The sequence below is a fragment of the Erigeron canadensis genome, chromosome 4 (genome assembly GCF_010389155.1).
Source record: "Erigeron canadensis isolate Cc75 chromosome 4, C_canadensis_v1, whole genome shotgun sequence".
NCBI lineage: Eukaryota > Viridiplantae > Streptophyta > Magnoliopsida > Asterales > Asteraceae > Erigeron > Erigeron canadensis.
In genome coordinates this window covers 2,528,102-2,600,190 of record NC_057764.1, presented here as the reverse complement: position 1 = coordinate 2,600,190, position 72,089 = coordinate 2,528,102, and the positions used below count along the sequence as shown (strand labels likewise).

General features: G+C 33.4%; 6 protein-coding genes and 2 non-coding genes across 9 annotated transcripts in view; 2 read left to right on the top strand and 6 right to left on the bottom strand.

The window, feature by feature from the left end:
• Positions 1–8,152: 8,152 nt before the first annotated feature.
• Positions 8,153–9,259, bottom strand: LOC122595393. The gene has a single exon (XM_043767744.1). The coding sequence runs from the start codon at positions 9,257–9,259 to the stop codon at positions 8,153–8,155; it is 1,107 nt and encodes a 368-aa protein (XP_043623679.1).
• A 9,865-nt stretch (positions 9,260–19,124) lies between these two features.
• Positions 19,125–22,062, bottom strand: LOC122595390. The gene is made up of 4 exons (XM_043767742.1): positions 21,166–22,062; positions 20,568–20,756; positions 20,391–20,482; positions 19,125–19,880 (listed from the first exon to the last, which is right to left on the bottom strand). Exons 1-4 carry the CDS (start codon positions 22,060–22,062, stop codon positions 19,283–19,285), a joined length of 1,776 nt encoding a protein of 591 aa, XP_043623677.1. The 3' UTR covers positions 19,125–19,282.
• A 4,226-nt stretch (positions 22,063–26,288) lies between these two features.
• LOC122596401 (dihydroorotate dehydrogenase (quinone), mitochondrial-like) lies at positions 26,289–32,694 on the bottom strand. Of its 2 annotated transcripts, none has more exons than XM_043768971.1 (11): positions 32,370–32,694; positions 31,432–31,514; positions 28,949–29,272; positions 28,556–28,811; positions 28,360–28,440; positions 28,156–28,263; positions 28,052–28,081; positions 27,837–27,974; positions 27,512–27,549; positions 27,317–27,416; positions 26,289–26,678 (listed from the first exon to the last, which is right to left on the bottom strand). In XM_043768971.1, exons 1-11 carry the CDS (start codon positions 32,508–32,510, stop codon positions 26,604–26,606), a joined length of 1,374 nt encoding a protein of 457 aa, XP_043624906.1. In that variant the 5' UTR covers positions 32,511–32,694; the 3' UTR covers positions 26,289–26,603. The 2 variants fall into 2 exon arrangements, with proteins under 2 accessions (XP_043624906.1, XP_043624907.1); XM_043768972.1 differs by having other exon boundaries at positions 31,432–31,509; positions 32,370–32,480.
• Positions 32,695–34,838: 2,144 nt separating this feature from the next.
• TRNAG-UCC lies at positions 34,839–34,910 on the top strand. The gene has a single exon. It is a non-coding gene; the product is annotated as a tRNA-Gly (tRNA).
• A 265-nt stretch (positions 34,911–35,175) lies between these two features.
• On the bottom strand, positions 35,176–37,460 carry LOC122598238 (jasmonoyl--L-amino acid synthetase JAR4-like). Its single transcript, XM_043770842.1, has 3 exons — positions 37,162–37,460; positions 36,971–37,072; positions 35,176–36,593 (listed from the first exon to the last, which is right to left on the bottom strand). The coding sequence occupies exons 1-3, from the start codon at positions 37,449–37,451 to the stop codon at positions 35,240–35,242; spliced, it is 1,746 nt and encodes a 581-aa protein (XP_043626777.1). The 5' UTR covers positions 37,452–37,460; the 3' UTR covers positions 35,176–35,239.
• Positions 37,461–42,527: 5,067 nt separating this feature from the next.
• Positions 42,528–42,599, top strand: TRNAG-UCC. Its single transcript has one exon. It is a non-coding gene; the product is annotated as a tRNA-Gly (tRNA).
• Positions 42,600–42,882: 283 nt separating this feature from the next.
• Positions 42,883–49,742, bottom strand: LOC122597751 (jasmonoyl--L-amino acid synthetase JAR4-like). Its single transcript, XM_043770320.1, has 4 exons — positions 49,685–49,742; positions 49,021–49,313; positions 48,824–48,925; positions 42,883–44,399 (listed from the first exon to the last, which is right to left on the bottom strand). Exons 2-4 carry the CDS (start codon positions 49,308–49,310, stop codon positions 43,046–43,048), a joined length of 1,746 nt encoding a protein of 581 aa, XP_043626255.1. The 5' UTR covers positions 49,311–49,313; positions 49,685–49,742; the 3' UTR covers positions 42,883–43,045.
• Positions 49,743–71,552: 21,810 nt separating this feature from the next.
• Positions 71,553–72,089, bottom strand: part of LOC122596188 (uncharacterized protein At4g28440-like) — a 3,085-nt gene continuing 2,548 nt past the window's right edge. Inside the window, exon 3 of the mRNA XM_043768720.1 lies at positions 71,553–71,974. Coding sequence (XP_043624655.1) covers positions 71,796–71,974 — 179 coding nt within the window. The 3' untranslated portion in view covers positions 71,553–71,795. The remainder of the gene's footprint in view (positions 71,975–72,089) is intronic.

Sequence of the window (72,089 nt, the reverse complement as noted above, 5' to 3'; positions counted from 1 at the left end):
TTGTAGGTGTATATAATAATAGCATTTATATGTTTTAAGTCAAAGTGCACAACAAGATTGATTTGCTTTAATAATTGTATAATTAAACAACGCTTAAAATATATAAATAATTATATATAAAATTTGTTTGAAGTTTGTACAACTTACTTTTATGGATTTGTTGTCATTGTTGTAGTGTTATTGTTACTGATATTGTTTTGAAAACTTGTTGAAATTATTTATGGTGTAATTATAGAGTATAAATTTATTAAATTTTCAAGCTCAATTTGACTCAAACTACAAGTTGTTAAAAACCGACTAAAACCGAACGTAAATAGACTCAAACCGACTAAAACCGAACGTAAATAGACTCAAACCAAAAAAAACCGAAACCGAAAAACCGAGGCCCAATGGTTTTATTTTTCAAAAACCGAATTATAACGGTTCGGTTTCGGTTTTAGTCAAAAACCGATCCAAACCGAACCGTACTCATCCATACATTTTATTAATACCTAGGGTGGTGGTGGGTTGGGTAAGATACATAGGTGAAATTTGTCCTCTAATATTAAATAGTTTTAATGTTTTCTTGGTTTTAACCCATAATTTACAAATGGTATTTTATTTAAAAGACACTTCACTTTTTAAAACTCTATTTAATAAAGGTAATGATTAAAAATCAAGGTTAAGATTAAAAATAAGATTAACTGAAATTCATTTGTCACATTCACATGATTTTAGGATTATTTTTAAGCTAATGTTTAGGAGGATCAATCAGCCAATGATGAATAGCCTAATTGGTCAGAGGCATCCTAGGTTTTACCCAAATTATTGAGTTCAATCCTTAGGGATGACAAGTCTTGGGGTTTTTTCCTCTGAATACTTGTAACGGCTCATGGTGAACATCTCATTGTTCAGGGTACGTGCAAGGCTTCACAATTATACGGTGAGGTTTCCCTAATATCGCATACCGACTCAATATTAGGAAAAAAAAAATCAATTGTTTTTAATTTGATAATGATTAATGATTACTCCTCTCAATTCATAAGTCTATATACTGTTAATAGTTTAAATCATTAATTAATTTAGTATATATAGCAATGGATATATGCATACATCTAATATACATCATATTACTCTTAATACATGATTCGTATATGGTCCGTGGACTGGCTATATATCCTTAAGATTCATAACTAATGAGCTAGCACTGTACTCGCACAATTCGACGATGTTTGTGGTGGCGATGGTATGATGTTAGGGCAACTGTTGGCGGTGGAAGCAATATTAAGTGGTGTAGATAATTGATATGAAAATAGTTGATTTAAAAGGTTAACAGAGATATTTTAAAAGATATTGGATTGATAATGCAATTTAATCATTAACGTTAGGGGATAATACATGTATAAATATTTAAAAGGTACAAGGTGAAAATCTTACATAGTATAGATAAGGGAGGCATTTTAGACATTTTCCACAATGTAACTTTCAACAAGAATTTTTTTTTTTTAAATAAGAAGAAGAGATAATTTTTGTAAAGAAAATAAAATTTGTGTGACACTTAAGGTTGTCTGGCACTTAAATTTGGGTGTCGAACCCATCGCATACTAATTTTATAAAATTTTGGTTTAATGAATAAATGTTTGGGCCCCCATGAATTTTATGGATTAAAAAACCAATATGTGAGTGTTATACATATAAGCTTATATAACTAACAACCTTATATTACGATCCCTATATATATATATATATGGGTGGCTATCAAATGAGAACCAAATTAAAATGAGAACAAATGTGAACATTTAAAAACTACATCTTGATGCATTAGAAGTTCATAAAACTGACATAGTGCATAACTAATTATCATTATTTAAGTGTTTAACAACACAGTGATGAGACAGTATTATTATTTTAATACCAATCATGCCCTTTATTTGTGGTCAAGTTATAACTCAATTTTTACGTACAACATTAAATATTATAATCATTCTAAAGATTTTACTTCAGTAATATTTATCTTCACAATAAATTATGCTTTGTATCTCGATATGCAAGTGAAAGTTCTAGATTTAATTAATCTAAATAACAAATGGATGATAAACTAATATTCTTACAATTAAAACTGAAAAATCATACGCAAGTTACACTTAAAATTTAAAAGAAAAAGAAGGATTTAAATCCTCATGTTCTAACATGCATATATTTCTTTTTCTTACTATCACGTATTGATGTTATATTACTATTTCATTTGCTCGTCTCAACGTTTTACTAAAAGCCGTGTATTCACATATTATAAAACTCCGGTGTTTTTGTAATTTTAAGTAATCGATCAACTTTTTTTTTCTTATTTTAGAATGGCAGAATTTTATTAATAAAGATTTCTAACAAGATGCTAGAAATCACAATACAAAGTCTAAGAGATACAACAAAAAATATACAAACTAGACTCATCTTGGATTTTTAACTGCTAAAGTTGTAAGAAAAAAAAACCCGCAAAAAAGCTCCCATAACTTGTTAGAATAGAAGATTTCGAGATCAAAACAATATCATCATTTCCCGGAATAAAAGATTTCTTCTTCGGCAACAAGAAAGCATTCATTACAATTGATTTTGTTTCCTTTTATATTTCATCATTCTCTTGTATATATAGAGATAAACTATAATGTAATCGATATCAATCTATATACAAATCAGTTTAATTGACATGGTATCAGAGACAACAAGCCTGGCATCATCATCTACCCAATAATCCCACCTACTGTAGCACCGAAAATCAAACCCAAGCCACCATGACAGATACTGCCGGCGGCTCTGGGTCAGATTTGGCATTACAGTTAGCCAATCTGTTGCAAAATCATACAAATCAACAACCTCAAAACCCAAAGATATCTGATAATCTTCAAATAAATTTAAAATTAAATAACCACAACTACGCCTTATGGACTCGAATGATTCGAGTAGCCATTGGCGGACGTTCAAAACATCTGTTGGACCATTTAACCGATAACCCACCATCAAAAACAACATCAGAAAAATATGAGAAGTGGGAACAAGATGACCTGATAGTCTTTTCCTGACTCATTCAGAATATCGAGCCACTTTTAGCCGAAAACTTTACCGAGTTTGCGACTGCTAAGGAACTTTGGGATGCATTAGCAACCACTTACAGCAGTGGAAATGACAAACTACAAACCTTCAACCTGCATGTTAAGGCAAATGAACTTAAGCAAAGCAACAAAACCCTCGAAGACATTTGGATCTCGTTGCAAGGGATATGGGGTGAAATCGATCGAATCGATCCTAATCCAATGAAGTGTGCAGACGATATCAAAACATATGCCAAAATCAAATCCGATCAAAAACTATTCCAGTTTTTGAATGGTTTAGATCGGAAGTTTGAACCAATCATACGAGAAATTCTCCGAATCGACCCACTTCCAACCGTGGAATCTGCTTATGCTACAATTCATAAGGAAGCCGCTCACCAAAATATTTTGGGAGCAACAGTGAACGAATCACAGGGTGTAGCATCCGGCTTAATCGCCGGAGAACTCGACGGCGGCGGTTTTACACCAAATGATGGCGGCGGGTTTGTGTCAAAGAGTTTTCGTCGGAACGATGGCAAGAAAAAGATCCAGGATGATAAATCTCATCTTAAATGTGATAAATGCGGTATGTGGAGACACACCAAGGAACAATGCTTCGAGATCGTCGGATACCCTGATTGGTGGATCGGACCGATAAAGAACAACAAGTCTGTCAAGGAGAAAAACCCCATCCCTACCGCCGCAACAACCTCCAATAAAGATAGTAGAAGTCGTCGATCAGATGGATTTGGTGGAATGGCGGCGGCCGGAAAAGAGGAAGAAGGAGACCACTTTTCGGTGGTAACAGGTAACAGGGAGAAAAGGGGAAACCCTAGTTTCCTAAACATAACAAGTTTCCAAAATAAAACAAGGATATCAAATGATATACCCTTATACCGATCGGCCTCTCTCACACACACATATGGCCCACCTTTAAATAATGGGGATAGGCTTGGAATTAAAAAACAAAGCCCAAAGTTGAATGGAGCAGCTCACGTGGCCCAAAATGATCATAACAAATCTAATGGGCCGTGGATTTTCGATTGTGGAGCCACGGATACAATGACGTATGATTTATCTGACTTCACAATAACATCGAAACCTCGAAAAATCCACATTGAAGCTGCAAATAAAGGGAAAATGGATGTAAAAACTGGGGGAATAATTAAAATTTCTCCAGACATTAAATTGTCTAATTGTCTTTATGTTCCCGCTTTGGCACATAAACTCTTATCTATAAGCCATGTGACAAAAGAACTCAATTGCTCAGTTCTAATGCATCCAAATTTTTGTCTTTTACAGGATATCAGGACGGGACAGATTATTGGGCGTGACACTGAGAGAGGGGGACTGTATTATGTTGATGAAGTAAATTCAAGTGGAAGTGTGATGTTAGCTCATGGAACAAGGGAAAGAGAAGCATGGTTGTGACACAAAAGACTTGGACACCCTTCAGTTAGTTATTTAAATACGTTGTTTCCTGAACTCTTTCCATTAAATAAGCATATTTCCTATGAAACTTGCATTTTAGCTAAGAGTCATAGACAAACTTACAAACCCAATAATACTAGAGTTCAAGTTCCTTTTTCACTAATTCACTCAGATGTGTGGGGCCCTGCACCAGTACTTGGGGGTCAGAATTTCTGGTATTATGTAATATTTGTTGATGATTGCACCCGGATGACTTGGATTTATTTTTTAAAAAATAAATCTGAGGTATATGATAGGTTCACTGTTTTTTATGCCATGATCCAAAACCAATTCCAACAATCTATCAAAATTGTAAGGTCAGACAATGGTGGAGAATATATAAACTCACAAATGTCACTGTTTTTCCAAAACAAAGGGATAATCCATCAAACCACTTGTCCACATACCCCTGAACAAAATGGTGTAGCTGAACGGAAAAATAGACTTTTGTTAGAAATGACTAGAGCAATTTTAATTGAATCATGTGTTCCAAAACATTTTTGGCCGGAAGCTCTAGCCACTGCCACCTACCTGATCAACCGACTTCTAACAAAAATTCTCAATATGAACACACCACTCAAAACCCTCACTAAATATCATATTCTTCCACCAACATTAACTCTTCCACCAAAAGTGTTTGGATGTACTGTATTTGTGCATGTCCCAAAATCATACCGTGATAAGCTTGATCCCTGTGCTGAAAATTGTGTCTTTGTGGGGTATGGAATAACATAGAAGGGGTATAGATGTTATAACCCACAAACTCAACATATGTTCACCACAATGAACTGTGATTTTCTTGAAACAAAGTATTTTTACTCCTCGCCACACAGTGGTCAGGGGGAGGAAAATCGTGGCACACTGAGTTGGCTGGGATATACTTCGGGAGGAGTTCCTGAAGTTAATAAAGGAACGTCTCTAAATGAACAATCTCCAGAAAATGAACAATCTCCAGAAAAAGAGCCTCAATCTCCTGAAGAACAGTTCCCTCAATCTCAAGACATCAGTGTCACCGAAAATATGAGTCCAAACCTGATATCCGAGGTACGTAACTCTTCACTAAATGATAATGTTGTACAAGATCCCACAAATGAAAATGTGCAGGAAAGTGAAGAACAAGACAATATCGAGGCACCAGGAAAATATGTACTTCCAGCAAGATCAACTAGAGGAATTCCAGCAAAGCGATATTCTCCAGAAAAGACTTCGAGAAGTTCTAAATATCCTCTAGCTAATCTAGCAAGAGGAAATTTATCCTCAGAAGCAAGAGCATTCGTGGCAAAGTTATATTCAGAAGAAATTCCATTGAGTGTAGAACAAGCTTTGAAAGTAAAAAAATGGAAGGATGCAATGAATGTAGAGATGGATGCATTAGAGAAAAGTGAAACGTGGAACAAGTGTATGTTACCTCAAGGAAAGAAACCAGTAGGATGTCGGTGGATCTATACAGTTAAGTTTAAGCCAAATGGTGAAATTGAAAGATATAAAGCTCGATTGGTTGCAAAAGGATACACTCAGACATATGGCATTGACTAATGGCATTGACTACTCTGAGACATTCTCTCCAGTTGCAAAACTGGATACAATAAGGGTACTATTTTCTGTGGCAACAAATCAGGGATGGCCACTTCATCAGTTTGATGTTAAAAATGCCTTCTTACATGGAAAATTAAAGAAAGAAGTGTATATGGACCCACCACCTGGTTTCTCTCAGAGTTTCAAACCGGGAGAGGTCTGCAAGTTAAAAAAGTCTCTGTATGGACTGAAACAATCACCTAGAGCGTGGTTTGGTAGGTTCACACTGGCCATGAAGAAGTATGGATATAAGCAAAGTAATTTTGACCATACTCTCTTTCTTTATCACAAAGGAGATCAGATAACATGTCGCATAATCTATGTTGATGATATGATTATCACCGGAAATGATGAAAATGAAACCAAAAAGCTAAAAGGTGATTTATGTGCAGAATTTGAAATGAAGGATTTGGGAAATTTAAGATACTTCCTTGGTATTGAGATCACAACAAGGAATCTTTATTTGCCAAAAGAAGTATATTCTGGATTTATGTGCAGAAACGGGAATGATTGATTGTAAGCCAACAGACACTCCTATGATTACCAATCAAAAGCTGTTTATGAAGTTAGATGGAAAGCTTGTTGATAAAAATGAATATCAACGAATGGTGGGAAAATTGATTTACCTAGCGCATACTTGTCCAAATATAGCATATGCTGTGGGAGTAGTGAGTCAATTCATGCATCAACCTCAAGAAGAACATATGAATGCAGTTCTAAGAATTATTCGATATCTCAAAGGAACTACTGGTCATGGTGTATTGGTTAAAGCAAATGGTCATCTGAATATTCAAATATATACAAATGCTGATTGGGCTGGAGATAAGGGAAATAGAAGATCAACTTCAGGATATTTTTCTCTGGTAGGAGGTAACCTTGTCACATGGAAAAGTAAGAAGCAGAAAGTTGTTTCTCTATCAAGTGCGGAAGCTGAGTTTCGAGGGATAGCTAAAAGCTTAGCGGAAGCATTGTGGCTGAAAAAACTTGTGACTGAGTTAGGATTCGCTCCCAAAGAAAGTATACGGATCATGAGTGATAATGAAGCTGCAATTCAGATATCAGAAAATCCAGTACAACATGATAGAACCAAACATGTAGAAGTTGATCGTCATTTCATCAAAGAGAAGCTCGAAGGTGGAATTATCAAACTACCATTTGTCAAGTCTGAGGACCAACTTGCAGATATTCTTACGAAAGCGGTAGGAACCACTATATTCAGCAAATGCCTAAACAAGTTGAATTTCGGTAATCCCACTATTCAACTTGAGGGGGAGTGTTAGAATAGAAGATTTCGAGATCAAAACAATATCATCATTTCCCGGAATAAAAGATTTCTTCTTCGGCAACAAGAAAGCATTCATTACAATTGATTTTGTTTCCTTTTATATTTCATCATTCTCTTGTATAAATAGAGATAAACCATAATGTAATCGATATCAATCTATATACAAATCAGTTTAATTGACATAACTAACTAGTCAAAGAGGACATGCGTTCCAAGCTTCTCACGAATAATGATGTTTTCTATCTCTATTATGGATCCAAAGAAAAGAGAGAGACTTGATGGAATTTAAGATGTCTATGCTTTTCTCCTGAATGTCATTGTGGACGGCATTGTTTCTAGCTTTCCATATGCTCCACCACCATATAAACATTATTGCTTCCAATCTCTTTCTAATATAGTCCGGCCTTCTCAAGCTTTCAAGCCAATTACATACACCATTAGGTGGCTCGTTAGGAATGACCACCTTGGTCCACTCATTTAGCAAGATTCTGGTATTTTTAGTCAACTTACAATTTTGAAATATGTGATAAAAAATTCAGTCCGCTGCAAACAATTGGCACACTTGACAGAAGTGACGTCCACGCCTTTAGCAAACAAATTAATATTTGTTGGGAGTGCATTACGTCTAAGCCTCCAGTTAAACAGATTGATCTTTTTAGGGACCCATCTATTCCATTTCGTTTTCATACTACCAGAAAAAGGTAAACTATGATGATCATAACATTGTCTAATATGAGCAATTGAGAAAGCGTTTTTACCGTTAAGATTCCACATCCATCCATCCATCCTCATCTCGAAGACACAAATCAGTAGGCAAAGCATTTGTCAAGTGTTGAACCATCTCAGATTCACGAGCTGATCTAATCTCATGACGCCAATTCCAGCTCCACCCACCATTTTTCCAACGACTATAAACACTACATGTTTTATCACAATCCAAAGCGTATAGTCTCGGGTACCTGGTGCCAAGACTATCATCACCGCACCAGATGTCATGCCAAAATTTAGTTCTCATACCATTGCCAATTTTGCGAGTGATAACCTTAGAAGTAATTGTGGGGATATCATGCATAAGCTTCACCATGTCAACAATTCTACTCCATAAACCACCATTACTAGCCGAGAGGTTTACAAAACAACCATCACCATGAATGGCCGCGACAACACGAACCCAAAGATTATTAGGATTGCTAAGAGCCCTCCATCTCCAGCGGTATAATAGAGCGTAATTCATCGCCTCTAAACTACCAAATCCAACTCCACCATCATCTTTCAAAGCTAAAACAGAACCCCATTTGATCCAATGGATTTTTCTGTTATTTTGTGAACGCACACCCCAAAAAAACATCGCTCTAAAAGCTTCTAGCATTCTGTTTACTTTTTTAGGCATACGGAACAGAGATAAAAAATAAGTCCCAAGAGAACCAAGAACAAAAGAAATTAGAGTAGACCTCCCTCCGATAGATAAAAGATTTGCTTTCCAGCAAGAAAGTTTCTTCTTGAATTTGGATATGATCGGATCCCACGTACTTATTCTCGCTGGGCTACCCCCAATGGGAATTCCAAGATACTTGAAAGGCACAGACTCAGCTTTGCATCCAACAGAAGTAGCCATCTGATTCACAACATTACTCTCTACTCCAATGCCAATGATAGACGATTTTTCAAGATTTATTTTCAATCCAGAAATGCAGAAGAAGTAACTAAGAGCCTTGGTTAAAACAGTAACATTATCACCCTTCCATTCGCCAATAAACATGACATCGTCTGCATAAAAAAGGTGAGACACGGGAACCTGATTAACATTAGCACATTTAAAGATGTTACCTTTAATCAAGTTGTCGATAGCTATATGTAGCCCCTCCATCGCGATGATAAATAAAAATGGTGCCAAAGGATCTCCTTGACGAAGCCCGCGCTCAATATGAAATTCTTCCGTAGGGCTTCCATTCACCAACACAGAAGCGCGCCCTAGCAGAAGAGAGACAAGATTTGATCCAAGAGATCCATTTATGACCAAAACCCATCGCTTGAAGAGTATAAAACAAGTAGTCCCACGATAAAGAATCATAAGCTTTGGCAAAGTCAATCTTGAAAAGCATAAGTCTTTTTTTCCTCTTTTTATACCAATCGATAGTTTCGTTAAGAAGAAAGGGACCGTCCAGAATCTGTCTACCTTTTATGAACGCCGTTTGCTCGGGACTGACCACATCATCAATAACTGTTGCAAGACGATTAGCCAACAGTTTGGAAATGATTTTGTACTGGAGCCCAATCAGACTTATAGGTCTCAATTCAGGGATAGTGACCGGATTACTCACCTTTGGAATCAAAGTAATAAAACAAGAGTGACATCCGGCTGGAATAAATGCCAAATGATGAAAGTCGCGAACCATGTTAATAATATCGTCTTTCATGATATCCCACTTCCTTTTAACCATAGCAAAAGTGTATCCATCTGGACCAGGGGATTTGTCTCCACCACAACTCCATATGGCGGCTTTGATTTCATCCATAGAAAATTCGGCTTCAAGATTACTAGATTGACAACTTGATATTTTTTTTATAAAAAGAGGAGTTAGCCGTAAACTTGAAAACACCTTTTAACCTCCTTAGCATCAGTTATCCACTTACCATTATGTTTAATACCCCTTAATGAGGTTTCACGTCTTCTTTTATTAATAATGGCATGGAAAAACTTTGAATTTTCATCACCTTCAATGCACCATTTGATCTTTGCCTTCTGTTTCAAGTCACGGGAATTATGATAATCCAAAGCCTGTAATTCGATGAAAAGGGCTTTTCTTTTCTCGGACAAGGTCAGGTCGCCAACTCCCATAGCAATTTGGTGATCAACCTGTGCAATCTCCTTAGTAATAACATCCTTATTTCTCGTCTCATTCCTCCAATGCTTGATATCATTTTTTAAGGACTTGAGCTTTTCTTTCAAGCTATTAAATGCGCCTCTGTTGGTACCACTGTCCACATTCTTCCATCCATTCATAATCAATGAATTAAAACTTTCTAAATCAGGCCAAGAATTGTAGAACTTAAAAGGGACTGATTGCCATGTGCAGCTTGTCTCTACTTCTTTTACTTCACAATCGTGTAGTGCACCAGAGGATCAAATCCCTGAGCCAATCGTACGTGATGTGAATAAATGTAGTGCATATATACTGCATAGTTCCAAATCTAATGGTGAAACCCAAATATTATTTTATGTGGAAGTACACATAAATGTTAAGGAAGTGGGAACTTGTAATTTTTTAAGGGATATATTTGAATAAGGATGATCACGATCATGTGAAACCCAAAAAATCTAATGGTGGTATTTTATGTTGATAAATGTTATTTTAGTGGTAGTCTTTTGAATCCAAATATTATTTTATGTTGTATGCATGTATACTATATGTGATTTTTAACACTGTATCCCACGGTTATTTTGACTAAATGTCTAAATTGAGAAACTTTTAAAATGATGTCCAATGCAAGACCTACCTTCTTCTATATGTCTAAATAGGTAATTTTCCCTTTCACAATTCCTCTTGATGATTCACAAATGCACAACTTGTATTAAGATTAACTAAACAGAAAGTATAGGAAAGAAAGTAAATAACAAGAACAATAACAAGTTCAAATGCAAAAGATCTAAGTAAGTCTAATCATATGTTGAAGCCAATGATACTAACAATGAACTAGCAACTGTGACTGTAAATGAAGCAGAAAATATAATAGTTCCCCCTGCTGGTGCTAAGGGGGAGACTGAAGCTTGTATGATACAAAGTGTTTAGTCTCAAAACCTTAAAAGATCATTTGGAAAAATGAGCATACGGCTAAAGACCAGGCTTGTCATCACTATGCTATAGTGAGACACTGGAAGAGGAATTGTCCTAAGTTTTTAGCTGAGTTGAACAAGAAGAAGAAGCAAGTTGTTTTCATTCATTTTAGCAAACTCTTTAATCTCCCCCACTTCCTTTTCAAGTTTACCTTGTCGTTTGCGGTCCTCCTCAGTGAAAGAAGCCTGAGGGAAGAAGGTCGGTGGTGATGGTGGTGGACTCGGGGAAGGATAATGGTGATGGTAGTGGCATGGGAAGAATGGGAAGAAAAAAGGAAAGAGAAAAGGCAGCAATCCATTAAATGAAACTTCTATTTAGTGCTTTTTAATAAAGGGAAAAATGAATATACTTCTAGTAGCATGTATCATACAAGCTTCCTCCTCATAGTCTTTTAAAAATTTAAACATTGATTTCAATCACATGGCTTAATGTTTAATATTTTTTAAATGATTTGTGAGAGGGGAAGCATGTATGATATATGCTTCTAGAAGCACACGTTATTCCCTTTAATAAAAAGTTTTCAAACAATAAAACTTCTATTTAATTATTTTTAATATGGACAAAGTTCAAGTATATGTCTCCCATTTAGGTCTGTCTACATGTGTATAACAAAGCAACTAATCAAATCAAATCGACCATCATTATAGGGAATGGAGAAAAATCATAAGCAGTAACATAGAGTTATATCATAAGCAGTAACATAGTTCAATTGACGTAGAAAAATCACAGCGATGACGGGGGTGGCGATGGTGACGGTAGTGGGGGCGGCAATGGAGACGGTGATGAGGGCGACGATGGTGGTGAATGTAAAAGTAATTGATGTTAAAGGTTGTATTGTTAACTATTTTAAGTGTTGGGGGATTTATACTGTAAATTATTTATTTAAGGGTATTATAAGTATATTAAACGGAGATGTTTAAATTAGTGATTAAAGGAGAAGTATATTTTTGGTTTTTTTAAAAACGCAAAGTTTAAAGAAAATAATGGGTGGTCTGTTTTATTTGATAGTATAGATAATTATATCATGCATGTATAATAATAAGTAAAATGAATCGATATCGTAAAGTGGAAGTAAGATCGTTCTCATGAAGATCAACCGGGACAATATGAATAACTTGTAAAAGTGAGCTTCTATTACGATATCCAGTTTGTAGATCACTTCCATCGTAGGATTCAGTAGACAGAGAACTAGGGGCGGATCCAGTATGTTAGAAGGAGGACCTACCTTGGATTTAAAAATTTTACATAGTCTATATTATCGGTTTCATGAAGGACCTATGTAAAAACTTTACTAGGACCTACCTTAAGCTAAACATCAACAAATACAGTGATAAAGGAGATCTTTTTTGGGTGATTTATTGAAGTTAATAATAATATAGAAATTAAAGCTTTCATGCGGATGTTAATGGAGAAGTCTGTTCATGTGAACATGAAGATGAAAGAGACATTCATTTATCATCATAATTATATCACACCTTTATAATTATTTGAAGTTACAAGTTTTACCCCTAAGCTTTATAAAACAGTTATTTTAATTATACTACTTCTATGGAATAAACATTTTAACCCCATAAATTCATGAAAAAGGATATATTTTGTTTCAAATACGAGATATTTTAAAATGTGATATTTAAAACTCAAATATTTTATAAAAATGTTAATTTTTAAAATTAAAAAAAATACAAACTTGTATATGAAAATGAATAAAAACAAAAAGTGTTGATTACGTACATTGGAAATATCCTTTAACTTTGTAGTGTTCTACTAACTATCAAGAGGTACTCATGTACTAGTACTACTTCCACATAATAAAAAATGTGAAATGTGTATAGTGAAATGGTGTCATTTTTACCAAACTAGTTAATTATGTACACTCCATTATATATTTTTGTTATATTTGTGAAGTTATATGATTTTTTATTCTGTCTGGCAAAATGTACCAATAAAGAAACCGGTTCGATGTCCAATTTCTGTGTCGGTGGTAGTGGTAGTGGGCCATGGTAGGGTAGAAGGTCGGTGGTGATGGTGGTGGGCTAGTGGTGGTGTTGGTGATAGGGAAGAAGTGGAAGAAAAAATAAAATAGGGAAGAAAAAATAAAGGAAAACCTGCGGCTGAAATTTGTCCATTAGTTTTTAACATTTTATAGTTTTCACTTCATTATAAACCATAATTGACAAATGCTAGACACTTCTTAGTTGGTCTGTTGTTGCCTAGGTGGTTCCCAACTCTTGTGCTAAGAAAGTGTACATAATCTTCATGCACTCTTGCTGGCCCTTTTCAACATTTTAGTGGCATCCATGCTTGATTTTAGCATTGTTTTGTGTGAGCTGTGGTCGGTCGGTTATTTTGATGCTGGTTTGGTTTAGTATGTGGTAGCTGGTCGGTTGTTTATAAACGCGTATGAAATCTCTGTGTTTTCTATTGAATAATATCCATCCCATTATATAGGGAGTACACGGCATATTAATAAGGAAAAGATATGTACAAATCCTAAATACAATCATATCCTAAATATGGAACATATACAAAGATATCGGCTAATAGTCCCCCGCAGTTCGAGCGGGATTGGAAAGAACGCTCAAACTGGTTCTGAATTGCTGGAAAAGTTGTCGTGGAAGACCCTTGGTAAATATATCCGCATACTGTGAAGAGGCTGGAACATGAAGAACTCGCACGTGACCTATTAAAACCTTCTCACGGACGAAATGGATATCCAACTCAACATGTTTAGTACGCTGGTGCTTTACTGGATTGTGTGACAAATAAACTGCTGAAACATTATCACAATAGACAATGGTGGCCTGTCGAAGTGGAACATGTAACTCTAGCAAAAGATTCCTTAGCCAGCTTGCTTCAGCCACAACATTAGCAACGCCACGGTATTCAGCCTCGGCACCAGATCGAGATATAGTATGTTGTCTCTTAGATGACCATGAGATTAGGTTATCACCCAAAAAAACGCAATATCCAGAAGTGGAACGCCGAGTGTCAGGACACCCTCCCCAATCGGCATCAGAGTAAGCCTTTAATGACATGGATTTAGAAGGCGTGAGTCGTATACCATAATCCAAAGTGCCTTTAAGATATCGAAAAATGCGTTTCATAAAGGCAAAATGAGGTTCCCTAGGGGCGTGCATAAACAAACATACCTACTGAACAGCGTACGTAATATCAGGTCGCGTAAAAGTTAGATACCGAAGAGCTCCTGCTAGTTGTCGATACAAGGTGCCATCAACCAGTAAGGTACCAGTAGAACCGCTGAGTTTGGTGGACGTGTCCACAGGGGTACAGGTAGGTTTACAATTAGACATAGAAGCCCGTTGTAAAATATCTCGAGCATATTGAGATTGAGAAAGAAATAACCCGGTACTGGTACGTGTTGCTGTAATGCCCAAAAAATGATGCGATTCTCCAAGATCAGTCATGGCAAAAGTGGAAGATAATGAAGCAATGGTGCGATTCAATAAACCAGTTTCTGAAGCGGTCAAAATAATATCATCCACATATAATAAAAGATAAGCCATATGATACCCGTTCTTAAATATGAAAAGTGATGTATCACAAGTGCTAGCTCGAAACCCCTGGGATGTAAGAAAAGAAGAAAATCGATGGTACCATGCTCGAGGGGCCTGTTTCAGACCATACAGGGACTTTTTAAGGCGACATACATAAGCAGGAAAATCGTTGTTCACAAAACATGGGGGCTGATGCATGTAGACGGTCTCTTTAAGATCACCATGTAAAAATGCGTTCTTGACATCAAGCTGATGAATCGGCCAAGAATGAGAGACTGCAAGAGACAAAACGGTCCTGATAGTACTCGGTTTAACAACCGGGCTAAATGTATCCTCACAATCAACACCCACAGTCTGAGATTTCCCATTTACAACTAACCGGGCTTTATATCGTTCCAATGAGCCATCCGATTTAAACTTGTGGTGAAACAGCCACATACAACGTATAACCGGGCTGTGATCAGGCCTTGGTACAAGTTCCCATGTATCATTACTCTCTAAAGCACTAAATTCTGTATTCATAGCCTCAAGCCAATTAGGATCCGATAAAGCCTTAGCATAGGAGCTAGGGATGGGGGATATAGATGGTGCAGTGGTAGTTAAAAGGTTTAAACGGGTTTGAGGTTTAGAAATACCTGCTTTGGCGCGGGTAGTCATAGAATGGTGGTTTACAGGAGCGAGTACAGGTGGTGGGTTTGGCAGAGATTGTTCTGGTGCTTGGAGGTCGGGAACGGGGAGTGTAGAGGCGTTTAAGTTAGGCGAGAGAGGCGGTGAGTGTGTTTGGTTCGTGACCGGTGTTGGAGTAGGTGTAGTAGGCTGAGTAGGAACGGGTGGATAAAACAACAAAGGATGTGGCTCATCTTCGAGAAAGGAATAAGAGGATGGTGAAATCGGCTCATTAAACGGAAACACAAGTTCATCGAAAATAACATGCCTGGACAAATGAACTTTACTGGTAAGTGGATCAAGACACCGGTAACCTCGGTATTCTTGTGGGTAACCAAGGAAGATACATCGAGTGGATCGAGGATGTAACTTGTGTAATTGGGTGGCTGATTGATTTGGATAGCATGCACAACCAAAAACCCATAGGTGGTCGTAGGAGGGATGGCGATGATAGAGAGCAAAGGTGGGAGTGAAAAAACGAAGTTTTTGAGTCGGGAGAATGTTGTGAAGGTATGTACTTGTATGAAGGGCTTCAACCCAAAAAGTAGGGGGAATGTGTGCGTGAAAAAGTAGAGCACGAATGATATCATTAAGCCGACGTATCATACGTTCGGATTTCCCATTTTGCGAGGAGGTATGGGGACAAGAAAATCGAAAAACAAGACCATTGGTGTGAGCAAAGTTTTTAAAGTGATGGTTATCAAATTCCCCACCCAAATCGCATTGGAATGATTTGATTTTGGTATGATATTAGGTTTGGATTAATGTATGGAATTTAACAAATGTAGGGAAGGTGTCAGACTTGAATTTAAGGGGATAAGTCCAAACAAAATTTGTAAAATTATCAACTAAAACCGTGTAATATTTATAGCCAGAATTGCTAGTGACTGGTGAAGTCCACAAATCACAATGAATAATGTCAAATGGTGCACAAGTACGAGTATTTGAATCAAAAAAAGAAAAACGTTTACTATTGGCAAGCTGACATGAATGGCAGATTGACATAGTATGAGTTTTATTACAAGGAATAATCAAATTACGAGATAAAAAATCTAAAATTGGCGCCCCGGGGTGACCGAGCCGATTATGCCATTGAGATGTAGCGGAAGTGGTGACAAAGACTTGAGTCGGTTGAGTGAAAGGATAGAGGTCCCCCGTGCTATTATGGCGGGAGAGTGTCTGCCCAGTCTTGAGATCCTTCAATGTAAAACCAAAGGGGTCAAACTCAATTGAAACATGATTGTCACAGGTGAATTTACGAACGGATAAAAGGTTTTTAATAATGTTTGGTGAATATTGAATATCAGTTAAAGAGTAGGTTTTATTGGGTAAAACATGTAAGGTATTACCGGATCCTAGTATTGAAAGCCCTTGGCCATTACCGACACAAATAGTGTTTGGAGATGTAACAGGTAAAGAGTATTGAATTTTACATTTTTCATTCGTTACATGAGAGGTCGCACCTGAATCGAAGTTCCAAGGTTGTCCAGAAAGCTGCATGTTTTGAAAGGTTGTGCCGAGATCAGTAGGGCTCAAAGCGTTATAAGCAGATCCATTATAAAGCATATTAGCCTGTTGAGAAGTTGGCCCAGATGATGAAGGTTGCTGCATTTGTTGCCACGAAGGTAGAGGGTTCGACCATCCAAACGGTTGTGTGGGATATGGACAGGGTGGTGTGAGCCATGGGGCCCAAGGAGGTAAGAAAGGCTGTGAAGCCGGATTAGAGGGCCTAGATTGCCGACCATCTCCGTTATTACCGAACCCACCACTGCCACGGTTACCGAACCCATTGCCGCCATTGTTACCAAACCCATTACAACCACCATTGTTGCAATTACCTCTCCAGCGACCACGGCCACGTCCACGGTGGTTCTGGAAGGAAGAATCTGGGCCTCGTGTAGATGAACGTTGAGGTGGATCGCCGGTAGAGATGGGTGGCTGTGCAGGTTGAGTAGAGGCAAGGAGTACCGGGTTGGATTCTATAGCCGCTAACCTTTGTGCTTCGCGTTCAATCACGTCTCGTGCAAGATCCCATTTGGGGGATTGTTGAGTGATTAATGACGCCGTGACTGCATATTCCGGTGGAAGACCACGAGCCAATTGAAGTACAAGACGTGATTCTGGAACCGGTTGATCTACGTCTTTTAGTTGTTCACCAATTTCTTTCAATTTGGTGCAATATTCTTCGATGGAGGAGCAAGCTGCTAATCGAAGGTTGGTGAAAGCATGGTCAAGTGTGGCTGCTCGGGACCCTTTGTTGTTGAGAAAGACGTTTTGAAGACAGAGCCAAGCGGATCTAGCGGTAGAGTCAGATTCAAGTATGCGAACCAGAAGATCATCAGATAGAGTCCCGTATATCCATTGCAACACAATGGAATCGATTTTGACCCATGAGGCATAATCGGGATCGGAGTCTGCTGGTGGATCGGTGTCGTCGATATGGTGAAGGACGTCGTAACCTTTTGCGTGAAGCATGAATAGTTTGACCCATGATGTATACGTCACCTTCGTGCCATCCAGGACCCGAATTTTATGCTGGATGTTGGTAACAGTATACACTGGATGGAGAGGTTTGGCCGTAGCCTGTTCTCCAGATGAGGAAGGTAGTGTATGTGGTGGTGTTTTGTCGCCGTCGACCATAGCTGATCGGCTTGAAAAAAAGAAAAAGAAAGGGGATTGGGGTATTTGTTATGGCTCTGACACCATAAACGCGTATGAAATCTCTGTGTTTTCTATTGAATAATATCCATCCCATTATATAGGGAGTACACGACATATTAATAAGGAAAAGATATGTACAAATCCTAAATACAATCATATCCTAAATATGGAACATATACAAAGATATCGGCTAATAGTTTAAACTCAGGCTCTACAGAACTGGTAATGATGTGATACACTTATATTAGCAAGATGTTGCTTGTATATTGACAGTACACTCACACGATATCCATGTGCTAGCTAGTTTTAATGTGCCATCGTTTTCCATTCTTGCATCTCTTTATCAGAACAGTAAACTGAATGTAGAATGCAAAACTCTCAGACTGCTTGACGGTCCATATGAACCATCTAATTAGAAACACATGTGATCAGATAGTAAATCTTGTGATCGGGGTTTGGTGTAGTGGGCACAACCATCAATACTACAAATTAAATTATAGCAATCGATTTTGGTTCCCAGAGATGTAACTTCATACTTACGCAATTTAAAGAGTTGCAATGGACCTTGGTTCAACTCCCGGAAACGCCATCAGTTTTTCGTAATTACGAGTTTACAGTTGACAACTTTATGTGACATGTATATGCTGATATATGTAAACCATGTAACATACTAAAATGTTTCAAGCTCGATCTTATAAAACTTGATCTAATTTCATATCAAGCTTTCTGATTGTGTGTATTTAAGTGTAGTATAATCAGTTGAGTTTAATGGAACAATACTAGTTTCAAACACCACACCCTTCATTTTTTAACTTCTAATTATAAATATATAAACATTAATCTTAACAGGGAAACCATTTGAATTAAACAAATCTAATGAGTTTGACCATATTCAATAGTTTATCATGTTTGGTTTCCTTAAATGTTAAACCAAGGTTACCGATTTTACAATAGTTCATGCCTCAAATAGGCTGACTTATAAGAGATGCACTACAGCTTATTATGCCATGCTTTTGGCCAAAAGACATCAGAATTATCTACTAGAGAACGAAAATGAATCAAAACTGTCACACTGACCAAAAACTACAAAACATGTATAATCAACAAGTAAACTTTTGCCTATACTGTAATAATGCCACTCTGTACAAACCAATCCCATGTTTCTTATTTGTTTAAAAAAGCATTCGACACGATCAATCAACACATATGTATTCAAGTGCTCTTTACCTTAATCCTCAACTTCCTGGAAATTTCTATTGCTCTAGGATGCACTGGTCTTTTACTAGAATCACATTGTTCAACTTCAACCCAATTTAAAACTTTCATTATGAGAAATTCAGGAACTTTCTTTGTTTTCAACTTTGTTTTTTTCATACCCTTTTCCAATGCTTTCTCCAAGAACTCCATGAACCAATTTCCAGCCTCTATCTCAATCTGTTTCCCAAGTTTGATAGTATCATTATTCTTGTTTTCGTTCTTGTAACATGATTCCAGTTTAACCTTTTGGTCAACTATCGATGATCGTGATTTTCCCAAGTTTGTTGACTTTTGATGACTTCTTCCCGGAAATGCAGCAATGGCTTTGTGCAATGTGGATTTTCTTTTGGATTTGTTGTTGGAGTTAGGATCATTGTTCATGATTTCATGCAAGATTTGGGTGTTTTCTTCTTTGTCAATCATTTCAGTGGCTGCTTTAATCGATATCATGTCAGTTATGGCTTCAACAATTTGCTTATGGAAGTCGAGAAACTGATCAAAACAGTCTGTTGGATCCTCAGGGTTAGCTGACTTAGTCAAATTAGATAAAGCCCTATAATCATATACAAAATTTGATGTTAGTATAACATAGAAGTGGCACCTTCGATTCAATTATGTCAGAAACCCAGAATTGGTTGATTTGAGTTGTGTTACACAGCACACGAGTCAATATGCAGTAGAAGTAGAGGCAGAAATGTTGACTCACTTAAGAGTGGGTCAATCCAGGTTGTGCATTATATGTAATGGATGAACCCGTACATAAAAAAAGTCAGCCAAAGAGGAAACAGGGCTAAAGTGTCCAAAGTGTATTTTAAATACATAAAACCTACTCTATCATTTTATTCAAAAAAATTATTATATTTGAAATAATATAATTCTGGTAATCTTGATTCTATAGAGTAATTACGGACTGACCCAGTTCAACACTTCAACCCATACCAAAACATTACTCTTGTGACCTATTACCAAAACTGCCCATTTATCCACTAATAGGTATTAGTGTTCTTGCTTCCTATATGAGAACATAGATGGAAGTAAAAGGAATAGGATCAAACAGTCTTACTTGAGAGACCAAACAAGAGTTTCAGTGGCTGAGGCATTTCTAAGTGCTTGAAGGGCAACTTTCTGAGCTCTTTCTTGTTGTAGGACAGCTTCCTAATGTATCATGTTTTTTTTTTAAAGTTAGAAAAATCAGAAATTTTTAGCTGGCAAAATTATAAAACATAAAGACATTGAGAACCTTTCCCAGTAAGCTAAGCTTTTGTGGCAAATTAAATGATAAGCCGATTTTGAAAGATGAATCATCATACGGGGACTCTACTTGTGAGATAAGTTCTGTGCTCGGGCACTCCTTCACTTCTACACAAGATTTGGGATAAGACGCTGCTCGTGTACTCCTTGAACTTGGTGGCGTGACACTTTTCTTTCCCTATAATTATCAAAAGCGAGCAACTAAAAATCTGTACTTACGGATAAGAAATCACAACAATCATATGGTGACTTTCGACATATTGGTATATATATAAATACTAATGTTTAGGCAGTTTCTCTCTTAAGAGTAATTTTAAGGAAACTAACTAGGATTGATCATTATCTTATGCCCACACAATCAATTGCAGAGGTGGCAATTTTGACCAATCTGCTTGAACAGGTTGGCTTAGGGTATTTTTTAGGGGATAAGATCTTCAAAATCATTTATTCGACACAAAGTTTAACATGGACACAATAAATTAAAAACTTCCTAAACTTCTACAAGATATTTCAGACTACAAAGTGTTTCATTAAGAAGCCCATAAGTAAAAAACAAAGGATCAGCAAAGAAGGAACGATGTACCTACAGCTGAGTTAAGGGTAGTTACAGTCTTCACACCATTGTCAAATATTCGGCTCTTGCTCTTTGGAATATTCACCATAGGAGATGTAACAGAGCTTTTCTTCACAGCCACAGGAGTATCCATCACTTTAGACAGTGACGCCTTTCTGTTAGAGCTTCTCTTCTCATCTGATATAACGCCAATCATCGAAGACCGATCTTTTACTGGTGTACATTGATTAAACTTCAAAGGGCTTTGTTTTAATGCCATAGGTGGTGCACAAACTGCCTGATCTCCCTTTTGTCCTAAAACCCTTGAATTTCTTCTAGAAGCCAAGATATTCGAGCTAGTTTTCATATTCACCGAGCCCCTAATTTTCACAGGATCAACCTCCAACCGGCTCGGTTTCAAAACCTTAGGTGATCCTGATCCACAAACACTATCCTCTCCTTTTAGCCCTGTAACCCAAGAACCCCTTCTTGGAGAAGCCAATCTTGAACTCAAATTCGAACCACGATCAGAACCCAAATTCCCCTTTTCATCACTTTTTTCTCCAAACCCTAATAACGGTTCAGGCGTTCCAACGAACGGATGTCTCCCAGGGATCGGTTTGACACCTCTAACAACCGGAACAGGCAACCCGGGGTCCAATTTTTCAACATAAACAAACTGACCAAGTTGCAACTTATTACTCAAAACAAGATCATCTTTTTCAAAAGGCAAAGTAACGTAAACCGAATGAGAAGAATCCGAAAGCTTAACGTAAAACCCGTGTTTCGGCCACAAATCTTTGTCATCAAGATCAATTGGGACAATATCAATAACTTGTAAAAGTGAACTTCTGTGTTCATTTGTTGGTTTCGTTCCTGAAGTCATACCATTAATTAGCTTCAATAAAACCCCTGCTTTCAATGTTGTCATTTCATCAAACACCTGGCGTCCCAAAATCAAAAAAAAATGTTTTTTAAAGGGAATGCAAGAAACAAAACCTTGAAAAAAAATTTTTATAGGGATTTATGGGAATTGGGTGAGAAATAAAATGAGAGAATTTGTGGGGTTTTAGGGATTCATATATATATATATATATATATATAATTATAATTATATCATTAATTATATAAGAATTTGAAAAAGGGGGAGCGGATATCGGAAGGTTTAAAGAGAAACGGTCATTGATAGATAGCTTAGCTGTTATGTCACGGTATTTTTGTTGTTTAGTTAACTTCTACATTTTAGGCGGGGAGAGTGCTAAACGACGTCGTTTAGGGGGATTTAAACTTTAAAGAGTCGTATCTAAAATGTCCTTTATTTAACTTAGAAAAGATTATTTAAAAAGTCACAAATAAAAAATAAATAAATAAACGTGTGAATAATTTTAGACTACATATTTTCCCCACCTTTCTCTCCTTTCAATTAAATAAGAAAATTCATTCAAGTCTTTAAAAATACATATTTCACAAATCGTAAATCGTTATATAAAAAAAAAATATGGGTAGTCTTAAAATTTCGTCTCTTTTCATTAGAAATGAAATTCGATATACTTTTGACGATTTTTTAATTTTTGTTTTTTCCCTTTGTACTTGTGTACCTACACATGTCATGTGAATTATTAAATAAACATTTGTACACAACCATGAAGGTTAAGGGCGAAGCCCGTCAATCCATGGCAGAGTCATGGTGGTCAAAGTCGGAACCCGTTAGATAGATCACTCGTCACCGATCACCCCCTATGACCTATCACCCTCAATGACCTATCACCCCCACTAGCTACCCTTTATAAATACCTTAAAGACGAAGCCCGTTCCTAATCACAATTTTCGTTCAACCTACACATGTGTAGGTTATGTGTAAGTATCAAAAGAAAACGAAAATTAAAAAGTCGTCAAAAGTATATCGAATTTGATCTTTGATGAAGGAGGACGAAATTTCAAGACTACCCATACTTTTTTTTCATCTAACGATTTACGGTGTGTGATAAAACATTTTTGATTGATTTGAATGAATTTTCTTATTTTATAGAAGAGAGAGAAAATGAGACAAAATGAGTTATCCAAAATTATTCTCGCATTCTTTTTTATGGGTGAATTCTCAAAATAACTCACCCCTTATTTAACTTCCTTATATGTTCATTTGAAAACAAACTTGTTTGAATCAAGCAACTGGAGCCTTCACTTACCAAACTGCATAGTGGCCTGATATTATTTAGCAAATTTCAACAAAAAAAAAATAATAATAATAAAAAAAAAAACCGTCGAAAATAGCTTGAATCGAACAATGCAATTTGTATTTTATGATGATTAAAGGTTTATGAGATAATTACAGAGTAATTAGTTCAAAAAATTTGATATTAAACTTGTTCAAGTTAGATGACAAATATTAGAGGGGAGGGAATGGAGTCGGTAAAAGGGTTCCCCAATGGCGGTCCCGTGCGGGTACACCGCTGTCGGTGGTTTGCCGATGGAGTGAGAAATATTAAGGCTAGAAAACTATGAACAACGACATTGGATGTATACTCTGTTTAGTTACTTACATCCGATCAAACAATCATCAAACTTTTCCTCCAACTAGACTTAACCCACTTTAGCTCTTTCTCCAATATGAAACAGCTGCGAAAAACAAACTATGTGAATAAAGACCATATTCAATAGGTATTACGCCATGGCCAAGTTAGTACACATAAAGTTGTTGTACATAATAATTGAACTTCATTTTTATTAGGAAAGAGTTACTTTAGGTACAATAATTTTTTTCATCATAATCTTTCTAAGCGAATAAGGTTTTCACTGTTTTGGTTACTGGTAAAGGTAAGGCTTTTGACTCATATGTACTGGACTAACCAAGGTATTCCATGAGCATAGCATATATATATATATGGACCCTTCGCCTTAACTTCGTTCCAATTGATAAGATTTTCCCAAGCCATCCTAATTAAGATATTACCAAGTGAGATTCGAATATGATACATCATATGAGGGTACCATGATGTTAACCACTAACGTGTCCTTCGTAGCCATGATGGTTAGCAAAACCTTTTCTTTTAATAGTATTGTCTATCAAGAGAAACTTTTATGTGTACCAAGAAAAAAACTGGATAAGTAATGGCTTAAATCAAAACAAGTTAACTCGTTTTTTAGTGTTTGTTCATATGTCAAGATTAACCAATATCGTATCCAAAGTCCAAACCAATAAATGGGCCAATGAAGTGTTTTTGTAGAAAATTTAATTTGACGGCACTCAATAGATACAACAAGGCATGGTAGTAGTTTCTATGAAGAAATACATACATGCATAGATAAAGATTTAAGATGTGTCACATAAAGAGATAAAATCGTCATATATATTATATAAAAATATAAATATTAAAACAATAGGAATTCTAGCTTTTTAAAACACTCTTTAATTTAAAACTATTTTTAAAATTTGCCATATAGGATTTTATCCTATGTGTCATCTCTATAATTTTCCACAATATTTATTTATTTATGCAATAAAAAATATTAAATATATATTGGTATGTAAAAATAAAAATTATGAAATTAATAAAATTGATTTTGTTTCCTAAAAACCAACATTAGTTTCATATATAGATTACATAATTGTGTCGACACATCACACCATTGTCATTTTTTTTAAAAAAAGTTGGTTTTTGATTTCATTTTCAAATTCTTTTCGACTTTTAATATGAAAAGTAATTGAGTTGTTAATTTTTATGTGCTTTATACATCATTATATTTCTCAAAAAATTTATATGCTTTAATGTATTATTATATATTAGTTCATGTTCATTTTTATTCTTTTTACGTAGGTTATTTTAGATAGTCGCACATTGTGCGGGAAAAAGACCTAGTTATATATAATTAAATACATAAAAAGAAAATGTATAACTAAGAGAAAGTGTCGGACACATAACACATTGTTCTGTCAAGAAATGCAATAATATCATACACTTTGCGCATACTTCATCCATCATCCTCATACATTTACAAAATGATAACATTTGTCCAATTTGAAGGTCAGCCACGCTACCAACTTCATCATGTCTATAGAATCTTTATATATAATAAAGAATGATTTTTTTAAACTATTTTTAAAAACGATTATGATGTGACATATCTATAAAATTTTTTAAAATGTTTTTATTTTATTTATAATGTCATATCTAATTAATAAAATTTTAGAGATAAATAGTCAATAATATATTTTTAAAATGTTTTATTTTATTTATGATGTCTATAAATTTATTCTTTTATTAGAAAACAAAATAAATACTTTTTTATATAATATAAATGTTTTTTTGTTTTATTAATGCAATAGGTAGTAATATGTATCATTATTGTGTTAATCAATTTAATATCTTCAAGCCGAGTTATAATATATCAACAACAAAAATTATATATATATTTTTAGATTTTTATTGCTTTTAAAATTTTATTAAAAATGTCCGGGTTCCGGGCTGATTAACTAGTTATTTCTATGTACGAGGATGAAAGGATAGAACTAATTCTCAACTAAGATTTGAAACACTTGGCATACAACCCAACTTTAAGCCTGAAATATCCGGATTTTGGTCTTAAGTTTCGTCGATTTGGACATAGGAAGCTGCCTTAATGTCGCTTTAACTTTTATTAAAATGTAAAACTCTATTTAAACCTGCCATTAGAGATCACAATAAGCTGCACCAGTGCACCAATTTTCTGTTGATGTCTTGATGATAAAGCCTATGTTTTGAGCTTTGTTGCATCTCAAGAGTACAACAAATGACCCTGTAGGGAGGTTTTGTAGATCTACATGTGTAGCTGAAGGGTAACAAGGGCGAATTGTTTATGTGGCCATGTTGTTGTAATTGTTTATTTCACCTTTTAAGCTCCAAAGATCACACTGACGAGTTGCTTTCGGTAGCCTTGAAGCATATTCGTTTCTCATTAACCATTCTTTGCTTTCTTGTTGTACATTGAAGATTTAACGTCTTGCCCAACCAGTCAAGAAATATACCTCATAAATGCTGGACATAAAGTACGTCATTATAAATTACTGTATCCATCAAAACATAGTTCAGTTGTACTCACATACAAGGTTTAAAAATTTTCTACAGATAAATACAGAATAATGGTCAGTTTGAAATCAAACTATAAATACAGTGCTCAAACTAAGATCTCAAAAATTAGTGATTAAAATGCAATATATCATATTCTGCGGTTTCTATGAGGCAGAGTAATACAATGTTATTAGCAAAAATTTTCCGGGTGAGTTGATCATCAAAAATTAAGAACTTCCTTCAGCTAACAAAAGTATCACCATCGCTGCTTATAAAAATATAATAAATGAAGAAAAAATCTAAAATTTTTGAAGTCTTGAAATTACAGTTCCAAGACAAAGATCTAAATATGATGACAATGATGCAAAAGCTCAGTCACTTATATCTTTACAGAACCATCAAAAAATTTTGAGATGTATCGCCAGGATTATCTGCAGTCTACACCAACTGCCTCATAAACAGACTTGAAGCCATCCCGTTCTAAACATTCAGCAAGTTCTGCCTGTAAAGCCAAATATACAAAATTCAAGTTTCACACAACATTCAGGCTTAGAAAACATATATCATTTCCCTACTCCATTTACTATCATCAATGTATATCCTTCAGAGAAAATTCCAGAATGGTATACAAATCATCGCATTAGGCGAATGCCAGTCTCTTCCCGTTATCAATGCTGAATACATTTCTTACTACTACTTTTACGAAAAATCTGACAACATATTTCACTGAACGAAAATAATGATAACGAACTCATAGGCCACCCAAACATTTAGAAGTGTGCGAGAAATTTTACAGAATGAAAAATATTAAGATGTTTAGTGCACTAGTACCTATTATGACACTTTCTAGCCTTGTGAAATAGAAGGAAGTACATTATTCCTAAAAACTCTGCTTCGATAAGAGAACTTTAGTACTTAACCAAGCTTATCTACTTTCTAACAAAATTTTACAGAAACATGCACATTAGCAACATAACCATTATCTGCGCTCCTCAATATAAGAATTGCATGAATTTTTTCCTGTCTAATGCAGATTAGCAACGGAACCGTACTAATGTTCCTTAATTAGTGAAAGAACAAAGATACATAATACTTTCACAAGAAACATACACAAGGATAAATAAATATTTAAAACCATACCTTTATTTGTGGTATAAGAGCTGGTCCACCATAAGCAAAAGCTGTATAAAGCTGCACTAGACTTGCTCCGGCTCTTATTTTTTTGTATGCATCCTCGCCACTAAATCAAGCACGCATTGGTAAGTAATTCAATTAGTGATTTAATATTATACTGGGTAGTCATTAATAAAAACAAAATGCAAATGAGACACAAACCTGCTCACACCTCCACAACCAATCAGAGGAATTCTCCCCTAGCAGATAAGAAAAGTACATTCTCAGATGGATTTAACAATAAATGGCTCATAACACAAACAATATGCACAAATTCTTGCAAATATACGGATGGTCATAGGATTTTTCTGGAAACAATATATATAATATAGTCATGCTAGTCTCATATATCTAAAAGGCACATTAATCATACTCACTTAAAAGGATATAACATCATCTGGACTTTATTCTCAGGTTGCAGATAACTTTATTAATACTAATCACAAGATAAAGAAATGAATGACCTTTACTAACAAGTAAAGTGTACCTTAGTTAAGATATACATGTCTTTTAGGATGTTGGTTGACAAATCAAAAAGCGGCTTTCCACTAAGTCCACCAGTTTCCTTTGACACGGGGTTGCTCTGCACTACTTCTGGCCTTGAAATGGTTGTATTTGATATAATCTACAAATAAGACAAAAACATCATCAATATCCATGATTGTTGTTTATATCCTAGGTGAAATTGGACTAAAAACATACCAAACCATCCAAGCGGAGAGCAAGAGCAACCTACAGTAGCAAAGTGGAACACATAAGAAAGCCATCTTTTGAAAGAGAAAGTATGATATTGCAAATATAAATACCACTGCAATGTCTTCAAGATCTTGCTTAGACAAGTCTGGAGCAATTTTGACAAGCAATGGAGGTGGACCCTCTTCACCCCATTGCATTTCATCACGAGCTGCTTGAACCTTCAATGATAAGAATAACATGACATATTTATAGCCTTTATATCTCACTAATTAAATATCAGAATTAATCAAGAAGTTATTAAATAAAAGTCAAACCTTTTTAACAAGGTCCTTTAGCTGTTTTCTTCCTTGAAGCTGGCGAAGTCCAGGGGTATTGGGTGATGAAATATTAATTACCTATAACATGACTTTATATTAAGTAGGATTGAAGGTGTAATCTGTATCGTTTTAGAAGTGAAAAAAAAAAGTAAGAAAAACAAATAAGAAAATAAAGTGAAGGTAAGAAAGCTACCAAATAGTCTGCATATTGAGATAATGTATGTACGCCTTGTACATAATCTGCAGCAGCATCTTCACTGGTCTTGTTCTTTCCAATATTAACCCCAAGAATTCCTGGACCAGCTTTCCCTCCATGTTTGACTTCATCACTAGAAGATGTTGAAGTACTTGAAGTTTCATCTAGCTTTCTCTTACCATGCTGGGCACCCAAACGTTTTGCAACAGCAACTATTCCTTCGCTATTAAATCCACATCTGTTAATTAAGGCACTGTCCAAGAAAAATAATACTCATTAGTGCGATCGTTTTAGAATACAGAAACAATGTTTTACAGATAAAGTACTGCATATTGGGTTTGTAAGTATAAACTTATAAGTTATAACTGGTAGAAAACATTTGATTCTTACCCTTGGTCCCGCAATCTGAAAATACGAGGTTTTGGATTGCCCTCTTGTGGGATAGGAGTCACGGATCCAACTTCCACAAAACCAAAACCTAATCCGAGTAAACCTTCAACAGCTTCTGCATTTTTATCAAATCCAGCAGAAAGCCCTATTGGATTAGAAAACCTCCTTCCCCAAACTTCAAGTTCTAGTATCTGCTGATCTGTCCGTTTTTCTCTAGGGACCCACCCTCGAGCTGCAGCAGAGACAGCCAAACGGTGAGCAACCTCGGGATCCAGCAAGGCAAAGAACGGATTTACAACTTTTGTTGCATTAAAAAGCCAGCCACTGCAAAATTATTTTGGTCACGTGAATTATACATTAATAAGCACGATAACTCAAGCTAATGATGTTGAGTCAGCCTAAAAAAGTTGGTCTAATATAACCAAAAATGTTTTCTTTGATCTAAGTTTCATAATATTAATACACATACTTTATGGCATCTTTACAACATTGACAAGGCTATGGGTCACTGACAGGAGTTTAGACTTATAGAAAAAGGAACACCATAGAATCACACTTGTGACCATTAGAATCAAAGAATAAAAATGGATACCACAAGCCGTAAAGAAACGAATACTCAAAGATCATGCATGAACTATTTAATTCAAATTCAATGCTATAAACATATAAGTTAGAAGGTAGCCAAATGTTGACTCAATACTTAGGGACTAAGCCAATGTAATGCGTCTATGGTCTATGTGTAGGTATTAATGTAAATGCAGCCAAACAAGTGATGCATTAAATGCAAACACTTGACAAATCATTATTATCACCGTGCCCAAAAACTTCTGTTCAACTTTCTAACATTTATATTCCATTTTATTGTATGAAAAGCTTTGAGTGTGTAATAACAAGATATTTTTGCTGAACTTAACGTTAAATGCAAGTTATAGCAAATTCAAATTCTTACGAGAATCTCCAGATATGTGTGATGAATGTTTGACGGTTTTTTGTCTGACTATTCTAGGGGTGGTTCAAGTGTTCAACTTATGCGTCAAATTTCATTACTTCGTTCAAACTGAATGTCGCCGCTCACCAATCCAGCATTTTGGTAACAAATTAATTCAGCACCCAAGGTCCAACAGCAATAACTTCAGTCATTTCCTATGTAGTTAACTTGGTCCAGAATTAAATATCGGTCAAGGACCAAAAGTTTAAATTTTAGAAATTTTGGTGGGATTTCGGTAAATATTAATACTATGCAGTATCGTATATATGGTAATAAAATTATTTATACTTAATCGAAATATCAAAAGTCAATCTTAAAAGTGTCAATATTTGATAGATTAGTGTTAATACTTGCAAAAATTAGTGTTTATTATGTGGTGCTCAAGTTTGGAAGGAAAAAGAATACCTGGAAAACTAAAATACCACTGAAATTTGGAAAAATTTCGGTGTTTCGGTAATTTTCACCGAAAATATCGGGACAGAAATTTGGACCGAAATTCTAGAAGAGGACCGAAAACTGAAATACGACTGGTGTCGTTTCCAAGGTCCAACAGCAATAGTTCAGCATCCATATGTTTCATTGGGTAGTTAATTTACCCAGATGGCCATATATACTGCCGTAATTTATGTTTCAATACAAACAGAAGTAGGTTGCCCAAGATCCCAATCTACAAAGCAAGTTTCTGCTGAGCAGAAGCATGTGCTATAGTTGTTAACTACATTTTCGTGTCACGGCTAAAGTCCCAAATTCACTTGTTATTGATGTTCCAGCAGGTTTTCATATCGTGCTCATGAGTCTTGCGTCTTACTTTAACGCTCATTAATTTGTATTATTTAACTAATTCCACCAGTTATCTATAAAAAGTAATAATCCAATCCTGTGATATACTTGTTTCAGTGTTAATCAACTATTGTTGCTTCTATGGCATGCATAATTTCATATACAGTGAGATGGGGGAATAAGTTAAATAAGGAAGAAGAATGACTAAAGGAACGGAAAAAAGTTGTGAGGTCAAACGACTCAACGAGTCAGCCTAATCCAGCCAAAATCCCTTTACCGTTACTCATTTGATCAATCACACCCTTTGATCCGTTACTCCATCCAACCAAAAGATTATTTATTGTTCATTTTCTTATAGAATAGACTTCTGACAAATCTTAAAACTAGCATGATTCTGCAAATCAACCTCCATATAGGGTGATATAGCAAATGCCCTACCTTTAAAAAATGGCTCATTTAAGATTTATCTTTATACTACTAAAAGTGGTGAAAAAGCCAGAAACTTTTCAATTTTCACTACGGGAATCCACCAATTCAACATCTCTAAAACACATTCTCCAAGTACTACCTAACAATACTTCAAATATATGTTTCTCGAATTACTATGTTGCACAATGACCCAACATACAATATCCAAATTCCACAAAGGTGTTATACATAACATGAAACTATACGATATCACTCTCGTTCTGTAAAGACAATACACGTTACATACCTAAATGTTGCCTCGTCGACAGTGCTGGCATAAGCTCCAGCACCTATAAGCATACCAATAGTAGCTCCTGTAAGTAACCTTCCCTACATTTCAAGTCAACACAATTTCAGAATCCCATAGGCAAGATATCAACCCAAAAAACTAACTGCTACATAACCAGGCTATTATACTATATAAATTATTATATAATCACAAAACAGAAACTCATTTTCTTTAATATATAAGCATTAATATCAATATTTAAAGTAATTATAATCATAATAAAAAAAAAAAACCTTACTACAAACAGCTTATTTGACCTTAATTAAGCTCTTTTTCATAAGCTTCATTAGCTGCAGAGCTTATTATACTATACAAAAAAATAAACACATACACACATTACTAGCAGATTATCAAGTTTTAAATGATATACTATTCACCTATTCGTTTAACTTCTTTTTAACGGCAAACTATCTTACTCCTACTTCTAAACAGCACAAATGTCAATGACAGAACACGTACTTCCAAAAATATTTAAACAAATTATAATCATAATAAAAACCTTACGACAAACAGCTTATTCGACCTTAATTAAGCTCTTTTTCATAAGCTGCATTAGCTTCAGAGGTTATTATACCATACAAACACACAAACACACACACATTACACTAGATTATTAAATTGTAAACGATATACTATTCACCTGTTCCTCATATCTTACTCCTATCTCTAAACAACACGAATGCCTAGGACGGAAAACGGATTACCAAAATATACCCCAAATACACCCTCATCCACCCACACCCACAAATGTGCCGAGTGATGGGAAACCCCAAGGAACTAAAACCTTAGTAGTATTGCTTCTTTTTACAATTTAAATGATACTAGTAAATAAATTAGTAGTATGTGCATGCTAAACAAATTAAATAAAACAGAAAAAAAAAAAAAAAAGGAATTACCTTTCTAGAAGAATGAGGAACATTTGGTTTGGGAGCAGCAGAACAATAATGTCTAGCTGCTGCTGCTGCTGTTGTTGTTGATTTTAGATTTTTTGTTAAACATTCTTTTATAAATCTTGATACTGCGATTCTTCCTGCCATATTTTTTTTTTGTAAAAATTACAAAAAGTTGTGATTTCTTATAGCTAAAGAAATGAAAAGGGTATTTGAAATTTATAAACTTTTAATTGAAATTGTGGCAGTTTTGTGTTGTCTTTGTTTGTGGGAGAAGAAATTACAACTTTTATTTTAATTTTAATAAAATATATATGTTTGAAACGTCGGCTAATTATGATTGTTGTGTTATTTGGTTTGTTTTTGTAGGAAGAAAGGAAACCCTTGTTTTTCAGAAGTAAAGTCTTTTTGTCAAAGGGTCTTTGAAGTTGTTTTTTTTTCTATGCCAATATTGGTCCTTGTGCTTTTTGTTTTATCATATTCGACCTTGATGTTTTTTTAAAGTCGGGTCGTAGATACTTAAATAGACATCGATAGAAGGGGCTCCGTTGTCACTCAGAAATGCTTTTGAAATTTACTTTGCCTTTCAACCTATTTTGGTTTTTCCACTGAGATTTTTTTCTTTTTTTCGGAACAAAAAATGAGTGGCGATAAAAATAAAAAAAACTTATAATTAAAAATTCCAAAATTTAAAGTAAGAAACACTCAAACGAAAATGTATTTACGTAACGCAAAAACGTAAAATATTGACAAAAAGAATAATACTACCGTCGCATTTTGTTACCCATTTGTCTTCTATTTTCGGGTAAATTTTAATTAATATAATTAATCAAATATTAGTTAGAAATATGGGAGGCTAGTGTAAATATCTATTTTTGTTTAGGCGAATGATTAGATTAAAACTGATTTGATAGAATTATCCATTACTAATAAAAATACTAAGATATAATTGCTAAAAATATTGATAGTGTTGTCTTACCCTGGTCACATCAGTGGCGGAGCCACCTTGGGAGTGGGACGGGCCATGGCTCATTCTAGAGTTTGGTTTTTTACATCCAATAGATGTATATTTACCTTGATAATAGGCTTTACTATCTTTTGGCCCATCCTATTTAAAAGACATACTCATAGGCTCAATATTTGATAATTAAAATGTGTCAATACAGGTTTTCAAAATATGTTACATCTACGGGTTTTTTTTTAAGCTGAACTTTTACAATATTCTCAGTTTCTTTCAAAATATGTGACATTTATGTTTTTTTTAAGTTGAACTTTTGCAATATTCTCAATTTATAATAATATGTATAGATTTTCCTTATAGATTACTGGATTATTATATCATCATCATAATATAAAACAATGCTTCTTTAGTTCCAGGTATGACTTATTAATGCTTCTTAGTTAGTCATAAATATGACTTATTTAATATTCTATACTATTTTAATTCATTTTAAACTATGGAAAGAATTTAACATCAATAATTTCAGAATCGGTTTATTAATTCTTTTAAACCTTTGATTTTATTAATTAATTGTGGAAATGCTAACTACGTTCCCAAAGTTGTCGTTCGCGTGCAAAAACAATAGTATCTTTCGTATTTAAAACTCACCCCTTAAATTTTATGATAAATGTGCAACTATTTTATACAATTGTATTACTCGTATACTATACGTATACTATATATAAAGTAATTGATGTTGTTTCATTGCCATTGTTCGACTTGCTAGTGCCGAAATTTTTTTTTTACTCTTCCTAAACCAATTTTGAGGTTCAATACAATAGTAAAACAAACAATGATTTTGCCCTGGTCTCTTAACCTTAATTTCCAAAAGTTTAAACCCATGACCTTTAGTTTCACAACGCAAAATAGGTTCACTTTTGGAATACTGTTATTTAGGTTATTAGGCTAAATGTGTTGCTATTGAAGGTGTAATGGGTTGTCAAATTTGGAAAATGAGGTCATTTGGTGAAAAAATGGTTTCATTTTGGATTGGTGAAGTAATTTTTCGGTTCCTTCAATCCCGATTTGATTTGATAGAATGACCCATTTCCGAGTTCTATACGAAGTTATCTGATTTGCTATCCATTTATTTTTACCTTTTCTTGTTACAAACATGTATGTATTCTACATTTCTACTTATTTAATTAGATCTTTTTCATGCCCAAGTTACACACTTACTCTCTCTTTGTTTTCATATGCACCATTGGAAGATGCCCAAAAGTGGCCGGATGTGGAGATGTTATTATGTTAAATATGCAAATCGGATTCCTTTGCTAAGACAAGACCCATATGTAATATGTTGATGCGTGTGAACTATCTTAATTAGTTAACATCATGTTTTTATAGCATATCGCAGGCGTTAATGCAAAGATACTTGGGTGTAAATTGGTTTTGTAACGAACAATTTGCAATAGAGTACTATATCATTTCGACACAACGTTGATAATTTAGTGAGTGAGATGGAATACACAAAGGCGTTTGTAGTCCAACGGTTAGGATAATTGCCTTCCAAGCAATAGACCCGGGTTCGACTCCCGGCAAACGCATTTTTAGTAATCTTTTTTCTCAACTTCTGTAGAAGCGCAAAATGGTTAAATCACAAACAACTCGGAAGATGCAAGCGCGTAGGGGTGTAAACGAGCCGAGCTTGAATACTGCCAAGCTCAAGCTCGAATTCGTTTTAGAAACTCGGGCTCGATCGAACCTTATTGTTTACGGCTCGCAATGTTTTAAAAAAAGCTCGCAATGCTTTAATAAAACTTCATTTATTCAGAAAGGCATTTGCAACAACCAAAGCCTTCGATCATATGCTAAAACGATACAACTTAAAATAACAAACATGGTCGCTCTTATGCGTATTATAATATGATGAAACCTAATCAAAAGCCGTACTAAGGCAACTCTTGACAACATTGCTGCATAGTATCTTCAACACGCTCTGGTTAGCCGCACTCACACACCTTGGTGTCTTGTGCTGGTTCACCACAGACCCTTGTTGAACATAATGATCCAAAATCTTTTGAAAAGTTCCCCTCGAAAGAACCCGAAGCTCAAGCGGTCCAATCGCTTTACTCGTTCTCGAAGTCACATATCCTGCATCAACAAAAGACTTATCTAAACAGTTGCAACACTCTTTCAGTAAATCATTGCTTACTTCCCCATTAACCTCCCAAAAGATCACATAATGCCCTGGCTCGGAGACGAGGTCTACATGACTAGTAAAGTCAACAACCTCAAGTTTTTCAGCAGTTAACAGCTTGGCTGCTGCTTCAACAGATAGCTGCAGATCTTTCTCTGTATTCTTGTCGACGTTGACAGTTAGCATTACGTTTCTTCGACAAATAAATTGGAGCTTTGGTGTTGAGTTATGAAATCCAGTCACCTTCACCACATCCCCAAGTCGATACCGATATAAACCTGCAAAGCTAGTAATCACAACTTCATATTCTTCACCCACTTTGACATCTGTCAACCCTACAACTGATTCGGGCTCAACCAACACAGAGCCCGAATCAGGGTCATGAATTTGACCCAAGGGTATAAACTCAAAATACCCAATATTAGGAAGGACTACAAAAGTTGTCATCTCAGGTGGCAACTCCGGGTTCACATTGACCCCAATCCATCCTTCAGAGGCCCCATAATCACCGCTTTGCAAGGGTACTCCTCCAGCATAGTGTCGTAGTTTTTCCAAATATGGAGCCATTGACCCGGTCATGATCCCATAAATGTATTTTGTGTTAGGAAAGATCTCAGGGATCAAACCGTACCAGTTGGTTAAACCTAGACATTTATTGTGAATCTCGTCAGCCAATTCAGGATCTGGTTTGAGAATCTTAGCCATGGCGGTTCGGACAGACGGAACAGTAATTCTGGCAGATAAAACTCCGGTTCGTATGTCACTACAGAGCTCTTCCCAAACGGTTTCAAAAGTCCTAAAGGAATGAACGATGCTATGTGCAAAAGTAGATGAGACCACCTGTATTTCTTCACGAAAAATGAGCCCACATAAGAGATGACAGTATAAAGATTGATGAAATTCAGGCCCGAAAATCACTTCATCTGGACTGCAAGCTGGGGTTTGTATGGCCTTCATTGTTTTCTTGAACTGTTTGCTATGGAAAATGTTTGTACACGCGGTTGCTGCTAACAAACCGCCTTTAGTTGTGAAATGCTTGCCACCATAGATAAAGTTTAAAGCTTTCCCCCCATTTTCAAGCGGAAACTCCCTGCAAAGTGCAAACTCCCCAACAAGTCAACTCGATCTTATAACAAATGAAAAAAAAAACCCAACATTTTTTCGACGCATAAAAACATCGCAAAAAAGCAATTCGACGAGTAACTTTAGCAAGCACATATCTTCGGTATAGACTTTCTGATCTTCAGCAAGGACATTTCTCCTTGCTAAATTTGTATGGAAAAAAAACTAACGATATATCGGTACCTATTGTTTTTTTGTTTGATACTATTTATTAACCTAATCCTTTAAATAATCAAAAAATAAATATATAGTTTCTCTTCTTATTAATTACTCCGTAAAAAATTAGGTTAAAAGGTTTTTTTCTTTAATTATTATGGAGTTTGTCTTAATAGTAACGAATTAAACCTGTTTCTAAAGGCGAAAGAAGCCTGAAAAACGTGCATGGCTGTTTCTGTCAAAATATCATTGTAAGGTAGATACTTGCGCTTTCCTTGAGTAGTTCCGGAACTGCAAGCACAATTAAACAACCTAGACGATAAGTGTACATAATTAAACGACGATATTATGAGTATCACGGAAACAAAAACTACAAATACCTCAATGCAAAGGCTGTGATGGGGGTGCCGACGGTGAGGACCGGGAACGACGCACCATCCGCGATTTTCTGAACATATGGTTCGATATCTTTATGGGTCACAAGAGGGACACAAGAACTATATGTTTTCGGATCCATAGTACCATCGAAAGTTCCCCACTTTCTCAAGTATTCTGCTTCCCAGTTATCTTTGAGGATTTTGTTAAGAGTCTTAATTTGGATTCTTTTTGCATCTCTGGTCATTGCTTCAAATTCTTGAATTACTTGTTCACCATTGAATACTTTCTCCATTTCCTTTAAAATGATAAAAAAAAATTATCAATAAAATGCAAATGATTAATTAGAACTTTTTTTTTAAGAGAGACAATTAAATGCATGGGTTAGTCGTTTTGTGTGTAAAATTTAAAATTATATTGTTTGTGCATTAAGTAAGCTATATTGTATGGTTCTTCCACATACAAACACTAAAAATAGAGCATTTGCAAATGTCACTCTGAAATCAAATAGCTGGCCAATACATGTACACAGGTAGCTAATAGTAAATAAATTTAGCTACCTTAGTTAATGTAATGTCAATATAAATTTACAAAACAAAAACTTTTGGACAATGTAATGTGAATAAGTTTACAAAACAAAAACATATATTTTGGTTGAAAGGTCACCCTAATTAGTTAACTAATAGTAATCTGTAAAATCTATATATTCTTAGCTAAATCATAAGAATAATGTATATACCTCCTCTCTTCTTCACTATGTATTGTTATTAATCTGTTGCAAGCCACACACAGATGCAAAATTCTTCGTGGATAAGAAGGATACTTATAGGGTGTTTCTCAATAGTGAATTTAATGCGAGTATGATTAATGAGTTTTTTTTTTATCCTTTTATTACAATAATAATATAATATAATATAATATAATCACTGCAAATAATATTGCATTTGTTCACACTTTTAGGTGAGTGTGAACAAATTAAACATTTTGTCACGCTTTTTAGTGTGTAGAAATATATTGAATTAAAAGTGTATGGAAATTTCTACACACTAAAAAGTGTGTAAAATAAAAGTTCACACTTTTTAGTGTGAACTTTCATAATTATTTTGTTACACCTCATTTGTTCACGGTAATTTTTTTAGTTACCGTGGATAAATGGGGTGTGACAAAATAATTATGAAAGTTTACACTAAAAAGTTTGAATTAAAAAGTGTGAACTTTCATAATTATTTTGTTACACCTCATTTGTTCACGGTAATTTATTTTAGTTACCGTGGATAAATGGGGTTTGACAAAATAATTATGAAAGTTCACACTAAAAAGTGTGAATTTTTATTTCAAACTCTTTTTAGTATGGAGAAATCTCCACACTTTTAATTCAATATATTTTTACACAATAAAAAGCGTGACAAAATTTTTAATTTGTTCACACTCACCTAAAAGTGTAAACAAATGCAATATGATTTGTAGTTAATATAATATAATATAATATAATATAATATAATATATGATTTTACTAATAACACTAGTTAGTTGTTACTAACGTGTATAAGTACTTCTCATTATAGCTCAGTGATTAAGCACCAGCTTTACATGTTGGAGGTCTCGAGTTTGAGACATGAGAAAGACATTTGAAGGAATTTAACAACAAAATCCTCCAGTGAAGCAGATTTGAGTCCTGCAGAGGGGGCATAGTTTTATCCCAATTAAATATCGTGTATTTTAGCGATTTAGTTGGAAGTTTCTCCTCCTACTAATGTGTATGAAAAATTTATATTTTTATAGAACAATCATTAATGAAAGCACACGCTGAACTATATAAATAAAAGTACAAATGCTTAAACAATTTAATGACAACCTTAAGGATAATCATTAACAAATCTCGATAATGGTATACCATATAATATAATATACGCGAAATAAGCATATTAAGTTTTTATAATGACATAATTAGTAATTATAGAAAAACCATATTGAAATATTATGATATAAAAATAAAATATAGATAAAATTTATTGAAAAATGATAATATGATTATTTGAATTGTTTTCATTCAAATTTAAATGTTTATAAGATATATTCGTTATTTTGTTTTATAACAACAATGTAAAATTATATATAACTAAAACATTTTTTATTTAATGTAATACTATAATTCTCTTAAAAACATTATCTACTCATTTTATAAAAAATCAAATATAAAAAAGTGTATTACTAATTCAAACTACAATAATTATTATTTAATAAATCAACATCATATTACAATGAACAACGGTACCTTATCTGTTTTAAAATAATAATAATAATATAATAATAAAAGTCAGACACAAAAAAAAATATAATAATCATAATTTACATATTTATTAGATGATAAATTTATCAAATAAAGTTTGAAAGTGAAACTTAAAATACTAGCACGGTACCCGCACAATGCGGCGATGGTTGTGACGGCAACGGTGTGGTGGTGTTGGCCACTATTGCTGATATAGGCAGCGTCGAGTGGTGTAGATAATTGATGTAAAGGTAATTGATGTAAAAGATTAATGGTGATATTTTGAATAAATGACTAATATTGTAATTTAATCATTAATAGTATTTTAGATAATTACTCCATAACTTTTAAGGGGAGATTTGTAATTTTATTTATTAAATAGTATAAAAAGTATAGATTAGGTGTATAATAGAATTAAGATTAAGAAATAAGGGTAATTTGGGTATATAGAAGTGTTGAATTTCCTAAAATAGAAGAGGTCAATATGGTTTATAAGGGGTTATAAATATAGATTATAGATATCTGCTCAACAACCCAATTGACCTAAAAAACAACTCATTTGATCCACTTGATTCAAAGCCAACCCAATTGAAAGCATTAACATTAAACCCACTTGAACGAAAACCATCTTATATGACATGATAATCTGCGAACCCATGTATTAATCAGGTCGATTGCGGTCGGGTCTGGATTAATTTTTTTACATGAAACTTTTAATGGATCGGGTTAGGGCTAAATATTCTCAACCAACCAATTAGACCCGAGTCTACCTGACAACATTGCTATAAAGCATACAAGTTGGTCTTACATTTTTAAATTTGAAGCATAACAATTATACCATATTACCCTTGTACCTTACCAACGGGGTGTGCTTAGGTAATTCCATACTCGAACCCAATTAAAAATCTCCCTCTCAAACCTGGACCGGGAGCCGCTGGATTCTCACTTAGTGACTGACTGTTAGGTATTGGGTTTTCTCTAAAATAATAGGGGGATTCGTTATATTATAATTTTGTTTTTTGAAATTTTTTTACCCCTCCACTTTACCAAGGGGTTGTGTTTAAATAATCCCATACTCGAACCCCATACAAAACTTCCCTCTCAAAGCTAGACCCGGAGCCATTGGATTCCCCCTTACTTATTGATTGTTGGGTATTAAGTTTTCCCAAAAATTATCAGGGATTCGTTATATTTTATTTTTGATTTTTAAAATCTCTTTATATATATTGCATAATATTATTATCACCGTTATACCACCGCTATAACTGGTATATCAAATATCGGTCCTCGACCGTTATAACTGATATTTAAGTATTAACAACATTGCTTATGTTACTTGCACCTTGTCTTGTTACAAACATGTACTGTATGTGTTCTACATTGGGCTAATTACTTGAAAAGTCCCTCAACTTGTTTAAATGGGGACAAAGATACAATTAAGATTATTCAAATTGTTTCATGAGTTTTGTGGTCGGATCTTTGTGGTGGAAGTGTTAGGGTGGCCGAAAAATTTGTATGTTGTTTTTGATTTTTCCGATGATGTGATTATGTACTAGCTAGTGATGTTGATGATGAGCTGACGTTACCATAGGGAATATGTGATTATGGCATCCCAAATCTGTAATGGCAAAAGGGTAGTCGGATTTAGGTGGCGTCGGCGGTAGGATGGTCGGAGGTTATAAATATGGAATGGAGATGAACCCAGAATTATATTATATATATATATATATTATATTTTGGTGTTTTGTATAGAGACATGACTTAGAATTTCTATGTAATCCATAAATGAAATAAAATAAAAAAGAAATTACATTCAAAATACTTTTTGACCGGCTACTTACACGAGACCCCACAATAGTAATTTTAGCCGTTTTCATATCCTCAAATAGAACTTTTTTTTGTTGGAGCCCCAGAAAAGGTTTCAGTGACAAGTTGAAGGACTTTCCAAGTAATTAGCCCTATTTTTAACTGGTTACTTGTACGGAACCCCATAAAAGAGATTTTAGCCGTTTTTCTTCCCCCAAATACAACTTTTTTTTGTTCGAGCCCCAGAAAAGGTTTTAGTGACAAGTTGAAGGAATTTTCAAGTAATTAGCCCTTCTACATTTCTACTTATTTAGATCTTTTTCATGCCCAAGTTAGGGGGAGAGGTGTAGTCGGCAAAATGGATCGACAAGTTCATCGGCAACCATCGACAACACTACAACCTCTTCATCGGCAACAATCGGCTCGACTCATTGGCACATTCAATCGGCCACATTTGGCCGATGCAAGTGAACGTTGGGTGTGTGTGCATCGAGGTAAACAGATTAAAAAAATCATATATAATATATATACACACACACATACCGAAAAAATTGGGGATGTATATGGATAAACTCCGGCGTGCCACCGTCATTGCGTCTACATCATCACCGTCATCATCATCGTCGTCGGAAGTGGCTAAACTCCGGCGTGCCACCATCTTCCTTTTTTTTCTGTTTCCCGGCAAGTTTTCCGGCGAGTTTATTCTTTTTTTATTCCTGCTTCCTGGCGAGATAGATATATATATGTGTAGATATAGAAAAGATATAGATAGATGTAGAACCGATGGTCACAAAGAAGAAGAAAAAAAGGGACGGTCACAAAGAAGAAGAAAAAGCAGGTGGGTGGGAAGAAAGAAAAGGGGTTGGGTGGGAGATGAAGAAACTAACCGATCGGCACTTTTTTACCAACTACACCCATAGTTTTGTCAAATATTAGGTACTTTTTTGTAGTTTTTGGGATTGCCACATGTTAAATTGTGATTGGTTAAAAATTTGCCAATTTGTCAAAATATTGGCATTACACATCCCTCTTACACTATCTTTGCTTTCATATACTAAAAGTGGATGTGGAGATATTATTATGTTAAAATATGCAAATCGGATTCCTTTGCTATGACAAAGCCCATGTGTTAATGCGTGTGAAGTATTTTAATTAGTTAGCGTCATGTTATTATAGCATATCGCAGGCGTTAGTGCAAGAATACTTGGGTGTAAATTAGTTTCGTAATGAACAATTTGCAATACAATATATTATTTTGCTACAAATTTGATATACTGAGAAGAAAAGAACATAAAAGCGTTTGTAGTCCAACGGTTAGGATAATTGCCTTCCAATCAATAGACCCGGGTTCAAGACCCGGAAAACGCACTTTTATTATTTTTTTCTTAGCTTTGAGTTTTTTTCTATTTTGTAGAAGCGCAAAATGTTTAAAACACAGACAACTCGGAAGTCCAAAGATACTTGCGCATGTTATCCCTTCAGAATGTGTTGCATGCTAAAAAACCTGGATAAGTCGAAATAGTACATGTATAATGTATTATTGTTTTTTTCAGATAAATAACGTGGATTCACACAATGGATAGACATTTGCAACAACCAAAAAATTAAAGTTGACTTATGCATCATATATATATTTCTCATCTCTAACAGATTTGTCACTTTTCTTGTTTGAAAGGTTTAATAAAACTTCATTTATTAGAAAGGCATTTGCAGCAACCCAAAGCCTTTTATCATATGTTAAAACGGTACAACTTAAACCAAAAAACATGGTCTATCATATCTTATGCATACACTCGTATCATATTTGATGAAACCTAATCAAAAGCCGTACTAAGGCAGCTCTTGACAACATTGTTGCATAGTATCTTCAACACGCTCTGGTTAGCCGCACTCACACACCTTGGTGTCTTGTGCTGGTTCACCACAGACCCTTGTTGAACATAATGATCCAAAATCTTTTGAAAAGTTCCCCTCGAAAGAACCCGAAGCTCAAGCGGTCCAATCGCTTTACTCGTTCTCGAAGTCACATATCCTGCATCAACAAAAGACTTATCTAAACAGTTGCAACACTCTTTCAGTAAATCATCGCTTACTTCCCCATTAACCTCCCAAAAGATCACATAATGCCCTGGCTCGGAGACGAGGTCTACATGACTAGTAAAGTCAACAACCTCAAGTTTTTCAGCAGTTAACAGCTTGGCTGCTGCTTCAACAGATAGCTGCAGATCTTTCTCTGTATTCTTGTCGACGTTGACAGTCAGCATTACGTTTCTTCGACAAATAAATTGGAGCTTTGGTGTTGAGTTATGAAATCCAGTCACCTTCACCACATCCCCAAGTCGATACCGATATAAACCTGCAAAGCTAGTAATCACAACTTCATATTCTTCACCCACTTTGACATCTGTCAACCCTACAACTGATTCGGGCTCAACCAACACAGAGCCCAAATCAGGGTCATGAATTTGACCCAAGGGTATAAACTCAAAATACCCAATATTAGGAAGGACTACAAAAGTTGTCATCTCAGGCGGCAACTCCGGGTTCACATTGACCCCAATCCATCCTTCAGAGGCCCCATAATCACCGCTTTGCAAGGGTACTCCTCCAGCATAGTGTCGCAGTTTTTCCAAATATGGTGCCATTGACCCGGTCATGATCCCATAAATGTATTTTGTGTTAGGAAAGATCTCAGGGATCAAACCGTACCAGTTGGTTAAACCTAGACATTTATTGTGAATCTCGTCAGCCAATTCGGGATTTGGTTTGAGAATCTTGGCCATGGCGTTACGGACACATGGAACGGTAATTCTAGCAGATAAAACTCCTGTTCGTATGTCATTACAGAGCTCTTCCCAAACGGTTTCAAAAGTCCTAAAGGAATGAACAATGCTATGTGCAAAATTAGATGAGACCACCTGTATTTCTTCATGAAAAATGAGTCCGCATAAGAGATGGCAGTATAAAGATTGCTGAAATTCGAGCCCGAAAATTACTTCATCAGGACTGCAAGCTGGGGTTTGTATGGCCTTCATTGTTTTCTTGAACAGTTTGCTATGGTTAATGTTTGTACTGGCAGGTGCTGCTAACAAACCGCTTTTAGTTGTGAAATGCTTGCCACCATAGATAAAGTTCAAAGCTTTCCCCCCATTTTTAATCGGAAACTCCCTGCAAACACCCCCAAGAAAATTACAAGAAGTTAACAGCAACAGCAACGATACCCAATCACGGCATAAACCGGGGAGGTATGATGTAGACAGACCTTACCTACTCAAAGATAGAGAGAAATTAGAACAAGTTAACTCTTGTAACAAATGGAAAAAAGTAAAATAAAATAAAAACCATTTAAATTTAAAATAGGATATCTAGTAGGGGTGTTCATCAAACCGTCAAACCGTAAAAACCGGACTAAATCGGGGTACTTGGATTGGTTTGGTCGGATTGAGTTGTTAAAGTCTGGTTTGGCGTTTTAAGTTTTGACAAACCGGGTTCCTTGGTCCGGTTACGGTTTGAGCAAAACATAAACTGTCAAAACCGGACTGGACCAAAAGATATATATGTATATATATATACTCGTAATATATTTACTTCACATATTTATCAACTTTTACCGGAAATATTCTATTTAACATTTATATATTTTAGTAGTATGTGCAATATATTACCAAGTATTTTAGTTCAGATATATTGTAAAAATCTTTTGGTAGACAATTATAAGATATTTTATTAAACATTTACTTATTTTATATAAATCTACTTTTACTTTTGTATTTTTAATTTAGACTTTTATTTTTTCATCTTCATTACTTCACTATTTGGAGATAAAAATGAAAAAAAAAAAAATCACAAAACCGTTTAACCGGTCAAACCGGACCGGCTTACATGGTTTGGTTTGGTCCGGTTAGACAACACACTTGGTCTAGTTTGGTTTAAAATATGTTAAAACCGTGAATCCGGGTTTGGTTTGAGATTTAGTCAAAACCGGACCAAACCGGACCACGAACACCCCTAAAATCTAGACTCGATTGGTTATCTAATTACATGAACCAATTTAATCACATAATTATATGATTGTTTGATGCTGCTGATTCTTTAGGTTACTAGACATAAGCTTGCGCGATGCGGCGGTGTAGTAGCGACGACAGTGGTGACGGTGGCGGTGACGGTGGCGGTGACGGGCGGCGGCGACGGTGGCGGCGGCACTGACGTCTGGCGGTGTGTAATCAAAGTAAAAGTATTTAATGTAAAAGGGGTAATGTAGTTATCTTAATCTATAATATAACTAAAATAGTAGGTTGCTCTTTTAATTTCGTTTGTTGTCCATTATAGGTTTATTATGGCTTCTCTTCAACAACAAAAAAAAAAGACCACATTAGTTCATCTTGAAGATTTTAAGCCAACACATGTTAACCATCATTTACGACTCCGTGTTGTGCATGTATGGACAGTTTCGAAGTGGAACAACCCGATAGAAAATCAAAACGTTCGAGATGGTCTATGTTGATGAATTGGTATAAGTATTTTTCAAATTATATACTCTACACTTTTTTATTTTTCTTTTTATTTAACTAAAGTTGGAAAAAAAAAGAGGGGGGGGGGGGTAAACTAGAATCAATATTTATATGGAGTAAATTTTCATATGTTTCTTCTTTAGCTTTTATATTCATTAAGTTGTGATATTGGTCATACACTTTTTATTACTCTTTTTATTAGACTAAAGTTGAAAAAAAATGTAAACTAGAATCAATATTTATATGGAGTTAATTTTCATATGTTTCTTCTTTAGTTTTCGTATTCATTAAGGTGTGATACTGATAATACACTTTTTGATTCACAATTATTATAAGATTTATATATCTTGAGACTAACCGTCCAAGGACGAGTCTGAGCACTAGTCTTAATATATATTAAAAGTCAGTAGATCTAACGTCAATTGAACAATCACAACCCTCAATTTCTTAAAATTAATTAAATCAGCTCATGTTTAAATTAATTTACATTTTTTTGTTTTTCATCACCAATTTACACTTTAACCCAATTTAAAATAACTAATTTACACTTTAACCAATTTAAAAATAATTAATTTAAAACTTCTCAATACTTATCTAATTGTAATCAAACTAACTTTAATATTGTTGTTATTAGTAATTGTAGTCAGACTATAATTAGGATAATCATTATTGTTATTAGTAATTAGAATCAAATTATATTTAAGATACAAATTCTTCTTATATAACCCGAGTCTACTAATAAAGTTACAACACACGAAATCATTGAAAACCCACAAACCGCTACTTTTATTATTCTTAAGAACCATGACTAACTAAGATAAAATTACTTTTAACGAAAATAGAATTACTTTTTTGCAAGACATCAATGAAAACTTTGTCAAATCAGTATTTACTTGAAATATCTCAATTTTTTTGAAGTATATTTTTACATTTTAACATATAACTAATTTTTTGTTCCATATATTAATCTTATATTAATAATGTTGTAAAACTCGTGTATTGGTCAATTCAGTATTTACGTTTAAATATTTCATGGGTTAACTCTCTTTAAGTCGCCCAATTAAGAACGTCTAAATAGTCTACCACCGTCTCACGATGAGTAGTGATCTACCTTGGAGTTACAATTCACCTACATTTCACGTAGAGCAAAAAGTACTTGTAAGTGTTCTTAGCAAAGTGCGTGGCAAAAACTTAACTTTGAAAGGGTAATGCAATTGATGTGAATCAAAAGTTTTTGTATGAAGACTCATGCAAATCTTCATAACATAATGTTTAATAAAATCATATTTATTGTCTTAACAACATAAAAGAGCTTGGTAGCTCCATTTGAACGCACAAAGAAGTGCAGGAGCAAAGGTTTGCGATAGACGCAATTAAAAACCCGCTCCTTTAGGAGGCTAGCGCACTCCGACTTATACCTCTCTTAGAGTTTGTTCAAATGGGTGAGCCGGTGTATCTCTTGTTTGTAAGACACCAATTTTGTTAAAACAAAATCATATTTCGATAATTCTTAGTCAAGTTATTCTTCTCAATAAAACACTTTTGCATCTCCATTTATATAACAATAAAAGCAAAATAATAAAATTACTAACTACTCGTATTAACTAATTAATCATGCAACGAGTTATGGTAGGCCACCTAAACATGGTCACTATGGTTAATGTATATGTCTAATTCGGCTCCCCTTTCAAAGAAATGGACCACATACATCAAGTTGCGTTGATTGCGTAAGCCTTTAAACAAACAATTAGCAAGTAATTACATTCAAACATGCTAACTGGAAATTTTCAGTAGCTTCACGATCAGTTTAGCCCTATTTTTAGTTCGAATCAGTCTTCGACCAGGACTACAAAGTTCTAGCCCTATAAGTTTTACATATACAGTCCAAAGGGCAACTCTTAATTCATTACGGTTGATTTTATATGAATTTTTTAGTGAACTGATGGAAAGCAGAAAAATCACACAAAAAATTCACAGTCACATAATTATCAAATAACTAACCCTAATTATTAGACTATTAAGCTAATCAATTTATACCTGAATGTCTAAGTAATAATCATAAAAATTTTTGCTATGAATTCTTTATAAATTTTACTTCTATTTAACAACATTAAATAAAGATACAATTAAACATGCAATTTATATCAAAGAAACATGTCAATTCACACAATCAAAACTTGCATAGAGGGTTTCAATTAACCATTAATATAAAATAGGTTGAATTAATAAAACAAAACCCTAATTTCTTTTATTAAAATCGAATTTAATTATATAAATAATTAAAAAACCGTTTTTTAATATTTAAGTACTAATTAAATCTAACCAACCCTAAACCCCCCATCAAGTTTTGAACTTTGTAACTAATATATCATATATTAGGCTCGTGATACCACTATTAGAGTATAAGCATATAAAAACAAATAATCACGAGTACGCAGCGGAAAGAAACATATATGCAATAATATTAATTAACAAAGTACGGAATTGATATTTTACCTTTTAGCGTAAGCTTCCAATAATATTTTTAATAACAAGATTATTATTAGTTAGGGTTTACGATCGCATACTTGACACCCCTATGATATATGATAGTACCCGATCACGAACTCACAAACCCGGTTGTGTAAAACCCCTAAATGTCGAACTAAGCTAAGAACCGAAAACCCTATTTTTCTCTTGAGGTTGATTTAGGGTTTTAGCTCACAAACAACTTATGAAAAAACCCTTGACTTAGCCCTCTATTTATAGGGACTTATTTAGGGTTTTAAGACTTATTAACCAAGCTTAATCAAGGCCCTAATAGGCCTTTCAAAACTGGTCCCCTTACGTGGAAATTAGAAGTTTCCTAAACTCATAATTTTCACCCGAGTCCTTCTGTTTTCAATGTATTTAATTAACAAACGTATATTTAACATTAAACATTGTTTATTAATCATTTCGTGAACTTATTAATTACTAATATACTACATTTAACATATTAATTAATTTCATAGAGTACACGTGTCATTTTGTGTGACCTCGTAGGCTAAAATAATTTCCGGACATGCATTTATTTAACATGATCATATTCCAACGACGTACTTATTCCTAAAGGCGAAAGAAGTCTGATAAACTTGCATGGATGTTTTTATGAATATGTCATTGTAAGGTATATACTTGCGCTTTCCTTGAGTAGTTCCGGAACTGCAAGCACAAACAACCTAGACGATAAGTGTGCATAAAAGAGTAAAAGACGAAATTATGGGTATCACGGAAACAAAAACTTGGCTAACAAATACCTTAATGCAAAGGCTGTGATGGGGTTGCCGGTGGTGAGGACCGGGAACGGCACACCATCCGCGATTTTCTGAACATATGGTTCGATATCTTTATGGGTCACAAGAGGGACACAAGAACTATATGTTTTAGGATCAGTAGTACCATCAAAAATCCCCCACTTCTTCAGGTATTCTGCTTCCCAGTTATCTTTGAGGATTTTGTTTAGAGTCTCAATTTGGATTTTTTTTGCATCTTTGGTCATTGCTTCAAATTCTTGAATCACTTGTTCACTATTGAATTCTTTCTCCATTCCCTTTAAAATGATAAAAAGATACAAAAGTTATCAATTAGCAAAAAGAATTTTATAGACAATTAAATGAGTTAGTCTATTTGGGTGTAAGATTTGATTTTATATTATTTGTGCACTGAGTGTATATATGATATATATTCGTATGGTTTCTTCCATATACAAACACTAAACAGAGAGCATTTGTAAATGTCACTCTGAAATTAAATAGTTTGCCAAAACACACAGGTAGATTCGATGATAACGAATGGTATTGGGGTCAGGAACTCAGGATTAATGTCAATAAATTTACAAGATTAAAACTTACAAAATGAACTAATACTCAGTATATTGTCATCTTTATACCCGTAGTTAAATCATAAGAATAGTGTACATACCTCCTTTTTCTTCGGTATGTGTTATTAATTTGTTGATTTGTTAATTTGCAAGACAAAGGCAGATGCAAATTTCTTCGTGGATAAGAAGGATATTTATAAGGTGTTTCTCAATAGTGAATTTAGTGCGTGTATGATTAATGAGTAATTTTTAAGAGAAATGAAATATCATCTTAGTTAATTAATACTTTTTTTTTTAAAGGTGTATTTCAACTCAGACGTAGCTGAAGACAATTTTAACCAACTATCGTTGGACCTCGCGAGATGCTGAGCATAAGCTGCAGCTTAGCCCCCTCCTTGTGGAAAATTCCTAGATGGGAAACCCAAAGATTATGTCAGCCAAGGCTCGAACCCACAACCTTAAGAAAAAACTCACCGGGCCCAATAAACCATATAATTATAAAATAGGTATAATTATAAATAGTGACATGTGACAAAATCAAATAAAATAATTTAAATAGGAAAGTTAATAAAATCTACACTTTATTGTTCAAAACAAAAAAAAACAAAATAAAATCCACATTTAGCGATAGATCTTATTAATCATTATCTTTTTTTATTTGTTATACTCAACTTAAATATAATATTATCTTCCCTAAAAGTTGAGGTAGCAAGTTCTCTACATTACATCTTTAAAAACTGGCCCCGTACAACAACAAAATCATTTTACTTTTTACTCATCCTATTCATCAAAATCTCAATTTTCCTCTCTATACTAATTTAATATTTAAAACCTAATTTAATATCAAAACCACTTTCGTTTGCCTCCATAGTTAACTTAGGTGGTGTTTATTTAACACTTAATAAATTAAGTCATGACTTAATCAAAAATATTTAATTCATTAAGTTATCAATAGTTTTTGTTTGTTTTTTTTACTTAATAAATAAAAAAGAATTATATTGATTTATCCATTCAATAACTTAATCAATTCAGTTACGTAAAGGTCAAATGCAAAATATCGCACTTAATTTTAAAAAGAAATTCACTTAAAAAAACACACAATATCCAAGAATATCCATATTAAAGGGTTCATTGTTTCGTAAACCAAGTTAGTAAAATCCGATCAAAGATTTTAGTTTCTTCAATGGCCAACTCAACAAATGGAGAGCATTTTCGACAACTTGAGTTCAGCGCTCTAACATTGTCGGCAACGGCGAAACAAAAATTTATATGCAAACTGTGTCGACAAATTTAGAACTAATTGCATTTTTGGTCCCTGTGTCATCACACATTTTGCAAGTTTAATACAAACATTTGCAAAGTCGCAAAACGCATCCCTGTCATATTACACCTGTTGCAATTTTGGTCCAAAGTTACCTTTCCATCTAATTTTACTGTTTTTACCGTTAAAGACATCATGAGCCCTTCACCTTAGGGGTAATATTTCTTTTCATATAAACGAGGAATATTTCTGCAACTAACCAAAAAATCTTATTCATCATCAATATGTTTGGTTCCAGTTTCATTCTTGTATAAAGCTTAAACCTCTCAATCTAAGATTTCCAAGACATCTCTTTTTATATGTATGGATTTCTTTCACATCTCTTATAGTAATTAATTTACCCCACATATATATACAAGCACATACATCAACAAACAATCAGATCTGATAATATATATATATATATCTGGTATATGTATGTATATATATATATACTTTCTTATTTCCTCCAAATCTGATGAGCATAAGACGCAGGGGTGGTGAGCGCTGGTGGAAGAGGAGCAGCCGCGGCGGTGGTAAGGTCGCCGGTGGTGATGGTACCACCTCTGTCAACAACCAACGTCGTCCACCGCCGACACTAGAATCTTGTCAGAATCCTTTGCCAGCACCACTGATCTTCACGGATATTGTTTTGTTGACTACCAACACCGATGATATTGACCGGATTTATTGACAGTGGTGGTGGAGAAGGTGTTTGTGTCGATCGATCTGGCATGTTTTCTTGTCTACCGCCGCCGGAGCTTAATTAACCATGATTACCGCAAGCTGTTGATATTGGCTAAATGGGTTTGGCAGTGAAGTCATTTTATTAGATGGTGAGTTTTGCTAAATGGGTTTGGCTGTAAACCACCTTTCCCACCGTAGCTTCGTTTTTGATTGAATCTTGGTGGGAACTAAGTGGGTTTTGGCAATGAAATCATTGAATTAGATATGTATTATATATGAAGGTAGTAATGATAATAATATCTTTAGGTTGATTGAGATAAAAGTTGTGATATAGTTTTTTGGTTGAGATAAAGGTTGTGATAACAAATTAGATTTTTTGTTAGTTGCAGAAATAGTCCTTGTTTATATAAAAAGACTGAATTACCCCTCACGTGAGGGGCACATGATGTCTTTAACGGTTAAATTAGACGGAAAGTTAACTTTGGACCAAGATGTGATATGACAGGGATGCGTTTCGCGACTTTGGACATATTTGTATTAAACCTGCAAAAGGTGTGATAACACAGGGACCGAAAATGCAATTCGCTCACAAATTTGTTATGCAACTTCGAAAAAAGGTTGAACTACAAGAGGATTTTATGGTCAGAAGCTCACGAGCGCCGCTCATGAGACCTGATGAGCACCTCTCTAGAAGTCGACGCGAGTGGCTTGAGTTAACAAAAGCATCAAACAACAGGGATTAAAGTTGATAAAAAGGAAAAAAGTAAGCCAAGAAGTCGCGTCTTCACAACAACCACATCAATATCTACCAATAAACTAAAACAGAATTGAGTCATTCTTGAAATGACACGTATCATATTCCTTGATCGACATGTGTCCTTTTAGTTTATTTATTATACTAAATTAGTTTTTTTTTAATTGTATATGGATTCAATTTCCTTATTAAATTTAGAATTAAAGTCTAACTCTTGGCTAGGATTGAGATTTAAAACGACACGTGGTATAAACATTAATCGACAAGTGTCCTTTTAATTAATTTATTTTATTAAATTAGTTTTTTTAATTGTATATGAATTCAATTTCCTTATTAGACTTAGAATTAAAGTCTAACTCTTGCCTTATAGAAACAAAACTCATCATAACTTTATTTAATTGTTCGTTTTCTCATTAATAAAATTGTCTCTTTTTTTTCCACTTAATTCTTCAACTCCTATTACTTATAATTAGCTATTAACATGACTTCAAAAATTTAAATTTACGATCAGAAATCACAAGGCTATTTGCCGTCATCTACTAAGCTTATAAGTTTCGATTTTGATGTGATTGTAAAAATTGGGGAAATTTCATATATGCCATTGGTAAGTCACAAAATATCATATTCGCCCAATTAAATTTTAAAATATCATATATGCCATTATAATTTATCAATATATCAAATATGTCATTATTGAATAATAAAGTATCATATATGTCATTCCTAATCTATCAATATATCAAATATGTCATTGTGAAGTAAAAAATAAATAATATCTCTAAACTGTTTTTAAATATTAGAGATTTTGCTGTGAAGATTGAAATAAATCAAATATGTCATTGAAATATATCCAATATGCCCGATTAAACTAATTTAGTCAAAATTAAAACATAAAATATCTTTAAAATTATTAATAAAATACTTAGAAATCACAATTACACACATTTTTTCTCTTTGCTTTTATAATTCAATCCATGTTTTTTCCTCTAACCGTGTAAATTTAATTCAATGGTACCAACATGATTAATTTTATTGATATTCTTAAATTCGTTATTCTATTCAATTCATAGTATATAGTTAAGTGTTGCCATCTTGGTTTATAAGTGACTAAACTATTTGATGCTTTTATTTTTGCACAAGTAATTAGCTCCACGACATTTGATGCAAGAAAAACTCATGAATTAAAGAAAGAGAGAATAAGTGCAATTTAATTTTTAATGATAAATTTGAAATATTTAATATATTTCAGTGATATGTTACATATATCGAAAATAATGACCCCATATATAATATTTAATAATGTATTTGCGCACATATGATATATTTTACTTAATAATGACATATTTGATATTTGAGGATATTAGAAATGACATATATGATATCTCAAAATTTAATTGGGCAAATATGATATTTTGTGACTTAAGAGTGGCACATATGAAATTTTCCCGTAAAAAATTTAGGTAAATTCAAAACTTTAACTACACACATCTCTCTATATAACTAAGAGATGATTTTTCATGTAGGATTTTTCATTATGTGTTGTACATACATTAATTTCCTAATTTTAAGCATTCTTTTATAAGTTATTTTTTTATCCTAATCATCATAAATTAATTATAAAAAAGAATAAATTAGTAAAAAAATAAAATAAATGATAACAAGTCGGCTAAACAAGATAAAATGTCGGCTAACAAGTCATATTTATATGTTAAATTATATTTATAACATCTTTTATTATACTAAAACACAGTTGATATAATAACTTATCGACCAATTACAGCTCTCAATTTTTTTTATATTGACCTTTGTTTTCAATTTTGACTTTAATCTACACTTTTTTGTTTTGTATCACAAATTTACACTTATTTTGTTTTCCATCACAAATTTACACCTTTTACCCAATAATTTTAATATAATAAATAAGTAATAATAGCTAATATATATTTGATAAAATAATAGCTAATATTTATCCAATAAAATGATAACAAAATTTATATTTTTTGTTTTTCATCACAAATTTACACTTTGAACCCAATAATTTTAAAAAAATAAATTAATAATAATAGCTAATATATATCCGATAAAATAATAGCTAATAGTTATCCAATAAAATAATAACTAATATATATCCAATAATATATTCTATTTTATATATATATATAATTAATTAATTAAAAATAAATTAAATTTAATGTAAATATATTAAGATTTTAATAGTAATTATTGTCCTATTTTAATTTTAATTTTAATGTATACTAAAACACAGTTGAACTAATAACTTATTAACCAATCATATTGCTCAATTTAAATTGACTTTTGCTGATGTCATCATTTGGTTTTTTACATAATTTTATTTAATTAATAAAAAACAAATAACTAAAATAATTATTTTTACAATGTTATTAAAATTGGTTTCTATCTACAAAATCTGGTTTTCACACATGAACAATTGTACATTGGTGTATCTCGAGTTAAGTTGAGAGGGGCTTTAAGATGTTATATGTGACAAAGATGAGAAGACAAAAAACACTACAAGAAACTTCGTCTATAAAGAAGTCTTATTCAAATGATGAAGCGGTGTATATGCTTCCATTGTTCTTTTATTACATTTATTTTCCTTCTATTAGCTTAAATTTTTGGCATTTGAATTGTACACTTAGTCACTACTTATATCTTTAACTTTGAACTTATAAGCTTTTATGAGTTACATGTAATAATGTCTAATATTAATAATATCGTAAGTCTCGTGTCCAGTGTTGGACACGGATCTAAAATCTAGTTGGTATATCTATATAAGATCTTACAATTTATTAGATTTAAGGTGTATCTAATTTTTTAATGGCTTTAATGTGCATCTATCACTATGATTTATATTTTAGATATGTATGTATTTTATTTAATCTTTTGTATATTTGATAGTTTATCAGATTTTTTGTATATGCTTATAGATTATTTAACAATGATAACAAGATTTTAAAGATAGGTTGTAATTTTTCAATTTATCAATATGATTTATTTATTTTAAATATATACGTAATTTATTTAATCTTCTCTTTGTATTTAATGTGTATTTATCTCTCTAAGAGAATATATTTTTTCACATTTTTCATTTTTTTGCTATATTGGACTTTAAATGAGTAGTCATTTTGTCAATTTAATTTGCTATATTTATATCACCAATTCTAATACTAATCATCAATCATAATACTAATCACTAATATTTATTTTTATATTTTTTATATAAGTATAAAGATGTTTATATACATTATACTATTTTTTTATTAGTTTAGTTATAATTATTTTTTTTTCAAATGAAATCGTTTATGTTTTTCTTAAAAAAAGTATTTGTTGTATTATATTTATTAATTATATATTATAAACATAATTTTTTATATTTATAATTATTTATGTTTCATTATTCATGTTTTAACATATTTGACGTATATCATATATTTATAAAAGATAATATTATTATTTGTGTTAGTCGTAATCTAACCGTTTTTATATTATCATAAGTCATGAATAATAATGTAACTATCAATTATTGTATTTTTTTTATTTATGTTATTATTTTTTTATTTATGTTACTAGGACTAGTAACTATTTATTAGTAGGTCATTATTACTAGCTTACATTAATTAGAAGCAACACAATATTAATTAGGTTTAGGCAGAATTAAAGACGAGAGGGTGTTTTTGGTTCATGGTCTTCGACAGCCGCAAAACAAGAAGACTAAAAGCTCCATTCTAGCACAGCAGCAGCCGCAGTCACGCATCAACCACAATTGTTGTTTGATCTTTCTGGTTACTTTTAGGTTATTATTAGGTTATTATTGCAGGACTTATTTGTTTTATAATTATTTATATCTATATCTATACTTCTATACTCCTTTATAATAATTATCAACTCTCAACTCCTTATTTTTAAAATAGTGTTAGAAAATGGTTAGATTTAAAAGTACTAAATTACCCTTAATAAACTCCCACTATGGAAAGAAATTTTATAAATTACCATATTTGTCCTTAATGATTTAATTTACACTCAGAAACCTTTATTTTAATAATTAACACTTTAAACTCTTATCTTTTAAAATATTCCACCACTTGACATCGTCACCACCAATAATACCGTTACCAACATCACTAGACCGTCGTCCCCACCGCCGCCGCCGCATTGCGTAGTTACCATGCTAGTTACTATTGATTTATGTATATTATATATTAATAGTTGTTAGGTTCTGATAATTATCACTATGGATTTATTTATCTTAGGGGTTGTTAGGTTTATTTCTTTTGCCATGAGTAGCTAGATTATTTTGCGTATGTTTGGATAATGTGATCATTCCGTGATTTATATTTGATTGTTGAACCGTTTCCATATCCATGATTATTTTTTGTTAAACGATATTATTTGTTTTTCATATACAAACGGTTTTGATGATTTGTTTTGAATGAAGTACTCGTAATTAAGTATCCTTAGAGTCATTAATTCTATTTACGAAATATTAATCAGTTTTTAGTTAATGTGGTATTCTTATTTGTAACCAAAACGGGGTTAAAAACTAAAAATTTGATTTAAGCGAACATGTTTTTTTGTTAAATTGTTTTCGGTTGACTCGGTGAACAGAAACCGGATCCGAGTGACTGAAGCAGTTTGTGTCAAATGAATTTAACAAGAATCTTGAGTTACATAAAAGACTTTAGTCATAGTTACAAAACTCAGATCTTTTTAATGATCCGTGAGTGAACTTAGCAGCAATCTCATCTAAAGGGTTTGACCAGTCGAACGGCAGTCAAGCTAGATAATTTGGTGAATCTAGCGAGAACCCGAATGTGAAAAAAGTTGTTTAACAATCTAACTATTTTCTAAATGATCATGACATGTGAATTGTTCTAAGCAGATGCAATATTTTAATTATTATAGTCTTTCATGTTTAGGTAATATCGTGTTTCCTTGCTTGACCAAGCAGTTGGAACACTCTTGCTAGATCAATTAGTTTGTTGGTTTTATTAAAATCGTGACAACCCTCAACAATCCTAAAATTACATCTGACTGTATTTTTAAACATATTCCTTGCGAACAATTTTGTATTTACCACAACGCTAGCTACATTCGATCAAGTCCACTGCCTGTTAATGTAGCTTAGTTTTGAGGTATTTATTTGTAATTTTATTAATTTAAAACGTTTGTTTTTACTACCTCTCATTCGCTACACATTTGTAACATCCCAACAAGACGGAATCATGGAGTGTGAAGAAAAATACAACACGATATGAAAATTATATAGAGCAACAAATTAATCTAAATAAAAACAATGGTTACAAGTGAACCAAGAACCACTAAAACATTAACCAAATATCATACAATCACAACAAAAGTAACCATGTATCTAGTACAATTGTTCCAAAATAAGCAATTGTTCATCCCTACAAGGGAGCATTGGGGCCATAGACCACGAGAATCAAGTTCAATCAAGAAAGCGTTACCAAATCCGCATATTCCTAATATAACTAACAAAAGATGTGTCACTTCCTTGATCTCCAATCCAAGCTAGTCATCTAAGCAAACCTGATTCCTAGCATTTACTTGGTCACCTGAAAAGTGTACTAAATCAAGTCAACACATAGTTGGTGAGTTCATAGGTTTTAGCATAAACAACATTTGTGCCGATAATCCAAGTCGTACAATACTAGAGTAAGCCATAGGGATTTACTTACAATATGATCGCACAAAGGATCGCACAACAATCTCACACACAACTGCCATCACAATATCACACAGAAGAAAACACAATGTACATATACACAATCATCACATGAAATGTAAGTCCCAACTCAAGAGATGGTACTACTGAAGACAACTCTATGTTAATGGTGAGCTACTTTGCAATAAATCCACTGAACTTGAATGGAGACAGTTACAGCGAATGAATACCAGGCTAAATGAAGGATTACTTATTAAGGTGACAATATAAATAAGTAAATGACAATGCAAATATTAAATACTTGTAAAGTAAATCTGGTGAGACAATATATAATTTTCAAGTGTAATTTACATATTAATGTTAAATAAATTACAAGGTTGTTGCGGAACCAAGATAATACAATAATGTAAATATCCTAACAACCTATGAAATACAATTGATCTATAGTTGGAAAGTTCTCTTGTCAACAGAAACACTTAAAGTTGTGAAATGTTTCTTTTTGTGATTGAGAGAATATTGCACAAGTTCACAAAGAATATGCAAATGTCTGAATATGCAAAGTTGTTTCTTGGTTATGCAAAGGCCTCTATTAATAGGCAAATGTTGACATTGGGATGTCAACTTTCCGTAAAAATATGCGTAACACCCTGCGAATTTTTTTTAAAAATATTCAACGTAAAACATAACTCCGTTAAGTAAAATGCGGAAGCGACATTTAAAAACTCCATTTGATCCCTAACGTAATCAATAGAACATAATAAATGTTTTAAGAAGCATTACCAACGGTATCATCGCAATAACCCAAATGAAATCCACAATCAACTTATAAGACAACCAACATAATAATGGCCAAACGGCTAAGTAAATGTCTACGTAACTAAATGCAATTATGGGTAACTAAGACACACTCCTCAAGCTCCACAAGTAGCTACCCATCTCACCATCTACCAATTAGCTTCAAGTCATAACCTGAGGGCACAACATTTTTCCACCAAACACAAGTGTCAACTTAAAAGCTGAGTAAGATAACAGGTTAAATCAAGGATTGTCAATTAAAACATTTTAATAAATAATATATCTCACACATATGTATAGGCACAATCACACAATTCCACATAAACAACATTATAAGGATATTTAATCTTATAAAGTGCCTAGCAATCCTTATTATTCCACGTTACAACATAATTTCCACGTTCCACGATATCCACACGTATAGTTATGCCAATATAGTCAACAACAAAAGATTTATGTGTAGGCGGTCATAATACCTTATAGGATCCTCACACCTGACATGATAGGTAACCTTTTGGGGTAAATCGTCGTCGTTGTGAATATACATAACCAAATCCATGAGCAACCGTTTCCTCACGTATGGTGGTCAATCACTCCACCTGGTCTACTCTTTCCACGATGATTAAGTCACATGGGAAGCGTGTACATTACCCCCGAGTGATCAACGTACACAAGAGTCTATCGGACTATGTGGGTTAAGCTTAACACTTTTTTACGTTGTGCTCGAGACTTAAACACACTATTAATTCCACGTTAACACATGATAATTCCTCGTTACATTATTAGGGCCCTTAACGTGCTTCGTGATACGAAAACTTAAATAAGTCTAGTGTACTATGTGTACAAGCCAACAACAAGAAATATCACACAACAAACCATTCATCACAAGCATATCCACATAATAATGCGTAAAATGTACACAAGAAACCGCCCACATACATCCCATACCCAACATAAGCATGAGATATTTAAAACATCATAAAAGGAGAAATAGTTATCAAATCTATGTTTTGTTGTGTCTCTCGTGTGTCAAAAGTAAGTAACAAACCATTCATCACAAGCATATCGACATAATAATGCATAAAATGTACACAAGGAACCCCCCACATACATCCCATACCCAACATAAGCATGAGATATTTAAAACATCATAAAAGAAGAAATAGTTATCAAATCTATGTTTTGTTGTGTCTCTCGTGTGTCAAAAGTAAGTTATCTTACCTCTTGGGATGAACAACAAGCACAAACAACTCTACCGTGTAAACAACGTGGTCCTGACAACCCATAAAAACATAAATATAATCACATCTCTGGTTATACAATTGTTATGATCATCATGATGCTAAAACACCATGGACTAACGATGGACTCACACAAACAACTCCACAACAAAGTCTATACGAGATCAGCACCGTGTGTCGGTCAAAAACAACGTTTTTCACAAACCATTTCTATTATTACAAAGTAAAGATAACTCTTTTATCTAGCAATGGTCATTGGAATCACCTCAATACGATTTTTCATTATTTTTGTATGATTTTTTGGAGATCTACGTATTGAACTCATCTAGAATCTGACTACCTTTAGAAATCAGAATTTTGGACACAGTTTGAAGCAAAATCTGTAACACCCCACCGTTGACGGAAACATGAGGTGTCATGAAAAGTACAACACGACATGGGATTACATAGATACGGCTAAATGAAATAGAATATAATAAATATATTCCCAAAACAAGAGTTCAAAGTCATAATGATGCTAGAACAGCTTAATACAATAAGTTCATAAATGGAATAGTCCAAGGCATGTAGCCTTAAAGTCTGACAATAAGCAATGGAGCATAAATCTCCGAAGTTCAGTCCTAGCATAGAAGTCTTTATCCCTGATTAGCCTGAGTACGTAAAAAGTATACTAAAACGTGTCAACACAAAGGTTGGTGAGTTCGTAGGTTCTAGTCAAAAAGTCTAGTAAAAGAAATAAGTCTTTTATCGATTCTTTTAAGTCTAAACAAGTAATAGTTCAATATATAGCGAGCAGAGTTACGCCATAATAAGTCCAAAAGTCTCAAGTCTCAATGTCTCAAAGTCCAGTCTTACGGTACCTGCCTTAGTCCAAAGTCTCAAAGTCTCAAGTCTCCAGTACACACAAGAAGCGCGTCAGATAAACACGACATAAAGCACAACAACACATAATCACACATATACAACAAGACAGAAGCACGTCAAATGACACAAGTAACTCTATACGCAAAAGCTCAATATTGAACATAAACAGAAATCGACAAAACTGTTTGAAATATCAGTACACTTTCCACCCCAAAACTTGTAATAAAAAGGGGCTACAAAACTCACCTGAAAGCGGCACAAGTACAAGCACACTAGAATCAACGAACAAGAACACGAACAGTCAAGTACACCTGAAACACGTACACTATCTGTCCAAAAAGTCCTACATTGTCCACAAGTCGACCAGTAAGTACTTACTCAATTGTACACGTCTATGTCGTATACTAGTGTCTTAAGAAATGTCATTAAGTCTTGTGTCATATTGTATTATATATATATATATATATATATAATAATAATAACTTCATTGTACCTGAAACATTTGAAATGTCATTGACTTAAAGTTTAGTCTTTCAGAGAATTTAAGTAGAGAGTTTAACTCAGAGAGTTTATAAGTTCTTCGTAACTTAAAATCTGACACAGAGTTCCAGAACTTAATCTTTCAGAGAACTTATTTCAGAGAACTTAACTTCAGAGAACTTATACAGAGAACTTATCCAGAGTACTTGTTCAGAGAGTTTATTTAAATAACTTGTTCAAAGAACTTATTTTGGAAAACTTAGATATAGAATTTATTTTGGAAAACTTAGACAGAGAATTTATTTTGAAGAACTTAGGCAGAGAACTTATTCTAGAGAATTTGTTTAGAGAGTTTATAAAAAGGGAATTTGTCGACTTTACACAGTTTATAGTAGAGAGTTTGTAACAAAGATTTTAAAGCAGATAGTTAATTTTGGAGAGTTTGTTCCCACAGAACTTAACAAATTCTTCAAAACATCAAGACATAGAACTTATAAGTTCTTCGAATTCAACAAGACACAGAGAGTTTATAAGTACAGAGATTTTAACTTATGATGAGTTTAGGACAGAGAGTTTATAAGTTCAGAGAATTTATAAATTTTTGTGAGGCGCAGAGAGTATTTTGTGCAGAGTTTATGGCACAGAGAGTTTATGGCACTTTAGAGAATTTGTCGACACAAACAAAAGAACAACAATGATCATTGACTAACTTTGAACAATTTCCAAACCTAATGACAAGTAAACATCGGATAGATCCTAGACAAAATAACACAAACGAATGATTTCTCTGATCAAAAATCAGTGTTTATATATACATATAAATACATATATATGAATAGCCACATATATATATATACATACATATTACGGCTTTATATATATAATCTATATTCGATTTGCTTGAGAAATAGACATTTATATGTTTAAATCAAATGATTACTTACCAAAACATAAAGAAACAAAGATGGATTGATTGATTTGATGATGATGATGATCGAAGTTTTTGAAGAAAAAGGAGAGGAATATCACGGCCAGGAGAAAGAAAGAAAAGAGAAAAAAGAAGAGAGTTTAATTTAGGAAAAATTCCATAAAAAGGTAACCTATTTACATGAAATTCCTATTAAAGGTAACCTATTTTGTTTTCGTCTATTTAAAGGATCCTATTTTCAAAAAATTCCTAATAAAGGGTATATCGTTAGTTTTTGACAGACGGAGCTCGTTAAGTGCCACGTCACCGATGCCACGTCATCAGTTTTGATGACGTGGCACTTGACTTTGACCGACTCATATATTTGTAACTTTTAAATAGCTTTCAAACGACTATAAACACGACCATATTTAATAATTAAATCCTTAATTGTTTTATAATTTAAGTGTTCCACTTAAGTTGGCATTTTCACAAGACAACTAGTGTTCCTGTTCTCAAGTCCACGCACAATTTTTCTAAAGTCTAAACGCTCATAAAGCCCGAACAAAACAAAAATCTAATTATTCCCTGATAAAGTCTTAAGGTCTAACGACGTACACAGATGAAATTAACTAAAACCATCGGAATGGTACTTCGGAATGGTACTTCGGGAATATCTTTTTGCAGGAATTCCTCTGGTTGACCTTGACGGTGTTCACAAAATCAAAGAAAACATACTTTTTGACGATTTTAGTAGACACGTACACCTTTTCAAAAATGTAAGTATCCACCTCTGAAAATTTATGGTGAATGAGTTATGATTTTTGCAAAACCGAAGAAATTTAATACCTTCAAAGCCCTTTGTTTTAAAACCTTTTTCAACATCCAACGATTTCAATAAATTAAACCATTTTCAAGAAATCATATACACTTATATTGACCCCATTCCATCACTTAATAATCTCAATTGATTTTGCCTTCGAAGGATTTCATTTTAGGTCACCGAAACGACAAAAGTTAAAGATTTCGGTAACAATAGATTAACTATGACCAAGACGAGGTGTGACACCAACAATGAACCTATTGAATCATCAAAAAATCTTCGGAAAAAACTGATCATACTTGTAGGAAATGCTTACACACCCATCAATTGCAATAAAGATTACTGATTAACTTGGAATCATCTATTATCAAAACGTATTAAATTAATCATCACCCCACCAAGACCAGACATGAACGAAATAAATGGAAGAAAATGATCAAGAACAAGTGTAGATTCGATCAATACCTTGATGGATGATTATGGGATCGAAAACAAGCACCTAACAATCAGAAATCACCCAAAATCGATTGGAAATAAGCAAGGAAGATGAAGGAGGCACATACACACTTAATCACACACATAAAAACATAGAAAAAAAGGGATTAGGGTTGCCTAATCCCTAACAAAAGTACAAAACCGTCCTCCCACATGTGAAAATGACCAAAGTGCCCTCGAATTAAAACTAATGATCGTTAAGGCTCTAACTAACGAACCGAGAACACAAACGACCAAACGAACCCTTAATGGAAAACCGATAGCTATGATAACATCTCATAATCATTTAAAACTCAATCAAGCATCACATTAATCATCTACACAGCAATAGTTAATTACTTAGCAATTTAAGCAACAAACAGCGTCAAGAATTGACTAACGGTTACGCAATAGAATTAAGAATTGACTAAGGATCAAAGTCAAAGTCAATGACAGAAAAATCTGGAATGTTACAATATGGTTGAGAGCATTTAAAAAAGTGTATTTAATTCCTTAGAAATGCTTGATAAAGTAAGACATAAAGTCACTTTATCCAACCTATTTTATGCACTTTCGTACTTTAATCTTAGCCAAGAGTATTGACCGAATAATAGTACATAAAGTAGAAAGGTCTTTCTCGCAATCAGTGTAAAGCTATGAAAGTACTTTATGCTAATGCTCTCTAGATCTGGGTAGAATGTCCACTGGGCTTTGCTACCATGGTCATTTTCTATCTTCCACTTGTTGTCTTTGACTGTAACTGTAATGTCTTCAGTTCTTGGTCAGATCTCAACTAGAGTAAAGCAGTGGCATTAACTGTACACTGGCCACTGGACTATTATTTATGGACAAATCTTCCGTCTACAACGGTAACCGGAGACGCTCCAGTTTATCCAGTTTATCAGTAAACTGGACCTAAAATGAAATCCCATGAGTAAACCTTCACACGCATCTAGTAGATCGTACCCTTACAAGTACATAACTAGCAGGAGCACTACATTAAGACTAGCATAACTAGTAGATGATTAACTAGCGTTTCTACTTTCTAGTAGATTAAAACTAGCGTTTCCAGTATATGATTAACTAGCGTACCTAGTGGATGGCTAACTAGCGTATGCATGTAAACCACTATGCCAAGTCTACATATTATACTTACCATAATCAACCATTCTAGTTCACAGCCGAGTACATTTTCCACCCCAAAATAATATAAAAGTAGGGGCTACAAAACATACCTGAGGCGATCACAATAATTACCGCAACCAAAGGGAGTCGATAAGAACCAACGTTCAACAATGATCACCACCTACTTCTTAAGCATCGAGTCAACACAAAATACCCCAAACAATAAGGTTCAACTAGTTATGCCATACCGCAACCCCATAGAAAACTTAAATAGCGGAAATAGAACGTTAATCTTGTAAAGAGAAGGTATGCGGCGCACAGACAAATCTTCCAAAGGTTCTAAGGTCAAATGTATAGCACATGCAATCCATGTGGCGTACAAATAAGTTTTTCCAAAAATTGACATGCAATGTGCGGTGCATGAAATCCATGCGGCACACAAATGAATTTTCAAATTTTATTGAGATACGATGTGCGCGCTGTGCATGAAATCCATGTAGCGGACAAATGAGTTTTTCTAAGACTTATTTAGGCAAAAACTTGAACATGTGGTGCATCAAAACTTGAACATGCGGTACATGAAATCTATGTGGCGCATTTATGGGTTGTTCTTCATCCAAATCGGGTCTTAACACTAAAATCGACCAATCTAGTAGCCAAATCGAGTTTCTAAACTTTACCACAACTGATTTTATCCATTACCATACATGAAAAACAACATTTTATCATAACCCACTTCCAAAATCCTTTGATCTATTCATTCAAAGCTTTCAACCCAACAAACCAACTCGAAATCAAAGATTCAACCAAAACGACTCAAGATCTAGTAACGGGATACCTTTGACAACACAAAAGGAACATATTTAGAGATGAAAGTTACTTACCAAAACTTTCTTGAAGTGCCAAATCGGGTTTTGAAGCCTTAGAGAGGTTACACACTTGAAAAACCAAAGAAACTTGAAGTTTTGAAGATAAAGATTAGTTCTAAGTAATTTTTAACACTTTTGAAGCTACCACAACTCTTGGATCCAAAATTTTGGAAGAAAACAATGGAGAGGGTATTTTGTTCTTGCTAGAGAGAGAGGGGGAGAGAGAGAGAGAGATGGATGGATGATGGGGAGGTGGGTTAGGCTCACCACAACACACTTGGCATACACTGCCACTACTTGTAGCTAGTCACAGCGTTACGGGTATCACAACTAAAGGAGTAAATGTAATAAAATATCAATTACGCAAATAAAACAAAGACGACTTGGCATTTCATCTATCATATAACTTCACTAATTCACGATATCACAATTAACTAGCAAAGTCAAAACACAAGTCAGCGAGGTCAAAGCTCACGGGTGTTATAACATCTTGGTACTAAATTTAATCATAATTAACACATTTTAGCTTTTCATTATTATTAAATATATTCGTTGTATAACTAAAAAAATAGAATTTTCTTAGTTGGCATTTATAAGACTTTGAAACCTATAAGATTTTTGATTTTTGGTGAAGCCTTGCACTTACCCTAGATAACGTGATGTTGACCATGGACCGTTACAAGTATTCGGAGGAAAAAACCCCAAAACTTGACATCCACAAGGATCGAACTGAAGACCTTGGATAAAACCTTAGATGCCTCTTTGACTAGATAGTATTTTTTGTGTTAGTTATTTTTTTAATCCTATTTGTATAGCCACGCTATCATTTTTAATTTTAAATAATTAGTCAAATTTAGTTAGGCATACAAAACTTTAATATCCGAATGAATAAGAAATTAAAAAAAAATTTCAATCTACTTCAAAACGATTTTGTCGTCTATATCATTTGGATGATAAATTTTAAAAGTTTTTCCATTTTTTTGTATTATTTTGCACAATTATTATTATTTTATTTTTATCATATATATTTTTATTTATCTTTGATATCAAGACGTTTGAGGTTTTAATCACTTTTTATGTCCCAGGATAATTTCATTCTGAATTTTTAGATAACTTGTGATTTGTTTTCGGATTATAAAGAAACCGATAGTGTTTTGCAATCTCGAAATGTATTAGTGGTTTCTTCTTTTAATGTGATTCGCCCATTAGTAATAGATTATTTTTCGCGTAATAGACGGATCAAACATATTAAGTTTTTGTTTAAATTTATACTAAATTGATAGTTATAAATATGACGCGTTAGATTTGATAATACTATTATTTTAAAAATGTTTTGTATCAAAATTATTAATAGGATATGTATTTTAGTTATACCTTTAATAAAATAATGTATAATTTATAGTATAAAATTAAATGCAGCATCTGTTGGAAGTTTTTATATATTAGTGATAATTAATTACATGTTCACTTTGTATAATATCATAATTTACATAGATAAAAGATGTTGAAAAATGTTGATGTTATTATTTTTAAAATTGTATATATATTTTTTATATTCTAAGCACCATATACATATATATTTTTTATTTAAATATCATAAGATATTAAAGATGTAAACTAAATACTTATAACTAATTTTCTATTCATTTATCCTCTATTTATATAAAATGATAATAAACATAAGATAAAAGGAAATGTTAGAAAGAAATATAAATTAAAAAAATGATTTTAAAAATAATAATATAAAATTTATGTACTATTTTTATATTTATATCATTAAAATAATTAGTTTCTATATAGTTATAGTGTAGGAATTAGTTTCAATAATTAATGACTCATTAAATTAGATTTAAAACTATAAAAATTTAAAAAACATATATGATATCAGCATTTTGATTTTGTTCTAATGACTCTAATGAAAAAGTTAAGTTTTATCTCCAAATTTTTCCATCTTGACATTAAGTTTTTTTTTTTTTTTTATAAATATTTAGAGATAATATAATTACAGTTCATAGTTTCTTCATGTAACTATTTTATAGTTAGTTTTTTCCTTATAATACAACGGCATGAAATTACAAATCCTTAAAGTCTTCCTAAAATAATTTATTTTTATTTCGTTGTCTATTTGTTTGTAGTTTAACTATGTGGTTTATGTCTTATTGGGTTGTTTCACATGTCTTTTTAACCTTTTAGGCCTTGTAGATGGATACCCAAAGTTGATTTCATGGTTGGTACAATAGCAGAAGACTTCAATTATACATTTTTCAAAATTACATTTCACTTTAGAAAGAAAAAAAAAACTACGGTTATTTCATAATTCACATTCAATGAGTTGTGTACCATATATGAAAATTGGTTCTTATTGAACATTTAACTTTTTTTTAACTTGACGTTATTATCATTTAAATACTTACAGAATCTTTTATATTTGAAAATGAGTTCTAACTTGATCTCTAAGAAATGGCTCGACAACTAATCGAATTGGTATGTTTTAGATGAGCTTTAGATTCCTTAAAGAACTGCTCAAGCATCTCTCATAAAGAACTATGTACATGTTAATTTTATTATCATTCATTCATTCTTCTTTCTTTTCATTTCAACTAAAGATTATCTTTCGATTAATGTGTAATACTTTACATGTTCAAAGTTCAAATACCCTATTTATGATGAGAAATTTTAAATAACCTTTTATTTTACATTCATTGGTGAATAGATTATTTAGCTTATTATGATTGTTAAAACAAATTCTTGTGAATTATATATACAACCATTAGCCATACGTATGATATAAAATTAAAAATATTTAGTAACCTTTTTATAATATTTTCTAATTATCGGTATATTGAAAATATATTAAAGAATTTATTTTTTTGGTAAATATCAAATTATCAAATTTTTTTTTATATTTTTAAATTTGAATTTGTAAAGTGTTTTTATTTGCATTTATTTAATAATTCATTTTGTTTTAAAAATGTTGTCAACTTCCCATAATTTTGACACGTGATTAAATCTAGTTATTAAATAAATGCAAATTAAAAAACCTTATAAATTAAAATCTAAAAATAAAAATAAAAACTATAATTTAAGTTTAAAGAATGTAAATAAAATCAATAAAATAATGTAACTCTAAAACAACATATAATTTTATCTCATCTTTTGTAATAATTCTTTGTAGATAGAATTTTTTTTTCTATCTTCTATCTTTGCATATCAACTCATTGAAATCCTTTTTTATTTAAGTCGAAAGATTATAACGTACAATTGTGTATGCGCGAGTTCCCTATGTAAGACTCCGTCTTACCACAAAACAATATGCTCATCTTTATCCGCAGACTCACGGTTTTATTTTTGGTTGCTTGAGCAAACTTCTTAGAAGGGTCTCCCATATAACACTGCTGCCATTCAAGCACGCTTATTGTAGAGGTCTCCTCTCATCCACAGTCAATACGTCAAAACACGCAGTGTTATGTTACTTATATCCAAGATTCTTGTCTGTGATGTATATCATGTATGCTTTTAAAAGCATGCTTGAGACTTATGACCTTTCTTTCGGGGAAATGATAAATCCTCCTTTTGTATCCTTCTAATAATAATCATAATCCTTTTGCATCCTTTTAATAATCATCATAACCCATCTATTTCATGTCATCATGACAAGTGTAATCCATTAATTTCTCTCTAAATCTCATCCTTTGATTATGTTATGTGTCATGATTATAATTTAAAGAGGATTTTTATGAGAATAGGTTAAGAGGATTAATCATTTTCTTTTCTTTAAACTTATTTGATCAGACTCGTTTTCTTTTATGGGGTGTTTGGTTTGCAGAATATTTTTAAAGGAATTGAAATTCATCAAAAGAATTGAAATTTGAAGGAATTGGAATCTGCAATTAAAAAAAAATGTTGTGTGTTTTAGTTGACAAAATTCAATAGAATTCAGTTAAATGAATTGGAATTTAAACTACAAAAAATGACAAATATGCTCTCTCTTATTAAATATTTTAATTTTTCACCATTATTATAGAAGATTACAGATATCGTATATTACTAGTAATAATAAAATAAAATAAATAATAATAATAATAATAATAATAATAATAATAATAATAAAATATAGAATAAACTATATTGATATATGTGTCGTGTATGCAGAGTCATTTACCATTTATCTTCCTCCAACCAAAACTCTTTCACCTAAGGGTGGAGGGAGTTGAAGGGGAGATGGCTGCGAGATTCGGGTGCAACTGAAACGGGTTGCGTGCGAGATGGTTGGAGCGAGCATCGAACTCGCTGAAGGTTGGAGAATGCAGGGACTAAAGGTGACATGTTTGGAAAGCTTAAGTAACCATTACAGGGACCAAAGGTGGAAGAAAGAAGGCGCCAGGGACCAAAGTTTTAATTGTACTGAAAGTTTTTTTTTTTAATTTTATTTTATTATATATATATACTCATTTAAACTTCCAAAAACACAACTAAAACAACATATTAATTAAAAGTACTTAACATTACAACTTAATTTGTATCCTTTTAACGTTGAACGACCAATACCAAAACACCATGTTTTTAATGTCTATATATAGGACCAGTTTTGCAATACCAAAACACCTTGTTTTTAATGTCTATGATTTGTATTTCATTCATAAAAGAAAACAACATTACATGACCTTGAAAAGTTAAATTCAAATGTAATAATAATTTTTGTTTTTTTTTATTATAACGATCAAATAAAAAAAAACGATAAAATAAGATTCAAATTGAAAATCAAAAAGTGAAAATGGGTTAGTTGTGTAAAATTTATTATGATAAGGATAAATTATGAAAATTTGAAGAAAATGTTGAAAGTGATAGTTACCACTAAAAAGGGTTGAAAAAAAAGTTGGAGAGTTAAAATGAAATGGAGTAATTTGATTGGATAAATTTAAGGGATGAGGGAGATGAGCCCTCTGACTCCCTCCCCCTAGCCTTCAAGTTCTTCTTCGTAATCAATTACTTAAATCAATATATATACGAAGATTTCCTTCTTCCAACTACAACAATTAATGACAAACTACAGTGTATCGTTAAATATCCAACGAACTTTGTACGGTGACGACGACCACAAACATCAGCAAAGACGATGAGAAATTATAAGCATCATCAACGGCGGCTGGAAATTATAAGCAATGGCGGCAGGCAGGTTGTTGGTCAGTGAGTCGGTGGTTGATGGCGGCACAACAACAAACGTCGGCAGAGATACAAAGCAAAGAAATATGTTTGTATATTTTGTGGGGCTTTTGTTGAAAATCAAGATGAGTGGAACCAGTTATGGAGAATACATTCTTTGATGAAGATGGGCAGCCATGGAAATGATGATGAAGATGGGAAGCCATGGAAATGAAAAGGAAATTATATGTTACGGCTGTAAAGAAAAAGAGGGTAGAGTTGAGGGCTTTTATGTCAAAATGGTTGAATTTCAATGGAATTATAAACTTTCTATGGTAATATTGAAAGAATTCTAAATTCCTTGATTCATTGGAAAGTTTCTAATTCCAATTTCTTTCTTTTCTCCAACCAAACACCTCATAATGGATTCAACATTCCAATTCCTATGAAGAATTCCCACGAACCAAGTATCCCCTTAGTTGTGAGAGATGATTTTAAAGATATAGCACACCATACATGTTTTACAACTAATTGTACAAGCCAATGGTGCATTTATAATAGATCCATTAAAAGTAACTACACCCATATCACTTCCCTTAAGTTTATATCCACTGACGAAGATTAGATCAACTTCAATCAGCAAAAGTGGACGAACAATATTTTATCGATTTCTTTGACCTAAAAGGCCCAACAAATCGACAGGTTGAATCAACGTGGTCAACCTATATCGATAATAGACAAAGAGGCGGAGACACCTTCAAACTTCCCAAGAGCATATATATTGCAATGTGTGCAAACTCACCATTCAAAACAAAGGGTATACATAAACGACTGTAAAACTTACAACTGTAGCTTAAAGAACAAAGTACATCTACTATTCTCAAAAGACTAACTCATCTCATGATAGCTAGAATAAACACTCATGGACTCTAATTCTAAACAGAAAGGGCATGAAAACTTACAATACTGTAAGTGAACCACCCCTCAATACAAGAACAGACTAGGATGCCTTGTATTGTTTAGAGTCGATGGTAAAAGGGTAAATGCTCACTCTTCAACGGTGATAAGTTCAAACTCAATAAGGGAGAGATTGTTCTCTTCCTTGACAGAAAAATCAGCCGAATCAGTGACTTCCACACGAGCCCATGCAAGTCTCATGGACCCCTTGTACATGTCGATTTTTGCATTTCTGAGAATTACGGTGCTTCCTTCCTTCATGGCGTCCACTGGAAAGAATTAAATTGCTTTTGTGAATTTATACATAATCATCCAAAACACAAAAGTGATAACAAATAAAACTCCAGAGGACAAAATTGCATGATTCTTAGTGACTTTAATGTG

What these genes read in the sequence shown, in the direction of transcription:
- LOC122595393 (XM_043767744.1), bottom strand. Translation starts at nt 9,259, where the DNA reads ATGGAGGGGCTACATATAGCTATCGACAACTTGATTAAAGGTAACATC.
- LOC122595390 (XM_043767742.1), bottom strand. Translation starts at nt 22,062, where the DNA reads ATGACAACATTGAAAGCAGGGGTTTTATTGAAGCTAATTAATGGTATG. An exon ending in TAACTACCCTTAACTCAGCT is followed by an intron (nt 20,757 to 21,165) that starts GTAGGTACATCG and finishes TGATAATTATAG; the next exon opens with GGAAAGAAAAGTGTCACGCC. An exon ending in AGCTTAGCTTACTGGGAAAG is followed by an intron (nt 20,483 to 20,567) that starts GTTCTCAATGTC and finishes ATGATACATTAG; the next exon opens with GAAGCTGTCCTACAACAAGA.
- LOC122596401 (XM_043768971.1), bottom strand. Translation starts at nt 32,510, where the DNA reads ATGGCAGGAAGAATCGCAGTATCAAGATTTATAAAAGAATGTTTAACA. An exon ending in GTCGACGAGGCAACATTTAG is followed by an intron (nt 29,273 to 31,431) that starts GTATGTAACGTG and finishes ATAATTTTGCAG; the next exon opens with TGGCTGGCTTTTTAATGCAA. An exon ending in GGTTGTGGAGGTGTGAGCAG is followed by an intron (nt 27,417 to 27,511) that starts GTTTGTGTCTCA and finishes TGCTTGATTTAG; the next exon opens with TGGCGAGGATGCATACAAAA.
- LOC122598238 (XM_043770842.1), bottom strand. Translation starts at nt 37,451, where the DNA reads ATGGAGAAAGTATTCAATGGTGAACAAGTAATTCAAGAATTTGAAGCA. An exon ending in ATCACAGCCTTTGCATTGAG is followed by an intron (nt 37,073 to 37,161) that starts GTATTTGTAGTT and finishes TTGTGCTTGCAG; the next exon opens with TTCCGGAACTACTCAAGGAA. An exon ending in TCTTTCGCCTTTAGAAACAG is followed by an intron (nt 36,594 to 36,970) that starts GTTTAATTCGTT and finishes TGCACTTTGCAG; the next exon opens with GGAGTTTCCGCTTGAAAATG.
- LOC122597751 (XM_043770320.1), bottom strand. Translation starts at nt 49,310, where the DNA reads ATGGAGAAAGAATTCAATAGTGAACAAGTGATTCAAGAATTTGAAGCA. An exon ending in ATCACAGCCTTTGCATTAAG is followed by an intron (nt 48,926 to 49,020) that starts GTATTTGTTAGC and finishes TTGTGCTTGCAG; the next exon opens with TTCCGGAACTACTCAAGGAA. An exon ending in TCTTTCGCCTTTAGGAATAA is followed by an intron (nt 44,400 to 48,823) that starts GTACGTCGTTGG and finishes GGGTGTTTGCAG; the next exon opens with GGAGTTTCCGATTAAAAATG.